Source organism: Rhipicephalus sanguineus, chromosome 7 (genome assembly GCF_013339695.2).
Source record: "Rhipicephalus sanguineus isolate Rsan-2018 chromosome 7, BIME_Rsan_1.4, whole genome shotgun sequence".
Taxonomy (NCBI): Eukaryota; Metazoa; Arthropoda; class Arachnida; order Ixodida; family Ixodidae; genus Rhipicephalus; species Rhipicephalus sanguineus.
Window position 1 is genome coordinate 145,563,070 of NC_051182.1, and position 65,658 is coordinate 145,628,727.

At 45.0% G+C, this 65,658-nt stretch overlaps 5 protein-coding genes across 5 annotated transcripts in view; all 5 read left to right on the forward strand.

The window, feature by feature from the left end:
- Positions 1–3,585: 3,585 nt before the first annotated feature.
- LOC125759157 (uncharacterized) lies at positions 3,586–5,133 on the forward strand. The gene is made up of 2 exons (XM_049417538.1): positions 3,586–3,808; positions 4,963–5,133. Exons 1-2 carry the CDS (start codon positions 3,677–3,679, stop codon positions 5,131–5,133), a joined length of 303 nt encoding a protein of 100 aa, XP_049273495.1. The 5' UTR covers positions 3,586–3,676.
- A 2,649-nt stretch (positions 5,134–7,782) lies between these two features.
- Positions 7,783–15,939, forward strand: LOC119400176 (uncharacterized). The gene is made up of 7 exons (XM_037667170.2): positions 7,783–7,890; positions 8,598–8,693; positions 9,353–9,601; positions 12,340–12,424; positions 13,162–13,317; positions 14,007–14,404; positions 15,192–15,939. Exons 1-7 carry the CDS (start codon positions 7,868–7,870, stop codon positions 15,718–15,720), a joined length of 1,536 nt encoding a protein of 511 aa, XP_037523098.2. The 5' UTR covers positions 7,783–7,867; the 3' UTR covers positions 15,721–15,939.
- A 4,440-nt stretch (positions 15,940–20,379) lies between these two features.
- On the forward strand, positions 20,380–27,983 carry LOC125759217 (uncharacterized). The gene is made up of 4 exons (XM_049417620.1): positions 20,380–20,545; positions 21,786–21,921; positions 22,434–22,504; positions 25,807–27,983. The coding sequence occupies exons 1-4, from the start codon at positions 20,435–20,437 to the stop codon at positions 26,089–26,091; spliced, it is 603 nt and encodes a 200-aa protein (XP_049273577.1). The 5' UTR covers positions 20,380–20,434; the 3' UTR covers positions 26,092–27,983.
- A 15,536-nt stretch (positions 27,984–43,519) lies between these two features.
- Positions 43,520–60,369, forward strand: LOC119400179 (uncharacterized). Its single transcript, XM_049417990.1, has 8 exons — positions 43,520–43,609; positions 44,685–44,986; positions 50,369–50,459; positions 54,517–54,687; positions 56,190–56,378; positions 57,590–57,725; positions 58,180–58,250; positions 59,836–60,369. The coding sequence occupies exons 1-8, from the start codon at positions 43,532–43,534 to the stop codon at positions 60,103–60,105; spliced, it is 1,308 nt and encodes a 435-aa protein (XP_049273947.1). The 5' UTR covers positions 43,520–43,531; the 3' UTR covers positions 60,106–60,369.
- A 5,269-nt stretch (positions 60,370–65,638) lies between these two features.
- The window catches only part of LOC119400180 (uncharacterized), a 16,398-nt gene continuing 16,378 nt past the window's right edge, over positions 65,639–65,658 (forward strand). The window contains exon 1 of the mRNA XM_037667173.2: positions 65,639–65,658. This exon is cut by the window's right edge and continues 151 nt beyond it. The gene's annotated coding sequence lies outside the window, so the exon portion shown is untranslated.

The window sequence follows — 65,658 nt, forward strand, 5'->3', positions numbered from 1 at the left end:
CCGGTTTCTTCTCCATAGCTGCCGTCCCGTAAATCGTCTCCGCCTTCCTGACTTTTCGCTTAACGCTCTTTATTGACATATTGCTTACTACCAGCCGTATATTTACTAGTGAGCCTCCTAGTTCTTTTTCTCCACTGTGTGTCCACACTCTCCCTATACAAATAACAGAACACCTTCTCTGCCTATCTACTCTCCTGCATATCCCTTAGCCTCTCTTCGAACCTTATTTTGCTCTGAGCTTCCCTTGTCTCAATACTCCCAGAATCCCAGAATCCTTTGATTTACATCCATTCCTGATTGCACCTCTGACCTCATGCACATCACTGAGTTCCCAAAAGTAAGCCCCGGAACCATTATTCATTTCCACAGACCTCGAAGCACCTCGTACCTATTGTATCTCCACAACACATTGTTTTTTTTTTTTTTTTTTCAACGGAGAAACCACCATGTGGTTTCTCCGTTGAAATAAAATTATAACAGCTTATTTTTGGCGCTGCCGCTCTCGCAACGATATCGGTGCATTCCACAGTTCGACAAAAGAAGCGATGAAAACGACACGCTTAATTTGTGTCGCAGGACCCCTTTAAAGATACGTGAGACTTTTTAGATTTATCCGTCTAGATAAATTTAAACTGAATTGTGTTCTGGGAGCCACTGGCAGACTTTGGAACATTTAATCGGCAATTTGCGGCTTGGGCAAATAAAGCAAAGTATACTTTGAATAGGTGCTATCGCATGGAAGCCGTGGATGAGATCGTATACTGGCCGCTTTTAGGAGGTGTCTCGATCTGAGCTGCCAAGCTTTCTGCTACCAGGGCTTAAAGTCTCCCTTCACTGGAGGGGGGGCCCTCATAAAGCGGCAACACACACACACACACACACACACACACACACACACACACACACACACACACACACACACACACACACACACACACACACACACACACACACACACACACACACACACATATATATATATATATATATATATATATATATATATATATATATATATATATATATATATATATATATATATATAATCTCGAAGAACAGGTCACCTAGCAGCGATTGTTTCGCCGCAAAACCGATGCTGCTGTGGGCTCAGAGGCTCTGCAACGCGCAGATCGTAGGTTGTTGGGGGGACGCGGTGCGAGCTGCTGGCATACCGACGAATAAACGCAGTATATCGAGATACATATCGGTCAAGATCCACTTTCGCGGTCGTATTATCCAATTTTGGGCAACAATGTGATCGTATTAACATGAAAATGCATTCTTTCCAAGGGAGGATGGCCGGGAATAAAAACAAAAAAACGTATTAGGCTGAAAAACGTATTTTGCAGAATCGTATCAACGAGATCGCACTGTACATATATATGCTATAGATTAAGCGTTAAGAGAGATGTTTGCAATGATAACAGTGCAGTGAAGCCAACTGTTTCTAGAATTGAACAAATGCTTATGAATGCTATACAAATACATATATTATTCCGAATGTATTTCGGGCATTTATTCAACGTGTCTATCTAATCTAGCATTAAGTGAACTTAGTTTGGGAACGATTTTTCAAAATAACTCGGGATATAAATTCTTAAAGATATATGAGCTCCAAGTAAGTAACATATTACTTGACTCACTAGATTCAGAACCTCAGGCACGACAATGCTATATTTTATTTTCGCCACCACTTGCCTAATAACGTAGACAAAATACACGCGTCTTTGCAATTACAGCAGACTTGTGATACACAACTAAAAGAATGAAAATTGAGTGGAAAACTAAACAGACCTAGGTGAACCGTTACTGATTCACGAGCAGGTATACCTTCACGCTCAGGTGCCTCGCTGTGACAAGAAGCTCTGTCGAACAGGGTGGTGACCCGTGGTTTCTGGAGGCGTTGCCCGTGGTGTTCAGTGTCTCAGTGAATTACATTCGGCAGTACGACGATACCTGTTTTCTTCTGTTTTGCCGCGTCAACCAAACATTCGTGATTAGATCATTATTCGGAAAATTGCATTTCCCCGCACAAAGCACAACTGCCAAAATATTCAACTCCAGCACTTGTCAAATGGGTGCCGCAGTGCCACCGTCGGACTGCCGAGGTGGGGCCGGGCCCTCCCTGGCCCCCCCCTGACTTTAAGCCCTGTCTGCTACCAATGTGATGGCTGAGTTACGAAGCAAAACGCTTGGCAACTCAGACAGAGAGAGATCGGAAAAGCGGCTACCCTAAAAGCACGATCGTAAAAATAGTAGAGAGGCGATATCGAAAAGGAAATCTAAGAAAAAAAGCTTGAATAGACAAAATTAAGACACGTATTGTGGTGTCATAGGTGGGCTATCCTTCATATTTGCTAAAAAGGTTAATAGAAACAAGCTAACTAAGAGCACAACTGCGATGTAAAGGTTCGCCGAATGCTCAAAAGGGGTTATAAACAAACGGTCCTTATTCTTAGATCAACAGGGCTGAGCATTCGTCGGTAGAGCGAAAAATTTGAGCAGCGGAATTGAAAAAAAAAGAAAAAAAATCAGGGACAAAGGGAGGACCAACAAGCACGTCGTCCTCGTCTGTACTCCTTTCGTCCCTCTTTCTTTTTTAGTTATTTCGCAATGACGTTAAGTACCGCTTGTTCCGTTTGGCACGTTTCGGGAAGTAGCCACGATTTCATGTCGGGCAAAAGAAACACCTCCTTCCTGGAGTGTGACACGGTAGCACAAAGCCTGACGTCACTGCCTCGACAGTGTGTGTCCTTAGGATTATGGCGGCGCCCAGGGAGCCTTCTGTGAGAAGCTGTTATGTTTGCGTGTGCGCGTGTGATGTGTGTGCAAGCAGCGGCATGCATGCGCATTGCCCGCGGGACACGTAGGTGGGGTAGGTGGGGGAAGGGTTACCAACCGTCCCGAATCCCGCGCTGTCTCACTCGGGACAACTGGTTTAGTTCCGGGTCGTCCAGTTAGAAATCTTTATGTGATCCAACCAAAGTATTATAACCTCCTTGGATCCAACGCGCGGCGAAGAACGTGCGTGTCTGTGGCCTCTTGAAGAGTTGAAGTACCAGCTGAAGCTGGCACTTCAAGAGGCCACAACAATAAAGAAACAGTTATTTGCCTGAAGATACCGAAAAAAAAAAAAGAACTCGCTGTTAGTGTATGCCCCCCCCCTCCTCATTCCTTAACGACGACTCCCTTCATTGAAGAGAATTGGGGGAGTGTGCATTTGAGCGCGGCAGACAAAATAAGTTTGTCATTGTTGTGATCAGAATTTGGAAGCTTGTTTACCCAAGCTTCATTTCCGCATTGGGGTTTACTGTACCCTTTCCCCCTTCCCTCCTCATGACGCCTCCGTGTACGCACCAAATTGCAAAAGTTACGGGAGGGGGGGCTGATACTACCTTACTTTCTGGCTGCACCTTCGCGTAATAGTAGTATTACGTGAGAATTGGGGAGGGAGAACGCGAAATCACATAGCATTTTCTTGAGAGAAATACGAACAAATACGTCACGATTGCCATGTTTTAAACCCCCGCTGCTGGCTGGCTTGATGGCTTGACCACCAGGCACTCGCTATTTCCGCTCGCTTTCCCGCGCCGGCTCCGCGTGTATGAACGAGTTGATTTTGTGTACTGTTGAGTGACGCGCGCAGTGCTTGCACTGCGTTGTTTCTTTTGCCAAAATGGGATACGTATTTTGCCTCGTCATATTACAAAACGGCAACCGGCGAAAGCTGAAGCTGGCGACGGGAGCCTACGCCGAGTTGCTGGAGAAACTGACCGGAATCGTGGATGTCGATCACGAAAACACCCTGGTAGATTTTTCCTTGCAGCCTCTGCATGTTCCGCACGTTGTGACTTGTGGATTGTCGAAGTTGAACAAAGAGCTGACGTAAAGCGCATGCAGCATACGTACAGCCGTATAGCCCCTTGTGTTTGGGAGTATGCGAGAGGCCATGGTGCCGCCAGCGATGCGCATTTTACTCCCCCTTTCGGGCGTTGGAACGATCCGATACGCTCCATGTCGAGGTGTCACGGAAGTACAAATCGAATTTACCGCACTGACGCTACAAACGGAATCCGTGCCTAAGGAAACATTAACCGCGTTCTTGTAATTGCTCGTAACGTTTGTACATTTTAATGACGCTGAAGAAAAAAGAAAAAGCCTCTTTAAGCGATCATTGCTGATGGCATTCGGCCTTGTTAGCGTGACATAATAACAGTAAAGCGTTTGAAGGACAGGGACGCAGAAGGAACACAACACAAGCGCCAACTTTGAGCAAGTGCCTTTATTTTGCAACAAGTGTCTTTCTTTGGTTTTTTTTTTTTCAAGTGGCTGGAGAGATTGAAATTCTCTGACATGCAAGAGTCGATGTTCTCATGTCTGATGCTTCTTGAAAAAAAATTTAAGAACGACATTCTTCATCCAGACTTGTTGAAAGATAACGGATGGTGAACGTATACGTTCACCACTCGGCGATGAATGGTGGCCGGTTTAACACCTTCCGCTGTCAGAACACCTTGCTGCCCTTCAATCGTCGAAATTTATAATGCAAACGCCATCCTGTCCTCACACGCACTGCCATGTCAATTGGACGGCGTTCTTTATAAGAGCCTCTGCTCTCTCCTGCGCATGCAGGTGCCCCCGCATGCTCCAATTCATGGGGGAGAGTGCAATCGCAACCCTAGATGTCTGGCTACATTCTCCCATAGCGGCATAGGCATCTATGTTAACGGTTACGTTCTTACAACGTTTCGTACCTTTTCATTTGAACACCCCTTTTGGTTTGCTATAACCGATAATTTAATATATCAGTGTTTATTATAATGAGGTTCAACTGTAGTGCAAATGATTTGACAGCCCACTGATTAAAATGCATGGTAATGCCATGTAGTGTGAATTGCTGCAAAATTCTTCGTCAGATTTCGTTTTCTTCTTAAGAAAAATCATGTCCTGTATCTTAAACAGATCCAGATGTTCGACACCGATTTGGACGATTTTGTGGACCTTGTACCTGAAGACAAAATTCCAAACAAAGCAAAGCTACGCGTCATCTCGAGGAGCGCTTCAACTGTGTGCAATGCAGTAGTGGCCACTGGTGGGCAGAACGTCGCATCCACTTGTCCACAAAATCTGTGAGTATCGTTTCACATCAGCTATTTTATCAGTCGTCCTGCTCAGTCACAATGTCTCCATATACAGACATAATGCTCCTTTAAATATTTCTGAACATTTCTCATCAGTGATGACAAGACGAAAATGTCTAACAAAGCATTTAATGTAAGAGAAACCATGCTCCAAGCAAAAACGTTGTAATGGCAGCTTGCAGTCGGAGTGCAAGAGGCAGCATACCAACTGAATGCATCGGTGATCTTGGGGCAGCTAGCGCTACCATGCAGCCAGCGCAGGAAGCCACCGCGTAAACGTTCGTGCACTACATCGACATATGGCGTCGACCATCCAAGATAGCATCGTCGTCCAAGCGCCTAGCTTCAAGGCATTCGTCTGCGAGCTGCTGTAACAGCAGTGTGGACGTTTCCTCCGCCTTCTGTAGCCGCCCCCGTTTCGACATCGTGCAGTTATGGCTTGGTAGATGTGAACTCGCCAGTTAAATGTTTAAAAACACCACGAACACAATTAAACACACGTGCAGGAACTATTACGCGTCCTTTGCTGTCCCCTTCCGAAATGTGCGCTCGCACTGTCACCTGCCGGCAACCGCTGTGTCTAGTGTGACCCGCCCTCCCGGCCAGATCATGCTATGCTGTTACTTCGAAGTCAGAGTGGTCGGGAGTGCACTGCGTCGAAGGCTGACGCTCCGAAAGAATCAACTGAAGGTGGTTCGAGCACCCGAATTCTACCAACCGAATGCATGGCCACATTTCAGAGCTCTCAAAAACGTCCATCCGAATTTCGCCATAATATTCTTACAGCGTGCCACCGCATGTGTGTAGAGAAATACGTTTTCTTATATCAATATCGGCATGTTTGCACAGCACAAATTGAGTATAGAGGAGAGGACAAAACATAGGCGCCGACTTCCCCCCCCAACTAAGCTTTGTTATCGAAACTGGCAGAAATATATATGCAGAACATGAACATGAAATGAGTAGAAGTTATGCATCCTATCACACAGCCTATTGCATCACAGCCAGATAATCAGTCTTGTTTTTGGCGAGGGCATTGGATGGCACGTTTATACAAAGGTCACCCAGCTGCTGTATTTTATTGGCTTCTCTAATTTCGTGGGTGAGCTGCTCACGATGCTTCAAAACATTGACGCAATTTTAAAAATCCAGTTCACAACCTTATCACTGCAATGAATTCTGAGATGACCTTAAACAGCTTTGTTTACATGGTAAAAATTCTCTTTTTATCGCTCATTCAGGCATCGGCCCATTTTTCCAACATGCCTCTTGCTGCAAGTCGGTGGGATCAAATAAACAACACCCACTCCGCATGCTTCAAACTGCCTCCTATGGTTTATTGTGCAAATGTTCCTTTGTGTGGTTTGTGCATTGATGTGAATATAGAGAATCAATAGCTTTTTCGGAGCTGAAAAAACAACTTTCGCGTCCACTTTATCCCCAATCTTCTTCAAACTGTGCGAAATCTTGTGTAAGTAGGGGAGCACCGCAACTCACTTACTATCACTGTCTTCTTATATCAGCTGATGTATTGTGCTTGCTCCACTGCAAGAGTTGTGACTTTTCACAAATCTTTTCGCTATATCCTCTGTGGCTCTTTAACCCTTTGACACGCTGTGTACACAATTGTGCACACCACTTGTTTTTGCTATTTGTATTAACTAGGGGCTAAGAAAAAGCGAGATATATCGAGCTTTAGATGAATTGAACCTCCCCCATAATAAGTTTGTCTTCATTTAACTTCATTATGCATTATACTGTTGCATATGATCACTTTGCTGACGGCACTACCACGTTCGACGAGTTGTTCGACGTGCCGCTTCCTGCTAGTCATGTGAAAAGTATAATTTTTCTCTGCTCAAACTGGACATAACCAAAAATGAACTACCACTATATTTCTAGCCTCCGATTTCATTCTATTTATGCCAAAACATAGCATCAGTGACTTCAGGATAAATACATATTTAATTACAACTTAATTAGGATTAGTTGCTATAACACACATAAATGAACACATTATGACATTATTTTTGCTGCAATAGAATATTGAGTGCCTTGAAAAAACGTGGTATCGATTTCGCACATTTACAGACAGTTCATCATAGGTGGCGTCCGAAAGGGTTAAGAGCCTATAGGGGGTATGCACTGAGCCTTGATCTGCAAGGCGGCAACACCATCGCCGCACCATCTTGGAAGTCTGTTCGTACACACCGTCCATGTGTCAGCGTGAAGGAGGTGTTCTGGAGGTCTCTAGTCATTTGTGTCGCATGGACCTCGGACACAGTGCTTGCAGCGAGTTTATTGTGCGTGCGGCGAGTGCGCTGACTGTCAAAATGGCGACCCAGCCGCTAGCGCTCCTCGCGGATGACGTCAAGTGCATACCCCCTATATGCAGCAATTCTCGCTTGCTGTTACTGTTCAGCTAGATGAATTAAAATGTTTGTTGGTGTTGTGATCCAAATGCAGCCTGCAATGACCTTAGTCCTTGGATGATTGTGGAAAGTGTTGCAGCAGTGCTCTGAAGCTATTCCTGTTAAGCAGTTAAATGTCATATGTAATGTGAAAGGACTGCAGTGCATTTTACAGAAAATGCCTTTTGTTTCTGACCCAGAAAATTTTCTTTTGACATTTGCAGTTGTGCAATTAAACCGGCTTCAGTCAATGAACATGGGGAAGTTTCGCTGCAAGCATGTGAAGCTGAAATTCAAGAAACCGGCAGTGATGCAATGGAGACATCTGAACCAGTGATGTGAGCCGACCATACATGAAAAATTATGCTGTTTATTTAAATTTATAAGGAGTCTGCAGCAAGAAATAGTGTACCTTGTACAAATATGTAGCAGTGCAGTTGCACGTGCAACTGCACTGCTTGCCCATGCCTTTGGTTGACTGCTATGATGTATGCAGACATAAATACGATTCTTGAAAAATGTTATGCATTAAAAATATGTCTTTCTTTAAATTTTTAAATGAGTCTTTTGCAAGAATAAGTGTACCTAGTGTATGTAGCAGCGTAGTGCACGTGCAACTGCAGTGGTAAATTGTGCCTCTGCTGGCTACAGTGTTAGAGGCAGGCATAGATTTTATTTTTTAAAATTTTTGTTAAAGGACTGAAAGTTTAGCATGTGCAAAGTTAGTGGCTTTTCATTTTCTGCTTTTCCCCGGTCGTGGTATTCCACACAGTGAACTTGTATTTCATTGCTGAAAATGTACTGCAGGCAGACAATGGGATATAAGGCCATAATGACAGAACATGTTAAAAGGAACCCATGTCATGGAATGCTACTCGTGTAGAACACAGACACAAGGAGTTATATGAACAAAAGGTTTTTCATCTGGGGCCTTATTTTCTCTTTATACGGTTGGGATTTAGAGGCCATACTCATGCTCTGGGGCACAACATTCTGCCTCTATGCTGAGAGTGAAACACTCTTCTGTGCTAATCTGCCTCCACAGCATCATCGAAATTCCTAGAGAGACCGTGACCCGCTCAGATGCTGCTGTACAGACCATGGCAGTGGGTGGGAACGGCAAAACTGGAACCATGGCTGCGTGAGTACAATTGATGTTCTGCATTCAAATTCATGCGCTTGGAGCAGTGTATACTAAACTTAACCCCAAGTAACTTGAGAATTGATTGCTCAAGAACTATTATGTGAGAGTAGCATCGCTTCTAACACAATAGCATTAAAGAGCTCGTTTCGCAGAAATTCCGGTGTCAGCGTCATTGGTTGTGACTGAAAAATCTAGATAGATACAAATAAATATACAATAAAAATCCTAAATTCACGTGGAAATCACACCCACGACCTCTGCGTGGCAAGCAGATGTTCTACGACAGAGCCACACCAGTGCTTGAAACAATTTCAGAAAAAGCACACTATATGAACGTCACGTAGTGCGAAGAGTGTCCTTATTGCATGTAATATTGCGTGGCAGAAGCATAGAATCGCATCAGGCGTCAAAATGTGAGTTGCGCAACGAGTGGCTCGTTTAAAGGCACACCAATTACAAAGCACACGGGCATAATTAATCATCAGCAACAGCATCAACAAAGCGTGCAGCTGCACAGGAGCGCGTGTGGCCTTACGGATGTGTAGTGGATACTTTGCCAATTCACAGAAGAAAATTTGAAGCTGAAGTTCAAGCGTCCTCCAACTTTTTCAGCTCTCTTATCAACACTTCACTCTTGTGTCCGTTGTGCGGTGCAGGAACGTCACGCGAATTCAAGACGCATTGTGTGCGATGCAGCCCTACAGCATCGTCAATGACATGCAAGCTGATGATGCTGCCATCAGCCCCGCAGCGGCGCAGGACAAACAAGACTATCTCAAGTTCATGCTGCCTCCTTCCTTCGGTGTCTGGTACGACGCCTTCCTGCAGAGCAAGCGGCCGATCACCAGGAAGGTCAGGACGCACATCATCTCGGTCCTCTTCAAGGCTTGCTACAGGACGACCCTGTGAGTGGATCGGTGCTTCACCGTTTTTCTGTAGGGTGTGATTTACACCTTATATGCCTTAAAAGGACACTAAATTTAAACAATTACTAGGTTTAGATTGGTAAATCTTACTCTGAAAACGCATAGTTGATTTCACCATCATAGCTTTAATAATAGATGAGAAAATGAAGGTCAAAGTTTCATGTCTAAATTTCATGCCGAAATCTCCGCATGTAACGTCATGGATTTCAAAGTGTATTTTTCATATTTTGGCGGCATTTGCTCCACGAAATTTTCTGAAACTTGGTATGTTGTCTCTCTCTCACCCCCCCCCCTCCCCCCCGCCCCAAAGACAGTGTGCTTCAATTTTACCAGTTAGAACTATGTAGGTACTAGTAGACGCCGTCAAAATCTATGACGTCATGGTGATTGGTGTGGCGATTTCAAGTTGGCATTGCCAGCTGCATTTTCTTTTTGCACGTTTTTTCGCTTACCACGCATATTCTCACGGCAAGCGTGGGGATTTTGTTATCGTGAACGGGTAATTTACATGTACGAGATAAATCGGCTTTCCCTTTAGTGTCCCTTTAAACTTCTTCACTCTAAAAACACCCTTAGGGGTGTCTCTCTGTTCAACAATAATCGTCATCCGGCTTGTGTTCCTTTCCTCGTTTTAACACCACGTTCGTGGTATATTCAGTTCACTGACAGTGCATGCGCTCTCAGCGGGGCGTAGCATTCTTGAGTGGAAAATAACGAGCAACAAGTTGTCAAGAAAGGGAAACACATGCAAGCCACGTGATAATTGTTGCGTGGAAGAGAGATGCCCCAAAGGGTGCAACTGTTTTTAGAGGGTAAAAGCAGTTACACCACTTGAGGTGCTTTTTTTTTGTCAAACAACAATAATTGTCATTTCACTTTCATGCCTTTTGTTGCTTTAACCTCGAGTGCCCAGATCTTCCAAGTCACAAACGGTGTGCAGGCCACGAGCAAGCGGGATGACAGTTATTGTTGCGTGTGATGAAAATGCACTAACAAGGGTGCAACTGGGCAGCAAAGCCAGAGGACGATTATTGCTGTGTGTCGTAAGGACACCTCAAATATGCCATTTTTAGAGTGTAGTATTGGAATTGAAAAGACACCCCCAATGGTGCATTGGGAGAGTAAGAAACCCTTGGGGTGCCTTTTGATCACAGAATGTAATTGTCATCTGGCTCGCACCCTTTTCCATGCTTTGATGCCATGCACCCGGTACATCAAGGTCACAGATGGCTTGCGCACCATCAGTGTAACATAATGTTCTTGACCGGAAACTGGCAGTCACCCTGATTTCAACAGAGTCAATGCAAGTAAACAGACGATAAATATTTTGTGATAGAAAGATTCCTCACAGTATGGAACTGTTTTTAGTGTTCTTGTTTGAGAAGACAGGATTTTTGGTTTGTAAAAGGAAAAAAGTTAGTTGGTTGGATGGTATCGGGTTCTTAAAGTGAAGTGAGTAGCGGACTAAGTATATTCATGGTGATGCAGACATCCAAATGAAGTACTAAATGGGCTTACAGTTGAATCCCTTTAGTATAAGGGGCATGCACCAGCGAGCAGTTCTTGTCCTTTATATGATGTGCTTCTTATAAGCAGGATGTCGCATTCTCTAGGCATGTGCGAATATCTGAGCACTTCAAATTTGCTTCAACATGAATTTTAATTATTCTAAAATTCGAAGTATTCGAAATGAACAAATAGACATATATAAACCGCATGTAAGCCCCTGTAAAGGTGGTTTCACTCAGTGGAGTAGTGGTTTACCGTGAATACATCTATCCAGCGGAAATCCGCACTGCCACGAAGCCCCAATTCAAGGTTAAATATTACCCTCACATCGATTCATCATTTTTTAAGCTTAAAAGCTTGTTTTACCAGCTTATATGCTCTAAGTATAGTACATTTTAAAATGTAACATATTTCACAGGTTACCACTTGCATTCTACCAAAAGTCAGATCCTGCTACTATTCTAAGTTGCTTTTACTTCCCTTTGAACCAAAAAGAATGACATTTGCACATGCCTTGTTTCAATTATAAAAAATATTCTGCAGGTTGGTTAGGTCATGACAAGTATGCTAATTTTTTTGTATAATATGCAATATATACTATTCAAATTCGATTCGAAATTATTCAACCAAATCACTATTCGCTTCGAACCTGAAATTTACTATTCACACATGCCTAGCATTCTCATTTTCTGATCAACCCCTATTTCAATGCAGGTGCGCTGGTGTCTCTTATACCTAAATATCTCTTACATCACTGTCTAGTATAAAAGGGTTCAACTGTATAAAAGTAATTAGTGAATAGTGACTGTTTGTTACACTCTGATATAAAACCGAAAGCTTCATTCGTGGCATCAGCAATAGGCTAGTGTCGTTACTGCCACTGGTATTGCTGTTTGGCATCTGTAATCACACCAGAGAGCTTGGAAAATTGGACGATGAAGTGCTTCAGTGTTTGACGACTCAAATGTGCTTACATGTTGGCTCTTACGCATGGAGGTGCTGTGAAGGCATCCGTACTATCAGGTGTCCAAAAAAAAAAAATCTGCTGTTGACTGTGGTGCAAGTATTTTTGTATTGAATGTGACATCACTTTTATAATGTTCTACTGTAGTTAAAGGGACTAATGCGGTTAATAGATCAAGTGGTGTTTGCTTAAAGGATTATTGCTGTCATCCATTGCACAGAGGTCTCTAAATCTTTCTTTGCAGTTATCCGACATCGAGGTTGTACCAAAAAGTACTTGACTCGCTGGTGGCAAAGTACCCCCATGTGATCGAGGGAAAGTACAACAGGGTAAGACCTTTTCACGCAGTAGTATCGGACAGTATGGCCTTGCAACATGCTGGCACATTTGAAAACTGCGATTTTTCACCTGCATTACCAAAGTTTGTAAAGTGCTGAGGAGAATGGCACGAAATGTCCAGATGAAGCTTGTGATGTTGAATGACAACTTTAAGAGATTCCGTTTGGAAATACATTTCTTCAGGAAGTGAGGCTTGTGCGGTGCTGTGTTTACGAAAGTTTGACTGGACTTAGTGACTTCTCTGTGAGCAGTGGCGAAAGTTCCGATTTGCTCAACTCTTAGGCAACCTTGTGCTCTGTCCGCTCCTAGTGTCGGGTAGACGGTCTGGTTCAGTCCTGGTCAAGTCCTTCACTTTCCTTTCTAGATATGGTCATTTCTGGATATGTAGAAAACTCTCAAAGATATCGAGAAATAGTGCAATATTGTGATGACTGGAAAGGATAAACCTGCCACCTTGAAGCTTATTTGAAAACTATATCTTGAACAGCTTCCCTGGGTTGCTAAAAGTGTGAATTTCACTGATCTTTTTCTCGAAGACTTTGAACATTGTGCGAGCGTTTACATAGTATCGTTCATGCGCATGAATACTGCAAGTCACTTGCACTGCGGAATTGTCCTTGATATACTGTTGCAGTTGCAAGGCGGCGGAGTCGACGCTCCTCCATACCTTACTCCGTTGTATGAACATAAAAGCAACTCTGCATTTGCTTGCCTCTCACTGTCACAGCGCAAGTGGTCGATTGCCCTGAGAAGCAGGTTCAAAAATGCACGCAAGAACCTCGTGGTCGCAGCTGCTGCAGTCAAAGTGCAAAGAACATGTGGAATCGAGCGGCTGCTGGCCGACGCTGACGACGAGCACGCCTACGCTCACACACAGCTAGCGGTGAGTACACAAAGCAGTGAAGTTACTAGCATAAAGTAACAGTGTTAGAGTCGCATGGAGCATAAAAGTACCCAGTTAGAGTACCTAGTTGTCCGTCTCGGTGTTACACTGGTTATGGTGCTCAGGTGCTGACTCAAAGGTTGCGGGTTCGATCCCGGCCGCGGGGGTTGCATTTTGATGGAGGCGAAATGCTAGAGGCCCATGTACTGTGCTATGGCAGTGCACGTTAGAGAACGAAGTCGCAGGATGACCATAATTGCGGCTTTCACACTGCTATTGTGGAAAAAAAGTACATTTATGTATTCAACAAGAAAATGAAAGTGTATTGATATAAATTGTGAGATCGGGCTAGTTGGTATTCCATTCCTGCGCTGGTCCTCGTCAATTCTATGTGTGCTGTGTCTACATTTTGCGCTGAGCAGTTTAATAATGTATTGATGTAAGAGACATTTGTTTATTGTTTTCTTGATACTATTGATACTTCGGCATTCGTTTATTTCGGACATTTTTTCCTGTCCCATGAAATCCAAGTAAACGAGCTTTTACTGTATTATATACAGTTAACTCATGCGCTTCTACCAAACTGATTTCCCAAGTTTCAAAAAAGTAACTTGCTGCAGTTACAGTTACTGTCAATCAAGTACCGTCTGCAGTCTGTTGAAACTACATAATTTGTTTACTTTTCACAGCTTGCCAGCCAGAAGACATCATTGAGTTCATCGGGCGTTTTGTCCGACTGCGAGGACAAGTCAGTCCACGAGGAGGAGCTTGGCGAGTCCAAAAACACGACTGCTCACGACGCCGAGGCCAAAAATTCCAGCAATATGGAAGCCGTGCCTTTAGACTCTGTAGAGTTGTGCCTTGTTTCAGAGCCAACGGAATGTGTGAAGAAGAGCGAACACTTGGAGGATGAGGAATCGATGGATTGTCCGGACTATTCCGACGCCGTCCTGGAAGACTTCACCGTGTCTGACCTGCTTGGAATGTGCACTGACGAAAAAGCGTCGGAGGCATTGATGGCACAGCAAGAGAACCGGGTTTCTCTGGACGAAAGAGAAAACTGCGATGAACCAGTAGAGGAAGTCAGGTACCATGCAAAAAAAGTCATTGCCACTGTATAGATTAACCGTAGTTGATTAATGTAGTGACATTAACTATAGTCTGGTACAACTTAGAAGACAGTTGCGTTCTCACTTCAAAGGCTGATGCACACAAGCTTGCATGTTCTAGTCTGATGCCATGAGTGGGATGGGTGGTGACCCCATGGTCACAGTAAATTGTTGAGTACACGGGCGAGGCCTGTGCTGCTTGCTCAAGTTGCATCTGACTATAGTTTCGTTAACAGCGGTTACATTGAGTGGGATTGGTTTCCAACCATTACCTTAATTTACTAATCTAATTTGCCTTGGGCAACTTAGTTAAAGAAGAAATCAGCACAACGGAGAGCACCACTGCATAGGCACGAACTGCTGTTTGCTTTCCAGCACCACTTGCAACCTTTGCTGTGCATATAGACATTGACATTGCATAAGATTTCACATGTTGCGTCAAATGACAGTCAAGACTGTTGCAGTCAGTACATTTATGGCATTTAATTAACCACTTCGCATTGATTGAATTGCGAACTTTCGATATGTGTGCACATGCATTTCTCGAGTGTTGTTTCCAATTCAATACCAAGTGTCATGCTAGTTTTGGAAATGTGTTCAAAATAATGTTGCCTTGCCCGCTTCAATCATAAATCTTGTAGCACATTTCGCGCAAGTTTCCATGTTCCTGTTCAACTAAAGTGCACATGATAAGCATTCGTCAGGTGTTTGATTTGACGAAGACATTTCTCTCTTTTTCTTTTTCCCCCTTCTTTCTTAATCAAGCCCTCAAGAGGTTGAGCCAAGCTCAAAGCCCGAGCAACAAGTGGATGCACCTTCGGACGAACTCGACTGTGAAGTTGTTGCACAAAGCTCAAAGCCCGCGCAACAAGCGGAGGGACCTTTGCACGAACATGATCACATGGTTCCTGTACCAAGCTCAAAACTTGAGCAGCAAGTGGAGGCACCTTTGGACGAACCTGACCATGTGGTTCTTGCGCCAGGCTTAAAGCCCACGGAACAAGCAGAGGTGCCTTTGCACGAATCTGACCGCATGGTTCTTGTGCCAAATTCAAATCCCGTGGAGCAAGCAGAGAGGCATCTGCAAGAACATGATCACACTGTTCTTGTGCCCAGCTCAAAGCCCGAGCAGCAAATGGAGGCGCCTTTGAACGAACCCAACCTCGTGGGATTCGAGCTGCCGTCATTTGGCATTTTTGATGAGTTGCTCCGTATGCAGGTGCCGGTCAGCCACACGATGCAGTGGCACATCGTCTTTAGCCTCTTCAACGCACTCTCCAAGAAAACAATGTAAGTTTTGCACCTAAGTACATTCGTTCATTCATTTCCTCGAAGGTCTCTTGTTGAGACATTACATGTGGGAGTAGGTTACGATGGGCTAACAGGATTATATAAGTTACTGTGGGACGGTTTCGACGAGCTGCTTGAATACTAGTGGGTCGACGACAGTGGTACCTTCGGTGGGCAGGCCATTACACTCTTGTGCCGTGCACAGAAGAAAAGATTGCCAAAAGGTAACGGTACGGGTTTGGGGGGGACATACGGAGTTGGAGCGACTGCCGCAGGCTACGTGGTCGGCTCTTTTGATGCATGGGTTATCAAAAGACAAAGAATGAAAAATTTATGAAAAGGCTTAAGCAGTGCAATTCTACGGTGTGTGGCTAGAGCGGGTAAGTTCATCTATGCTTTTAGTGCAGAGACACTTGAATTGTAGTAATAGTTACACAGAATAAATTGTGTCGTCCAGTTCTGAACAGATTCGAGCGCGTTGGTAAAGTTATCGCAGTGGGGCTCAAAAATCTTATTGGCATACGTTAGCTTTGGCCATACAGAACTTCCGAAAGCAGTTTGTTTAACAGAAAGAGCAGTGGGAGAAAGGTTACAGCGCATACACGTAGAGTACGATTAGCTTAATATTAGCAGTCGTAGTTTCTGCATTTCATCTGTGCGTTAAATGCTGCAGTTCTCCAACGACTTTGTTGCCATGTTTGTTTTGTTTTACGTTTTATCCAGGCATCCAAAAAAAGAACAAATCAGAGAAGTCGTGGCTATCCTATTACAGAAATATCCTCACCTGTCAAAGATCACGAGAAAAACAGGAAAGGTAAAAAAAGTTTTGTTACAGTGCACCTGTGATAAATAGAGAAGTTGTGTCAACATTAGTTGGTAACCTATATGTACAGTAAAAGCTCGTTAATTCGAACTCAAAGGGGATATAAAATTGTTCGAATTAAGCAGAATTCGAATTAGCGTGCGGGCGCTAGAATGAATAGACATTGCGCAACACTGCACGGGCAGAACCCAAAGAAGCCACCTCTGGACTCGCTATCGCGAATTAATAGCTACTACATGTTCGTGGCAGGTGATTTTGTAAATTAAGTTCATGGAGCTCTAACAGCAAACAGTATTAATTGCTCAGTCAGTGATATGCCAGAAACAAGCAGCGACATGCATTCATCTCAGTAGTGAGCCTTGATGTCGAAATATATGATGCTATTTATGCTACAAAACACGTTCATTTACATGGCAGAGTTAACGCAACCAAAATGAAAATTAGTATAATTTGCATTTGCTTGTGCTTCTTCTTCGTGACTCCATGAGTGTCGTTTGCAGCTTTCCCAAGAGCTCTAGCACAGCGTCCGAATTCTGATTGTGGAGAAATGCTGCTGTTTTGTTGTTTTGCATCTCTAGTAAATTTGGTTTGGCTTGGTTTTGCAACACATTGTGATCATTCTGGGCCAACGTTGCGAAGAGCGATGAAAACCAGGGGCTCCTAGTTTGAATTAACCATTGTGGATACCGACATGCTCAAATTATCGGGAGTTTTCTCCCATTGAAGTACACTGGGCTGTGCCAGGACTAGGGCGCCAGTTTGAATTGACTGTAAGTTTGAATTAACCGAGTTCAAATTAACGAGCTGTTACTGTGCACTGTTAACTAAGTTTAATGAAGTGATATAACAAAGCTATAAGTCTGTTTAATGTTACTTCACTATAAGAGTTCTGCCCTTAGTTGCTTTTATACACCTCATCTTGAAACGCTTATGTGCATTTTCATACCTTATGAAAAGCATTCAAATTGTAGTTATAAATGCTTGTTGTATGACATTTTGCCACTATAGTAAGGACAACACAAACACAACGATGTGGGCAGCACTTTCAACTGATTTCTTTCAAGCATGAAACAGAGCGTATATATACATGTGACACACACATGCACAGACTAGCCAACAACACTGCCTAACATAGCCATCTCTCAAACAATCTAATCTCTGAAGACCGCAGCTGTATCGACGTGTCAATGATACGTTCACTACCCAACTTAATGTAAAAGGCTTATAATAACTCACGTGCTGTCTGCTCCTTGCTCTTACCCAGAATCCTGACTTCATGAAAGCGTGGTTCGCATTTGCAGACCTTGCAGTGAGCAGGAAGATGCGCAAGTTCGTTTTCTTTCTTTAGATTTCGGTCATGTTCCCTCCATCTTGTGTGTGTTGTCTTTATTAGCGGCAAAATGTCATACAGTAAGCAATACCAACTAGGCCAAGAAGAAGTTCTTCTCAAGAAATACTTATGTGTGAGCCAAGGAACACTGATAGTTTCAGATGGAATATTGTCAGATGGCCAAGCATGATGACTAAATTAAGATTCCCCTCTGGCATCTGGTTTGAAATTACGAGATCAGATTCGCTGTGTTGCAAGATTGCAACCATAGGCTAAAAGACATTAAACCTTAATAGGCAAAACTGCCACGTTTCTGTACATGTCTGTAGGCACCCTAAAGAATAGCTGCAGTGCCTCCGCACCTAGTGACCTCCGACTCGGGGTCCGTAGGTTAACCTTGACTGATGTCAAAATCTTTCCTGTTTTCTTCTCACAGGAGTTTTGGATGAACGCTCTAACGAAAAAGTTCAGCCAGCATCGGGCCATATTGGCAGACGTCACCATGAAACCATGCAAGCCTCAGAGTCTGGATCACGACAAGGGCTCGCAGCGTTTTTTCCGGCCTGTGGTAAGCTCAACATCACAAGCTCACACTGTCCTTTTATAGTCCTAAGGAGTGGCTGGGGGCCTATATTCAGGCGGGCTTGACACAGTGGAGGACATAAAAATTTCATGCGAGAAACATTGTAATGTTGATTGTCACAGTCATTAGGCTCTTTTAGCCATGTGGGTTAAAAAAACTTCATTTCCAATAGAGCAGCCGATGTATTGCTCACACAAGCGCTCCCTCTTTGGGATATATAAAAGGCTTCCGTATCCTTAAAGGGCCCCTAAACCACTTCCGATATTTCTTCAAACATTTCACGTAAACGCATCGTGTTCAGAATGTTGTCACGATCAATGATGCCACACGTGGCAGCGCGACGAACCTCGGGCGCCCCACAAATTCCAAGAAACAATCCTTTCTCCTCTCCGGGCCTTTCCGGCCTCCCTGGTGACGTGTTCGACGTCAGCATTTTGCACCTGTGATGCTGTAGACAATCGACGCTGCGATTGGTCGAACAAGAACCTACGACTACCAGTTCGTCTGCAAGCAGCTGCCCACACTCCTTGCTGTTGTTCATTGTGTTGCCTACGTGTGCACTTGCGAATCAGCAACTGCGGGCCGTAAAGCAGCTACCAACATGGTCCATACCGGCACGATTCGTCGGAGCACGGGCCGGCGCGGCAACAATAGCGGGTAGCAGAGAAGCACGGATTTCACATAGTTGCGGTAACTGGAAGTGGACATTGTTTGGAAGAGCACATCGGTGTTGACATATGTCACGTGAGATTTTGAGGGGCACTCGGCGAGGAGGGCAAGAGGGCACTCGGCAAGGAGGGAAAGAGCGAAATGAGCGGTCGGCACGTTTCGATCATCAAATGCATGTAACTTCGCTATTACGGCACTTTTCGAAAATTCTCATGGCTACGTGTTCGTTGGAGACTCGTGCACGACTGCCACGCCACAACTAAAATTCAACCTCTGAGTGGTTTAGGGGCCCTTTAAGAGGGATTGCTTGCATGAGCAATACATTGGCTGCTGTGATGGAAAGTGAGAAGAGTTTTCTGTGTGGCTTGTTAAAGGGACCTTAAACCACCCCCGGTAATTCTTTAACATTTCAAGGGGGGGGGGTAAATGCGAGCCTTGAGTTCAGAATGCCGTTGTGATCAGCGTTGTCAAACGCGGCAGCACTTCGCGTCACTGGCTTGCCACAAAATAAAAAAACAATCCCACGCTCCTCTCCAGCCCTTTCGGTATACTCAGCGTGGGCAGCAACGTCACCACTCACATCTGGTCATGTCAGCAACAAAAAGAACCTGTTTGTCTTCTTGCAGCTACACATGCTCGCCGCTCTTCCTCCTTGCACGGTGAGTAGGAGCACTCTGCAAGGAGGAGAGACGAACTGATAAACGGAGTGTAGCGAAGAAAAGAGCGAAGCGAGAGAGGGCCGCGTTTCAATCACTGAACACGTGTAACTCCGCTATTATGGCACCTTTTAGAAATATTCTTGCGGCTACATGTTTGTTGAAGACTCATGCATAACTGCAACACTACAACTATGTTTCGACCTCTGTGTGATTTAGGGGTCCTCTGAAGTCATTTTGTTTCTTGAAGGTGTAATCACTTCTTGTGCATTTATGAAGATGCATTTATATTTACATCTGATGAAAAATAAAGTTAGTTGAAAGTTTGCACTTTACCGTGGCGAGATCTCGCCTTTGTCTCTTTGTCTAGTGGTGCGCATTTTACGTCCTTCGATAGCTTGTGGCAGAGATGAAAAATTTTATCTGTGCATTGCACCATGTGCCGTATTAATATGCATAATCTGCGCACTTTTCTTGTTGCTTTAAAGCTTCAAAAAGGAGGGAATGCCACGTTTCACACACCAGATATTTGATTAAGCCTTTTCAATTTCCTTTCTTTTCTCTTTGCGCTTTCAGTGCATAGACGAACAGCCATTGGAGGACAAAGACAACGCATGTCATCAAGGCGAATCCGAAGTTTCAGCTGCTGCAGACTGCATGGATGATCACAAGCGAGAGCTGGTTGCAATGGAGAGGCACAATATTATCCGTGAAATGTCAGTGGAGGAAATTATTTTGGCATTTCCCGTCTTCAGGGAAGAGTCATCTGTGAGTTTAACTTCCTATAAACATACATTCTGGTTTTGGGACGGTAAACCCCAGCAATTATTTAACTTTTTATAAACATGGATTCTTTATCCTAAACTGAAGCATACGAATTGCAGCTTGAAATGCTTCTGTGTGAGCTGAGAACGTCCAAAATTACTCTCACATCAACTCAGTACCTAAATGATGAAAAATTCGTACAGGAGGTGTGCTGGAGCTGTTGTTACGGCATGCGGACTTCTCTTCTTCAAGTCTGCAACTGCTTTCAGTCTATGCTATCTAAAGTGAGATTTGTAGACTACATTAAAAATTGGGATGTGGGCCTTCTAGAGTGAAACATTGTCTTTATCTTTGCATATTATATCTCCAGACTAACTTGTACATGGCAAATGGATCAGTCTCTCATTTTATGGCAGTCTGCAAAACATTCAGTACTGCAGAGATGGTTATTTCAATTTATACACCTTAATGGATACAGTCCCACAAGTTTTTACAAGTCTTCACCTTGCTTAAAAACACCATGCACAGTGCATTCCTTCGTTATAAAAGCTGACGCACTGACAGTTTATTTATTGCCTAATGGCCACGCACGACACGTAAAGATTACTCGCTCTTGAATGTCCTGCTCTGGTTCGTAAGCTCAGAATCGGTGCTTTGCAAAGTCTCGACAGTGGTCTTGAAGAGGTTCTTCCACCATTTGGGGTACCCACTCATGTATTAAAGTACTCCTATCAATGCTCCCAAATCTTTCATGACATCTGTGTATTTGTGCTCATTCTACGATTTTACATATGTTGAGTCAGCTTTTGCAAAACATTCATCGCTGTTAAGTTTGCCAACTTGCAAACTCTGAAAGCTTCATTGGACTTTGAGAGAACCGATCCTCGCCACAGTGACCAAACTACTATTTCGTCATGCTGCTAATCACAAAGGTGTGGGTTTGATTCCCAGCAGCGGGAGTTGCAAAATCTCGGAGTTAATATATTTCAACATAGAAGATGTATGGAAGTTCACAGTGCAACGGTTGCTCATTGCATTTAATTTGTTGTTAAAAGCGATATGATATTAACTGCGTTGGCTGTGTATGTTACGACAGGTTTGTACTTAGGGCACATTTCTAAACAGCGTGCACTATCCGATACTTGCCTATGAGATGGTGCGATGGCTCAACACAAACCAACGAAGAAGGAGAAGTATACATTGCTGTGGTGTTCAGCTGTTTGCTGTTGTTACCCCTTTTCAGCTGCTTGGGGAGTTCAGGGTCCTCTGGAACACCGACATCGTTGACTGCTTCGAGAAGGGCATCAAGAAGCTGTTCCTCGTGCTAATGAACTGCGGCACGAGCGAAGAGATTCAGGCAATTTCTGAGCCGGACAACGGTATGCTTACTGTTGCGACGCTTACAGTTTACTGCAAGTCATTCATTTTTTCTTTCTTTTAAAACCCCCACAGGTGTTTCGCACACATGGCTGTCGTTTGGCTAGTTGCATTAGAATAGAACCTGAAACGCATATTCCATTACACTGAAACCTCGACATAACGAACACAGATATAATTAATTATTGGTTATAACGAAGTAAGCGATCAATATGTTGTCATCTATACAGTATTACAAATAAAGGTTTATAACGAATTTTCGGATATAACGAAGTTATTTTCATGGCAGATGTGACTTATAATGAAGTTTGAGTGTAAATGGGAGTTTCATTTACTGAGAAAGTTGTGTAAAGTTGCAACAGCCAAATACAAAACAAATCAAATTTGAAGCAGTTGTGTGACAATTTCGACTAAGCAGTTTCTGCTTATTGAGATACTACTGTACTTACATTACAAATCTTCTCAATCGTTTAACCACAATTTTTCTAAAATATGTTGCCCTCCGTTGCTGCAGATATTCTTCTTGTGGTGTTGAACTCCATTGCCAGGAGATGCGGGGAGGAGCTGGATTCCATCTTGGTCAAGGTAGGTCAGCATGTGGCCCATGAACATCATTTGGAGGCTGTGTCACATGTAAAAGTTCAGTGGCATTGTGAAACACACCTGATGACGAACATGTTCGTTAAACTCACTTCACCGTGCCAGAGAGATTGACACCAATAACACTACTCCAAAGGTTAAGTGCGAAACTTTTTTGTATATGTGTGCATTCATTCAAATTTCATAAACGTTGCTGTCCCATTTGAAATTTAAACTGTCATTCTTTTTTGTTGTATTGCTTCTTGCTTTGGCTCATGACTAATATTGATAAGGTTTTGTAATTGTAATGTTTACTTTGTTTACACTAGAAGTCATGCTCCCTGTTGTTCTTAGCTGGAGTATTGCGATGTTTCGCGAACATTCCCTCAAATAAGTGTACTGCGCGATGTCCCAGCTAGTTTACTGATCGACACTGCCTTAATGCTGAAATGAGACATTCCTGCATAGGAGCATGCTGTTGAAGTTTTCTTAGAGTCTGTAATGTGACTGAGGTTATTAAACTCATCAGGCGTAACAAAATGCAACCTCCCTCTTCAGGTCATACTTCGTAGTTCCTTACATCATTGCAGTGACTGTTATGATTTAAATGAAACATACTCTCAGTTTTCCTGGAGTTTCAACAGCGTGCAGCAAAGAAACTCTCCTCTGAAAATGTACTTTCTTTCATGTCGCTGTTGTCTACGTTAAGAAATTCAATGTCTGCTTAAAACATTAGATCATCAAAAAAAAAGTTTGTTTGAGTCCTTGCAATCTTTAAAATGACACTCAAGTGAAACAATGAATCAGTTTACATTAATCAATTGTACTTTGAGGACTCAAATGTGATTAATTTCATCATCATAGGTTCATTAGTAGAGGAGAAAATAAAGGTCAAAGTTTCATTTCGCACCGAAATCTCTGTGCATGACGTCACGGATTTCATAGTGTATTTTTCGTATTTTGGCTACATTGGCTCAACGCAATTTCCAGAAACTTCATATTGTTAAGTCTATCGCCCCCTGAGAGGACAACGTACTTTATTTTTACTGATTAGAAACTATGTAGGACTTGGTAGACGCCATGACAATCTGTGACGTCACGGCATTTGGTGCGGGAGTTTCAAGGTGGTGTCCCTTAGAGCACTGCACGGGCCGATTTTTCCGGCCCGAGCCCGGCCCGGCCCGAAAACGCCATGCTCCGGCCCGCCCGAGACCGGCCCGGTGTTCTTAAATGTGGCCCGTACCCGGCCCGGGCCTGAAAGGTTTGGGCCCGGCCCGGCCCGGCCCGGTCTGTTTCCGCTAGTTATGCCTTGAGCATAAAGGAGGCACTGTCCAACCTTCGGTTATTGTGAAGATACCTGCGGCACGCAAAATATATTGCAAATTCTGAAGCGATTTCTCAGATAGAAGTGCTTTCATTCGTGCATAGCCAGTGCTTAAAGGGGTCATGAACCACTTTTCCAAGTAATGATCTAATGGCCTCAGTATCGGAGTGTACTGCCTCCCGAATCGATTGCCGCAAAAATTTCTCGAATCCGTCAAGAATCAGCGGAGTTACGGGGGTTTGGCGCACGCTCCCAGCGCTTTCTCTCTTTTCTCATGCCGACGAGCGCACTGGAAGCTAGACAGGGAGGGATGGCATGGGGGAAAGAAGTTACGCCAGCGCGCGTCATGAAATGCGATCGCTCTCCCGCTGTGATTCGCTTGCGCGAGTGCGGCTACCATGTACTGAGGAGTGCGGTGCCGGCAAGTGGCGGCACCCCGCGGCAAGAAGCGCATCTGATCCGAACGCCGCTCTCGATTTACGTCGGCTATCGGCCAATAAGCATGCTATGTCTCTTGCGACGTACAGCGGACAGACGCCCCGCCCACCGACGAGAGTGAGAACCGGCCTCTGTTTGAAAAGAGGGTGCCTGGGGAAAAGGCAACTTCGCGCTCCGCTTGTGGCCATTACGCGGCGCGCACGACTGTAATATTTGGCAGAGCAGTTCATAGCCGTGTCAGCTTTCCGCAGGATGTGTTTTTTCAATCAGCCCAAGGGGTGCTTCATGACCCCTTTAAGCGAAACGAGGTCCCCGCCATCTTTTACGTGAAAATTTGTTTTCATTGCGAAGTTATTTAAAACGAAACACTCGTGCCAGACGTGTGTGCCATAACGGTGTGTTGAATGAAGGGTGGTTTAAATAAAACTAATCAGTCTGTGTGTGTGTTAGTTATTCCCAGAATCCCGGATCGCTTCTCTCATCACTCCAGTTGTGAGCCACACTCGGCGAAACGAGTGTCGCTATGGCCTGGCGCCTCACCACTAGTAATGGGAAAATCAACAACGGCGTTCGCCCTGTGATAAGAGTTGATCCACATCTTGAACTTAAACTACACGAAAAACAGTTCCTTAGACATTAATGACTCACAAGTGGCGTTGACCAGTCTACGGAGTCACGCACGCGGAAACAGGCTCGGCGCGGGCATGCGAGCGTAACTGCACACTCAGAATGTTTCCGTAGATACAAACGCGCAAATCTTATATACACTAATCTAGGCAGTTTACCGTTGCTTTCCTTACACGGTACCCAAGAATGTCTTTCACTCACTATAATGGTGGAAACCTATGTTGGGCGTTTCTTGAAATTGCGTCTGGCATACCGATGGAGCAAAATTGTAGACGTCTTGTACTGTGTAATTTCTGTGCACGCCAAAGCACTCCAGGTGCTTTGGCGTGCACAGAAATTACCCGGAGCCCTCAACAACGGCATCTCATATAGCCTGGGTCGCTTCGGGAAGTTAAACCCCGCAAAACAACAAAAACAAAGCCGAACGACGTACACACGCAATTATACAGATACGTATGAGACCCGGGCCTAATACGGGCCTGGCTCCGGCCCGAGCCCGACCCAAGCCCGAAGATCACAGGCCCGAGCCCGGCCCGGGCCCGATCCAACAATCCCTTACCCGGCCCGGCCCGCGGGCCGGGCCCGGGCTTTCGGGCTGGCCCGGGCCCGTGCAGTGCTCTAGTGTCCCTACCCACATTTTCTTTTTGCGCGTTTTCTCACTTACCGAGCGTCTTCTCGTGGCAAAAGTGGTGACTTTGGAATTGTGATAGAATAGTTTGACTGATATGAGAAGAATTTTTTTTCTCTTTAGCATCCCTTTAAACAAACACTTGAAGCTGTAATTCTACGTACTGTTCAAAATGGTACCTAGCTTATATTTGAACAATACCTGCACCGTTGCTACAGTTTTCTGAAAGTGAAATTGCAACAGCAGGCAAAGAGACGTGAATTCTGATGGGCCACTTCTTCCACTCGACAGGGCAACGCGCTGCCAACGCCCTGCCTTGTCACGTCTGACTACAAAAACATCGATATGTTCGTCAATGGTTCCCGTCTGTTTGCTGCGTCCTCCCTGCTCGGAGGCCTCTGCGCGTTGTTCGCATCCTTCTGGCTCCTCCAGTTGGAGTACTCCCAGTGCGGGCAGGGCATCATGACGTTCCTGGAGCACGCATTTCTTGACTTCGACTACACCACACCACAGGGCAAATGCAAGAGGTTCATCAACTTGTACAGGAGAGTAACAGCCGTTGACTCTCGTCGATGATCTAGGGTAGTCGCTAAATCTCTAACTTGCAAGCCCTTCAAACAGTTGCACCCTATGGCACTTGCTTGCATTTTCTTTCTTGAAAACTCTGCACTCAGAACGGTCCTATAAAAAAATGTTATGTCGTGCCATTAGCGTGCGCACGCATCCGCAATGACCTGAAAGTAGTGTCATTATAAAACCTTGGCAGCACAAACAAACAAGGCACAGAAGAGCAGTATCGTTTGTTTCTGCTACCAAGTTTTATGAATTTAACTGACTAGCCCGCTTATCTACCTTTCCAAAAGTAGCGGCCTTGTGGTGTTCGAGCAAGAAAGGGCACGCAAGATCAATGACAGGCATTGCAGGGGACAGAAATACACCCCAATGGATGCAATTGTTTTTAGAGTGTAGTCATTGTCATGTGCAATTATTGCAAGTCATAGACCTCCTTGAGCATTTGAGTGAGGTTTTGTACTGTTGTCAGACCGTTCATCACATAGCTGTAACAATTGAAGAAATGTAGCAAACTGTGCAGTACGGTGTGACTTCTACATCTTTAACCACTGTCAATGTCACAGTTGAGAAAAGAGGTAGTGCAGAGTTCGGTGTGTTAGTTCAATTCAGTTGTACTCTATGTTCATAATCAAAAGTACACAATAGCTGAGCTAGCTGGTCCATAAAGAAAGGCTGTGACCAAGCAGCTGATGGAGAATGCCTGGGCTTGATTTCGCCCGAAATTGTTTTTTTTTTTTTATGGACAATAGCTGCTATGAAGATTGGCAACAGCAGCTGCAGTGTGGGAGCCAGTTTGTAATGTGCTATTCCAGTGTAAAAGAGAAATAATAACAGACTGTCATTAAACAGAATGTTCCGTTTAAGCCTCATTTACTGAGAGATGAACACGGCTGCAGAATTCAAGCACAATATCAATTGTAGATGCTGTTGTTCCAATTAAGAGACTTAGAGTCTACCGTACATAAGCTTTTATTCCAGATATCTCAAAATGGTTTCATTTCTACAGTGTTGCGTTAATGGTGTTTTATATTTTTATATGTTGCAAGTAATTTTGGTTCAAAGCCAGTGTTTCTTTCCAGAAAAAAGATTGCTGACATCGCACTCTAAGATAATAAAAAAATTGTTGCTGGACAAGTTGGCATGACGTGATTAGAAAGACAATCCTACTGTATATTCATACAAGTTTGAAGATTGACAAATGTAACGTCTTATATGTATACTAGTCTGTCTTTGTGTGGGCATGCTGGTTTAATTAAAGTCATGTTAAATGCAGTCTATGCCTCTAGTCACATGGTACATCAATCTTGCCCTCATTTTAAACTTGGCCTGAACCAATGCGTGCAACATATACCTGTATGTACGCATATAGATTGTCATAAGTGCCTTGAAAAACTTTTCACTTGCTGTTTCAATAAGCAGTTTTCATTAAAGGCACGTCAGTTGATACAGTCACGTTAGACTTTCTTGAATCTTTGATGGGAGAGTTGTATGTCCACTGATTATGGAGCAGTGCTCTAAAGTTGAATACCTTTGTTTTGTCGCTGTGATCTTCACTTCATGCCAGCAAAAGGCTGGCGTGATGTGCCTGTACAAAAAAAAGAACATTCTGTTTGTTAACACTTTTGTTGCATTTCCACTGTATCACAATATTGTTGTATTTTCTACAGTGTGTGTTGTTTTGTAAAATACGAATTTAGTCACAGTCATTATTTCATCTGTGAGCTGTTATGTTAATGTTTTATGTATGATACAGGTCTACATATGTCCTTTAGACTAACGACCAAGCTTTTATATCAGGATTTAGCTCTTTCCTCTGCATTTTATGAAGGCTGTCTTTTGTAAAAATTTTGTAGCGATGCAAATTGTGAGAATAAACATTTGCAGTTTTTGTTTTACTATTTGGCAGTGTCTGTTTTGGTTACGAAGGAATTTTTGTTCTTAAGGTGCAGCCTTTTTAGAGGCTGTTCAGATATGGTCTGCTCGTTGGTATCGAATGCAATCGATATTGGCACCGAAATGAAAAACCAGAAGGTGCACGGTTTAGGATTTGGGAACGTCTAATGCCAAACTCCTGTTGCAGTGGACGCGGGATGTGCCTTCTGTAAGGCCATTCCAGACGCTGATGAACGCTAGGAAGAAGATCATGCCACTGCTGCCCGAAAATAACGTTTCAGGGAAGGCCACAACCTACAATAGAACTCTATGCTTATGCATCACTTAGACAACTCCCAAAGGAGATTCTGCGTGTTTTTCTTTTTACTTTTGCATATATTTGCTAGTTAAAGGAGCACTGAGGCCAAAATTCGGCACCTTGTCTTTTTTTCTGTTGCAATAAGTAGCTAACGACCAACTTATCATGGCTGGAAAGCTCGTTTGCTCGAGTACGTGACAGATAATTATTTGGAGACGGTTTTATAGCGTCCAGTCGCAGTTTCGAATTCAGAGCTCCGAGTGAGGCAGGACCCAATATGGTTTTCCTGTAAACATGAGTGAGCACACAAAACCATGGGCACATGAGCACCGCATTGACATCTCTTTTCAACGAAAGCTCCCTCCATGGGTGCTGCTATAATCCTCTCTGAGACATTGTAAATATGCGTGACCTACCAAAAATGCACTGCGGAGGCAAGGACACCAGCCTTTGTACTCCCATGCAAGTCTCATGCCCCATGCCCCCTCTTTCCGTTCAGAAGGTCTGCTGGAGAGTGCGTTCACAAGTATCGTGACAGCCAACACAAACTTGTGATGCAGGTGGCGGTTGGTTGTTTACACAAAAACCAAAGGCGCGTTTCGCGTGCAGTGGCGCGACACGCATTTTAAAATTGATTTTAAATACATTCTAGGCTACATTATCCGTTGATATGCCGTAGATTATGCGTGTGTGTCCACCAAAATCTATCCCACAAGTTACCTCGCCTTCAAAATTTTGTGTCAGTACTCCTTTGAGGGCACAAGATGGGCATAGGCCTGTTTTATTGTGAAAGGCAGGAGTATATATGTGACCCATTACTTAAGCAGTAGTGATGCTAACCACAAGTGTTATTTCATTGGTCATTTTAGAGGCGTTGAATGTTAGGCGAGTTAGCGTTTTAACACAATGATAGCAAAGAATATTGGAAAAGAGGATAAAATGCTGTTTACTCTTGGTCAAAACTTAGCTTCTGCTGATACTTGTGTAAAAAGCTGACCTTGCAAAAGTTGAATTACGCCTGCTCTTTCCCACACACAAGAAATGAAAGAGAACTAAAAGTGAGACAAAGAGAAAAAGATGTAACCAACGGAGCACTCGAACAGAAAAAAATATGTAAAATGTAGAACACGGTTATACATTTGTCTACGAGCGAAAGGTTAAATAAAGAGACTTATATTCAGTAAGGAGCGAGGGAAGTGGGGAACTTGTGCGTTGCGTTTTCACTGTTTGCTCTTGAGGGTGAAAAGGGGTGCAGGCGAAAATTTTGGGGTATTTCCCCTTTGACCCGGCTGACCCTGGGACAGGGTGGCGTTACTCGCATAGGCAGTGGGGCAGGAGCTTCAAACCCCTGCGAAATTTTTCAATTTTGCATGTGTATATGTACACGCATGCAAACGTGCGCACAAGCATACATAACGTATGGTTGAATACCCCAAAAAAATTTTCTGGTTACACCCTTAGTGTTGTTGGTGGGAAGGGGGTGGGTTCAAGCTCTCCCCTCCTTCCAAGTTTTTGAGTTTGTGTATGTACATAATACGCATGTACAAACACAAATGTGCACATAGACGAAGTAGGACCTGCCCCCCTCCCCCCTTCCTCTGAAACAAAAACCCCGGCTGCATCCCTGGACGATTTACATAATGTTGCTGTCGCAAAAGATGTCTTGCCATCGGGGCGGATCCAGGTGCCAACACTAGGGGCGGGGGGGGGCCGAGTACCAAGGCTGACGTCGCCGCCTCAGCAGTACATTTTAGGGGGTCACACAACAGCCCAGAGGGGATTATGGCGGCGCCTAAGAAGCTTTCGTTGGAAATGTGCATAGGGAAGCAGGAAAGGGCAGGGAGATGAGGAGAAAAGTACACTCTAAGAAAAAATCGAGTGTTTGGGGAGTATTTCTGCCACAGAGGTATAATGGTCATCCACCTCGCGTGTTTTCCTCGCGGTATCGCCGCGGTCCCGGCACTTCCCGGTCACCAATGGCACGCGCGTTATCAGCGTGACATAGCATTTTTGATGGGAAAGTGACGAGTGCCGGGTTTTCAAGAAAGGAAACGTGAGCAAGCCAGATGACCATTATTGTGGTGTGGCAGAAATACTCCCCAAATTCTAGATTTTTTCTTAGGGTGTAGAGAAAGATTCTCCTTCCCCTTTTTGGGCAGTGGTAGCCAAAGCAACCTGACAAAGGGGTCAAACTCGACAGGCAACCTGACAAAGGAGGTGGCCGACAGACACTGATGGAAGGGAGGAGGGGGGCTGACAGGATTTGAGAGGAGGGGCGATACCCCCCCCCCCCCCCCGGATCCTCCACTGCTCGCCATTCGGGTGAAAATGCGCCTTTTCTCCCCTACAAGTTCCTTCATTCCTCTCTTTCTCCCTCTATTTTTTTACGCAACTAGCACAACACGGACAAGCTAAAGGTCCAGCTCCACTCTCGAAAGGTATCGAGCGCGTGGTACTCGAAAATTGGCCTTCAGTGTGCCTTGATCGTTAATTCGAGCTTCCATCAACTTGTATACACCGCCGGTTCGTCGACTCAATCACTGGCACTCACCCTAAACATGCGAAACACGTGCTTTTCTTTATAATAGCACCGTTTCATCAGAAGAGTAAATGGCGGTTCACACCACAAAGTTCTTCAAATCTCTCCTCGTGCATGCCAGATAATGGCACCCATTTTACACCCCTACCGCAGCCTCTGGGATTCTCTACGAAGCAGAGGGTGCGACTTAACACTCTCAAAGTACGACAATACCTGCCGTTGCTTTAGCGTTGCTAACAACGTTAGGTTCGAAGGAACAACACAGAAAGCTCTTGGGTCGTTTAGAAATTAAGCTTGCCGTACTCGCTTGTGGCATATTGTTCGTCATCATTTCTAAACAATATTGTAAAGCATCTGAAACAAGTCAGAACGTTCACGGATCACGCATAGACCCACCTTATCTATCCATAGACCCATAGATCCATCCAGCCGACCACCAACTCGCCGCTATTTCCGTGCCATTTCCCGCTCCGACTGTCCGTGCTTGTCCGGTGGTTAACGGGTTAACCATTAAAAATTCTACGTGGTTAGGACGTCAGTAGACGTCAGGTTATGCGCGGCATCGTCCCGCAGTGTCTTTGTCGCCATGGGAGACGTGTTTTGCCTGGTAATGCTGGAGAGCGGCAGCAGGCGAAAGCTGAAGCTGCAAACGGGTGCCTACGAGGAGTTACTCGCGGGACTCTCCGGAATCGACGAATTCGACTCTCGTAACACCCTGGTAGACTCCTTTGTACTCCATGCATGCACTTTTGATACGTATTGCGCGTGTTGAATACGGTGTTAATTCGAACACCGTATTAAATATCGCGGCAACGTTGGAGTGGCGAGCACCGTTTTGCTGCACATTCTACTGAAAGGTGTTCCCCGTTCCAAAATGGTGTTCGCCGTACAAGTTCCGCGATCGTGTCAGCAGCGATTTTCCCCAAATGTACGAGGAGAAAGGGGTGGGGGTATAGAAGGGATTGATTGTATTGTTGCTAGGTTTTCTTGTTCGTGTATGCTCTATATCATTGCTTCACCAATAGTTTTTCTAGCAACAAGATTGGCCCAAATACTCTATTTGGTTTTTCTTTTTTTTTTGAATACATATCCGCTAGACTCTTGGGGAACTGTAGATTCTGGATTGTGATCGAAGCGACAGCTTTCCATGACATGCTTCACGTGATAACCTAGGAGCATTATAAACATACAGACGAAACGATATGTTATTATTTCACTTTGCAAGGTGTCCCACGAGGCAGGCATTGTTTTCATGCCCACGAATTCAATTCAATCACTCGCCGGTCATAAATATTGGATAATTACCAGGCTAGCGCTTATCAGTGAACATCTCGCGAGATGTTCACTGATAACCTGAAGTTTGCGGAATTGCGGACATCACGATCGTGATGTGGATCAATGAAAATTGGACGGGCATATGTTCTTGGCATTGCTGGCAGCAGCCATATATATGCCGTTTTATAAGTCTTAGGAAGATTATCGGTTTTGGTTATTATCGATTAATCAGTTTAGTGTTAAGGACTCTTTGTTAAGAGACTGGTATCACTTAGCCCAAATTAAGTTAAACACAATTGTATTCCATGTGCTGTAGCCTGGCTTGCAGTGCATAAAGCTGGTTCTAAATGAAATACCACTCACTCTCTAATAGATTCAGATATTTGATGCCGATTTGGAAGACTTCGTGGATCTGATGCCCGGTGATGTGGTACCGCACAAGGCAAAGGTGCGCGTTGTGCGGAAAAACAATCCTGCTCCGAGTTCCGTGGCTGCATCTCCTGTCAAAGCCAGCTCTTCAACCAGTCACCCTTCGCAGCAGTTTGTGTAAGTGTTCATTTGTAGCGCACATCTAACTTGCCTTCGTTGCACTAAGCGTGCATGGTGGCTCGAGGACACTATATATACGTGGTGCATTTGTCTAGAGCAGGTGAAGCATTACAGAGTTCACCAATTCAAACAAGACAGAAGTTCAAAGTAAGATGGAGGCTTTGAGCGATGGGAAATTGTTGAACAGGGATTGTCACTGGAGCCAACGTTTCGACAGGAGGACTTGTCTTTGTCAGGGCACTAAAATGACAATGCCAATTTAAAGGTGACGAGCAGTATTGGCTAGGCTCGCTAAATTACTCTTTGCAATGCCTGAATCTGCATATTAATTAAATTACTTATATTACTATATTAAGGGACAGCTTAATGAAACTACCAAAGTGACTGAACTACCGAAGAATAAAAATGAGTTGGAGCACATTTCTCCAAGAAAGGAAACACAAGCAACACAGATAATGGTTACAGTTTACACCCTAAAGAGAGTAAACTCTTTTTAGAGTGTAGCGGTTTATAGAGCAAATGGGGGTGACTCTCCTGCAAAAAAAGTGTAGTTGGGCGGGCCATGCAATGCTGGAGCAGAAAATTAAGTGCTGTGATGAAATTGAGAAAATCGCAGACATAACCTGGAATTGGTTGGTGCCAGACAGAAGCAATTGGATATTGCTGGCATGGATTTTTGTCCCCCATTGCACATAAAAACATCACTATAATAAAAGGTAGTCATACATAAATAATCTGTAAAAGCTTGCCTGTTGGTGGTATGCAGTATGCAAGCCGTATATTGTGCAATCCTGTTCGAAACTGATTAGGCGCTCTCCTTTAGAGGCCCTGCGACTAGGGCTTTGAAATTATACATACTGTTTCAAAAGAGTGCATAAAAATTTTCTCTACAACATGATGCAGCTTTCAAACAAGGTTAAGAGAGTACAATGACCTTTACTGTGCTATGTCGTTCTCATTTTGGACAAATTTTCAGGCACCAAATTGCACCGAGGTCACCTGCGTCACCTGAGAAAGTTTTCCACATTTCCCGACAGGGAGACCAGCTGCATTACAGCATCCAGTCCAGGTATGCCTGTAGTTTTGCTTTGCCACATTGTAGGCTTCGTTGTGTTCAAGCATCGTTGTTGTCTCCATGGGCTTAGTGATGACACACTGTGCACTTTTTGTGGGACCATAGTAAACTGGGGGGGTACTGTATCTCAAAAAGAGATAGATTTCACACTCCAGTTCAATTCATCAATGTGCCGTATCACTATCGCAAATGGAACAGGTTACTATTTTTGATGGACTAGTTTTCATACTTACATATATAAACAAATGAAAATCAATAATGGAACATCTCCTGTTGTTCCTTCACATCATTTTGCACACTATTACAGGGTTACTTCAATGTTCCTCGGTTTTACATTTCACTCCATCTCACTTTAAGCAAACGGTGTCTTGGTTTTTTTTTGTTTTTTTCACGTTGGATATCTGGGCTGGCAAGTGCGCATTGTAGCTAAGGTGTAAATAATGTGGTTGACATTTTAATATGCATTCCTCCGAAGGCGTTTAGCATATGTGTTTGCACTTGCATGCAGAGACTAAATTCTTGAAGCACTTCGCAGTGCCACGCAGTAATCTCTGAACTGTTGGCCCTGTATAGCAACGCAAGCTGTCCGGTCGCAGCTTTCACACCGCTGTTTGTGTTGTGCATTCCAGTGGTTTCATTAAGTACAGTTCTTCGCAGTTCTTCGCATTAAGTACAGTTCTTCGCTGTCGTCAATTGTTGGGACAATTGGCGTCACAGGCCGTCGATGCGCAGCCACACGCACGCTGGCGTGCAACCACCGCACGCTGACAACCCTTCAGAAGTACAGCCAACTGTTAAAAAATATGCGAAATAAACTCTGTTTATCGGAACGGTCGCATCTTCAAGTGGAATTTCAATGTTTTTGTAATTTTTTCCTATTTTCTTTGGTATCTATCTTAAAAGTGTTTTTCCTTTTTGTGCATTTAGGTCATTGTATAAAAACGGGTGATGTGCTTTGCTCTTTTGCAGTGATGTCAGCGTAGCGCCAACTATCTGCACATTGGGCGACGTTCTTACGCAAGCACCTTACGTCAATATTAAGAAGAGCAGCAATTCTGATGCCGAGGCTTTGGAATCAATGATAACGTGAGCTCACTTTTCTAATTTTCAGGCTTTAAATATTTGCGCTTTATGTGTGAACTTAAAGCCTCCGACAGTGCAAAACCAGGCTTGTCTGTAGGTCCTTGTGTATGCAAAGGTGGTTTGTTGCATACTCGGACGAATGCAGCACGACGTAGACGAAGACAAATAAAACGGCCTGAAACAGCAATCAGCACTGATGTATTCATTGATCAACACACAAAAGACAAATCAAAATAAATAGCTAGACAGGCTGTCAAGAAAGTGGGCTGCAACAAACCAATAACACCTACACTTGGGCGAGTTGGTACATACTCGGACAACTACAGCGCGACAAGAGACACAGACAGACACAGACGAGCGTATGAAAAAGTTCCGACTGCAAAGTTGGCAAACGCTCCTGGCACTGAAAGGTGCTGATGCTATGCCTCCAAACAAAATAGCGCTGGTTTTGGTCTTTACCATGGAGCACTTAATTCCATGTCTGTTTTTCAGCAGTGTCGAGGACGTACCGGATGCTCCAGCTGCCCACTCGCAAGAAATGAAGCCACTCATTGCACCTGCCCAGTCCAACAAAACAGCAGAGCCCGGAGATGCAGTTATGTAAGTGCACTCTAGGCGTGTACAGTACCCACAGACTGAAACGCGAAAATTCAGGGGCAATCTAACGCACATACTTTCATTTCTGGCGTCTACAGTTCGCGTCGTATCGGCATGATTTTGACTCGAACACTTACACCAGAGCCGACATTACCTTTAGTGGCCCGATTTACAACGATGTGGTGCAGTTATCATAAGCAGTTGCTCATGGCAGTCATTATACTAAAAAAAAACTGTTGCATTTAAATCCTTGAGTACTGTACCAGTATGCAATGTGCTGCATTACTTGGCATGTCAAGCAAAGCCTGATGGCAGTCTATTGCATCCCTTCAGGCACGAATCATGGTGGACTGTTGATGTGTGAAATTCACATACTGTATTTTCTCATATATAACCCGCTCTGAAATACGGGAAAATGCGCTTAAAAAGGAGGGGCGCGGGTTATGTGCGGAGGTTATATGCATGTTTTCTTTTTCTACTTGTAGTGTTAAAGTTAGGGGTGCTATGCAGGGGCGGGTTATATGCAATAAAATACGGTAACTTTATTCTGAGGTGCTCAGTTACTGCATGCAACAAATGCAAGGTCGTAGGGCATTGATTTATGCGTATTCTAGTTAGCCATCATATGTGTCTTTGTTCTATAGTCAGTAACATTGCATTTTTTTTTCTTAGGAAGTACACAAATTGTGTACTATGCATACAATTTATTTTTGCTTGCATTCACACCAAGAAAAGAAAAAAAATTACATCTTTCACCATCGCTCGTTAAACGGTGTGGAACTGGCCTTAATTTTTTGTCTTCTTCTGTTGCAGGAGGTTGTCACGTGTTACGGAGGACCTGCGTGCAATGTTGCCGGACCACCTGGTCACAGACGACGTGAAGCAGCTGGTGCCGAACAGCGCGATCATCCCCAAGCACGAGCACGACCGCAACGACTACCTCAAGTTCGAGCTGCCTTCCTCCTTCGGCGTCTGGTGCGACATTGCCCTTGAGAGGAAAACGCTCATCACCCCCAAACTGAGAAGGCACATCATCACCGTTCTGTTTCAAGCTTGCTACAAAATTTCCCTGTGAGACTTTTTTTTTTCCTCAAAAGCTTCCTTCCATGATTTTGCCCATTTGACTTAATTACTAAATGAGTGTGTGGCGTCTAATGTCGAAGCAATCTTGGCAAGGCCGCGGTGCTGGCAATGGTATAGTTTTATTAAAGGGCCCCTAAACCACCTTCGATAACTTATTAAGTTTTCAAGTAACCGTGCGCATCGAGTTCAGAAAAGCCGTTACGATCAACAATTTCAAACACAGAAGCGCTACGAGTTGCGGGCGCGCCATGAAATAAGAAAAAATAAAGTCCCTTGTCCTCTCCGGGCGTTTCGGTAGCCTTAGTATTGGCTTTGACAGCACCACTCGCATCTGGTCATGTCAGAAGCAAAAAGAACCTGTTTGTCTGCTCGCCACTCTTCCTCCTTGCACTGTGAGGAGACGCACTCGGCCAGTAGGAGAGACAAGCCGACGAACGGAGCTTAGCAAAGGAAAGAGCGAAATGAGCGAGGGCCGCTTTTGGATCATGAGATGCATGTTACTGCGCTATTACCGCACCATTTAGAAAAATTCTCGTGGCTACGTGTTGTTGAAGACTCGCGTGCAACTGCAACACCACAACTAAATTTCAACCTCTGGGTGGTTTAGGGGCCCTTTAATAATAACTGTCGGGGCATTACATCCTAAAACTATGATATGATGCTGTGGGACACCGTAGTGGAAGGCTCCAGAAATTTCGACCATGTGGGGTTCTTTTAACGTGCATCTAAACTAAGCACACAGGCTTCTATCATTTTGTCTCCATCAAAATGCAGTTGCTACAGCTGAAATTTGATCCCGCGACCTTTGGGTCAGCAGTCAAGCGTCATAATCACTGGACCACTGTGGCAGGCGCACTTTTTTTTTAAGTACAGTAAAACCTCGGTAATTTGTACTCGGTTAATTGGGAATCCCGGATAATTTGTATTATTTGTGCGGTCCCAAATTTTTACATGTAAATTTAACCGGATAATTGGTGCGGCCAGTCTGCGACTTCCCGGTTAATTGGCACACTTGGCCGCGACTTCCAAGATATGCATTGGCCGCGACTTCCAAGATATGCAAAGGGTGTTGCGAATCTCGGAGGCTGTAACTAAAACATGCATTTTTTTTTTTGATGTACGGATCTCGAAGGCCATGTTTTTTTTTACCGGAAATACGTCGTAGACGCCATGTTTTAGCAATTGCCAGGCGGCGATGCGTGCGGTTGCGATCATGATCATCATCATCTCAACAGCGATGTTAGCCACTCTAGCGAAGTGAATGTTTTGTGGAGTCTTTGTGCCATTTGGATGTCGGCTGGCGAGCATTGTGCGATTCGGTGCGACTGCTCTATTTGTCTCCTGTCTCCGCTTGAGTGTCTTCCCTGTGAATTAGTTGATTGAGGTGTGCTTGGAAGGAAGATGCCGAAGTACAAGAGCTTGTCCCTGCACGAAAAGGTGTGCTTAATTGAAGAGGCCAGCAAGTCGACGGCGTCGAAAACGGCTCTCGCCGAAAAGCACCACGTGCCTCTGTCAACGCTGTGCAACATCATCAAGAATAAGGAGAAAATTCTCGATGCTTACAGCAAGACGCACTCGTCAAAGCGTACACGAGTACGCCCGCCTACGTACGCCGACGTTGAAGCAGCTCTGATCGACTGGCTGCAGAAAGCCAACGCAGCACACCTTCCTGTGAATGGGACCATATTGCGTGAGAAGGCCAACCAGCTGGCGCTGCAACTTGGACATTCTGAGTTTAAATGCAGCAATGGATGGTTTTGCCGATTTAAGGAGCGCAACAACCTGACATTCGTGACTGTTTGTGGCGAGAGTGGCAGCGCGGATCAGTCTGTTGTCGACGGCTGGAAGCAGCACACCTTGGCTCCACTACTCGCCAAGTACGAAGCAGCAGATGTTTACAACCTTGATGAAGCTGCTCTGTTCTACAAAATGTTGCCTACGAAGACGTTCGCTTTGAAGGAGGCAGACATTAAGGGGCGGAAACAGAACAAAGATAGAATCACTGTTTTGTTTGGTGCAAGCATGTGCGGTGAGCACAAGCTGCCACTGCTTGTTATTGGGAAGACAGAAAAGCCTCGTTGTTTCAAAAATGCACGACTGCCATCCAAGGATGACCTGATCTATAAAAACAATAAGAAAGCTTGGATGACGGCTGCACTCTTTGAAGAATACGTGCGGCACCTTGACCGCAAGTTTGCGGCCGCAGGGCGCAGCGTTTTGTTTGTCGTCGATAATTGCCCAGCTCACGGCGACATTCAGAACCTGCAGGCAATCAGGCTGGTCTTTCTACCCCCGAACACGACGTCGCTATCGCAGCCGATGGACCAGGGCGTCATACACCATACCAGGAAAATATATCGCTACAATCTGTTGAAGCGAATGCTCCTTTGCTATGACAATGGAAAGGAGTATAACATTGACCTCCTCGGTGGTATTTGCCTCATTGTTCACGCATGGAGGTAGGTGGAGGCCACCGTTATTCGACGGTGTTTTGAGCACGCCGGTTTTGTGAAAGAAGAGGCAACCTCCGCTGAGTTTGCTGTCACCGCTGTCACTTGCCCGTTTGATGAAGAAGGGGAGACTCTCTGCGCTCGATATGAGGCTTTGCCTGCGGACGAGGAGTGCACTCCAATCGGATTCTCCGAGTACGCAAATGTCGAGTGCACAGTGCAGACGTGTTACGCCGACATCGACAGCGAGATAGCTGCGAGATCGACCGATTCGGCCTCTAATGTTGACAGCGATGACGAGCCCTCCCGAGCACCCCCTTTGGCGGATGTCATCGATGCCTTGAGTGTTGTGCGCAGCTTCGTCGAGTGCAACGGCGGCGAGGCTGAGATGCTGCGCCTCATTGACAGGCTGGAAAATATGACTTTCAGTGCTGGGAACTACCGAACGCGTCAGTCACGCATGGAGGAATTTTTCTCCAAGTAGGCTGACTTGCCACAATAAAGGTGTGACTTCCGTACATCACGTTTTCTGGCTGATTTCTTTGATTTCGCGTTGTTTCGGATAATTGGGAATCCCGCCTAATTGGGATATTTTTCTCGGTCCCGAGGCCTTCGAATTAACGAGGTTTTACTGTATCATGTCTTCTTTTGAATCAACTTGCAGTTCTGAGAAGTTAAAACCTTAATTTGTTACTGTTATGTTCATGCTTTACTTTGTCTGATGCTTCGGGTTCTGCGCTACTGTAATTGCACTGCCCCTCGTGCACAGGCGCATTTTTATGTGCTGCCTCAGTGGCTCTGTTGTTATGGTGCTAAGCTGTGTACCTGAAAGATGTGGGTTAGATCTTGACTCCAGTAGTCACATTTCGATGGAGGCGAAATGCTGAAGGCCCATGTACTGTGCGATGACGGTGCACGTTAAAGGACCCCAGGTGGTTGGAATTATGCGGAGCCCTCCGTTATAGCGTCTCACATAGCCTGACTTGCTTTGGATGTTAACCTGCATAAAGCTAATCGTTTTACAGCAAACGCTGTCACGAGATCACAACAACAGCCGATTTTGGTGGTGTTGTCTGCCACTGCCACCACCGTTGTTTGTAACCTCTGTCATGCACAGTGAGAAAAAGATATCCATGATCAAACAGGATTTAAATCCAGGCCCTCCGCATGGTATTGAGTATTATACAACAGAACAGTACCGGTGCTTGAAACTCCTTTGAAAAAAGACCCTATACAGGTATCATGCCAGGCAAGGAATCACGTTAACAGATGTGATAGAGCATGGTATAAGAGTCAAATAACAACCGGGCATCACTCAATGAAAATTGCATAGCGAGTGGGTTGTTTAAAGCTTCCCACCCATTACAAAGGGCTCAGCCATAATTATTGATCGTCATCAGCCACAGCATCAATAAAGTGCACATAATGCCCGGCAGATGTGTAGAAGGTACTTCGCTTCTCCGCATAATGATGAAGAATAGCATAGTAGATGCTTCCTTACTTCGCAAAATTATCATGATGTATGGCATACTGGGTACCTTCTAACTTCACTTGCCGTAGTTGCCGCAAGAGATTTTACGACAGGATCTAGTACAAAGGTCGCTCCTCCAGCTGTGGCTGTGACTGTGCTGTGTGTTTTGCACAGGCTTGGCATTTCTTTAGGGCACGCAGTACGTATTAAATAGCGAAGGGTTGACAAATGAATTGCTGTAGCCACTTCTAGTTACAGTCCTCAATTACTGGGATGGCATGCTCCAGAATTGACCTGGTTTGCAAACCTCCCTCTTCGCAGGTATCCAACCATGAGGCTGTACAGAAGGGCAATCGATGCCCTGATGGTGAAGTACCCGCACATTGCCGAGGGGCCTTTCAACTGGGTAAGCTGGTATTGGCACGCGTGACTGCTATTTACTTTATGGGCTGGTGGCATTATAGTTCCGGCCAGGCTCACTTGTTTCGTTGGAAGACTTAGCTTGATACCTGTTGTTAAAAATTGGTCTAAATCACGCTGTTTGCACCGGCTCTGTCTTTTCCTTCATCCCCTAACCCAGTAAAACTTCAACTGGGTGAGTTGGTAATGTTTCTTTGAGGTGATATGAAGCAGCGCAAGTAAAGACCAACAAGACAGATAGAGTGATGCACGTCAGCACCGGTAATGGCGTGTGTCGTTCTATTTCTTTACAGTTGTGCGCACTTCGTCGCACACTTTCATACAAAAAAATAAACACGCAAGTTAAAGGAGTTCAGGGTTGTAGCCAGAAATATTTTTTTCGAAGGGGGGAGGGGGAGGTTTTAACCACCCTTTATGTATATTCGTGCATGCATTTGTATGTGTGCAAGTACAGTCAAACCCACATTTATCAAACTCATACATAACAAATTATTGTGTATATTGAGCAGTTGGAAAATCCCCTTAAAAATATCGTATTTATATAAAATATTTTGTTTATAAAATTACCTACATATAGGACTTTTCTGTGATCCCCTTTAGATTCGATATATCTGGGTTCAACTGTATATTGTCACGTGGTCGTGACGTCGACGAAGACAGCAGTCGGCGTTTGCAGGATGAAACTGTTTATTTGGCCGAACTTGTGGCCGGAAAATGAGAACTAGAGCTACAGCAATACACGCTGTACAATGATAGCGGCGAACAGGGCGTCGTCCGTCGATCAACTGACAAGCGGTCAATCGCGTCGGCTTTTATACGAGCGGTATCGAACTTTCCAGCAATATCGCTGGTGGCGGCGTTATCTCTAGACAAAGCTGGAACATTCGCGTGCGGGGCGCAATCTTAACAGAACGATCTACTATAGACATGAAGCTTCTCGAACAATGCTTCGCGGACAGCGTCGAGCGTTGATAACCGTCCCTGCCGGTCAAACCCGAATACATCAAAACAAGACAAGAAGTGGGCGTGGCATTGCCCCCCTCTGAAAAAGCATCGTCCCGATGCTTGTGAAAGAACATAGAAGAGAGAAAAAAACAAGTGCATACAAAAATAAATTACAATAACAAAGGAAGAAAAATAGAGTCCCCAGGTTCGCTAACGCGCAAAAAACGGCTTAAGGCGCACGACATGGACGACTTCAGGTCGTGCGCGGCGTCGCTGGGAGTTCGTAATGCCATCCGGGATCACCTCGTAGTCAAGAGCGCCGAGGCGTCGAAGAACCTTGTATGGCCCGAAGTATCGCCGAAGGAGTTTTTTGCTAAGCCCACGTCGGCGTATCGGCGTCCAGACCCAAACACGGTCGCCGGGCTGGTATTCCGCGAAGCGTCGTCGAAGATTGTAGCGACGGCTGTCGGTGTGCTGCTGGGTCTTGATGCGCAGGCGGGCGAGCTGTCGAGCTTCTTCGGCACGTTGTAAGTAAGCGGCGGCATCGAGGTTTTCTTCGTCGGTGACGTTGGGTAGCATGGCGTCGAGCGTCGTCGCCGGGCTCCTTCTGTAGACCAACTTGTACGGCGTCATCTGCGTCGTTTCTTGGACGGCCGTGTTGTATGCGAAGGTCACATACGGAAGGATGGCATCCCACGTCTTGTGTTCGACGTCGACATACATGGCCAACATGTCGGCGATGGTCTTGTTTAGCCGCTCGGTGAAGCCATTGGTCTGTGGGTGGTACGCTGTGGTCCGGCGGTGGCTTGTTTGGCTGTATCTCAGTATTGCCTGAGTTAGGTCAGCAGTAAACGCCGTACCTCTGTCGGTGATGAGAACTTCTGGGGCGCCATGACGCAGGACGATGTTCTCAACGAAGAACTTCGCTACCTCGGCGGGCACTGCCTCTAGGCAGTGCCCTCGTCTCGGCGTAGCGGGTGAGGTAGTCTGTAGCTACGACGATCCATTTGTTTCCGGTACTGGATGTCGGGAACGGCCCCAGTAAGTCCATCCCGATTTGCCGGTCAATCGCGTCGGCTTTTATACAAGCGGTATCGAACTTTCCAGCAATATCGCTGGTGGCGGCGTTATCTCTAGACAAAGCTGGAACATTCGCGTGCGGGGCGCAATCTTAACAGAACGATCTACTATAGACGTGAAGCTTCTCGAACAATGCTTCGCGGACAGCGTCGAGCGTTGATAACCGTCCCTGCCGGTCAAACCCGAATACATCAAAACAAGACAAGAAGTGGGCGTGGCAATATGTACACATGCAAAATTCAAAACGTTGAAGAGGGAGGTGGATCCCCCCAACCCTTACTCCGGCCACCCAACACACTAAGAAAAAAATCTAGTATATTTTGGGGAGTATTTCTTCCGCTCAACTATAATTGTCATCTACCTCACGTACTTGCGTTATCACCACGGTCCCAGCACTTCCCGGTCACAAACTGCATGTGCGCTATCAGCGTGACACAGCATCTTTGTTAGGAAAGTGGCGAGAGCCAGGTTTTCAGGAAAGGAAACGAGAGCAAGCCAGGTGACGATTATAGTTGCGTGGCAGAAATGCGTGGCAGAAAAGTGAAGTGTCTGCAACACTCGGGTTAATTCTTTATTTCAACTTGAGAGTTCCTTAACTCGGATGCTACTTGCAGCAATGCTGGTGCCTGGCCCTGCGGAGTAAGTTCAAGAACACACGACGAAAGCTCCGGAGACGCCCGGTATCATGGGTGAGTCGAGAAGGAAGTTTGGAGGGAAGCGCACGCTGGAAGATGTCAGGTACCAGGTGGCCCAAGCACGCAAGGCGAGTGAAAACATTCGAAACATTCTTGTAAAACGCAGGTATCTCAACAAGCTGTATAATTGTTCTGCGGTAGAAACTTGTCACTTACAAAGTAGCGAGTGCTGTTTGACGGCACTACTAGTTGGAATTTCAGCAGCTCATCGCTATTACTAACAGTCCAGTGCAGTGATCAAAGTTGCGAGGACACTGTAGTATGCCTGTCATGCTACTTGCGTTTTAAAGAATTCAGTCATTGAAAGAATGGTATTGAATTTAATTTGATTTGCAACAGTATTGTGAGAGACCAAGGAAAAAGCTCGCACAAACAGCTTGAGAGCACAGACGATGGCAAAGTGGGTTTAACAGGAACGTAAAAAAAAGAAAAGCACATCTTACATTGCAAACGTAAAGACGTAAATGTATGTACGCGTATTATATATGTAAGTTGATTATACGATCAACATTTTTATCCATTGACTACAAGTGAGTCTGAATGTTCGTAAGCTTATGTCAGCAGCATCTACTCTAGTAGCGCATTTTTTACTTTTATTGAGGGAAATTTCTGCGATACCAAACTGCTGTTCGCTATTATAACATGTTTAATCCCCCCCCCTCCCGTACCTGCTGTGGTGGTCTAGTAGTTGCGGGGTTGACTACTGATCTGAGAGTCGCGCGTTCGAATGCTGGCTCAATGAAGGCGAAGTGCTAGAGGCCCACATACAGGGGGGATGGAAAGAAGCGCGAACTGTGCGGCATCTACATTCTCTGCTCTTTCACATTTCTTTTCAAGCGGTTGTAGCCTAGATGGTAATAAAAAACTGCTAGAGTCATCCATGATAGAATCAAGAACCATTCTAGCATATTTTTATTGCCACTTAAGTCGGAGCGTGATGAAAACAATGTGCCGCGCTGTTCGCGTTTCTTTCCATCCCCCTGGTATTTAGATTTAGGTGCACGTTAAAGAATCCCAAATGGCCAAATTTCCAGAGTCCTCCACTGTGGTGTCCCTCATAATCATATCATGGTTTTGGAATGTTGAACCCCTACAGTTTCCCCTGAACGATTTCCCCTCAACATATTTTCCCCTCAACGGCAGGCTCTCGGTGTTGACGAACCACTAGAGTCCAGCATGTCAGCTGACTCCCACGGCCAGTCGGGTGGGGATGCCTCCGTCGGCATGGAAGCAATGGCTTTCAAAGTAGAGCCAGATCAACAGAGCAGTGAGGCCATGTCGGATTGTTCCAACTTCAACAGTGCTGAGTTGGAGGACGTCACCGTTTCAGACCTACTCAGCACGTGCACGGACGAAGCTGCTACGGAGAAGCTCGTGGACCAAGCTGGTGGCAGAGCACTCGCGGATGGGAACACGAACGGCGGCGAACTGTCGCTCGAAGGAAGGTTAGTTCAACATTGTCGAATTGGCATGACTGGTAGTTGCCGTAATGTTGGGCTTGTGGGCTTGTGCTTTGTTGTGTTGATGCTAGGCATGGGTGAATATTTGAGCGCTTCGGATATTCGCGATAATGTTACAGTATTCAAATTTGCTTCGACACGAATCTAAAATCTCTGAAATTTCGAAATATTCTAAACGAACAAGTAGACTTTTTTGTTTACAGCATGTAACCACCCCACTCCAGAAATCGGTCTCGTTGCAGTGACGCGAAACCACCTGTGCAGGGGAAATCTTTACTGCCGCGAAGCCACAATTCACCGTTAAGTGTACATATTATTTGCATATTAATTACTTTTTAAAGTTTATAAGCATGTTATACAGTATTATATGGGCTAAGTAGAGTAGACTCTCAGTAAACGGAAATCTGTTAACGGAACTGCTGCTTAAACGGAACAACTGCATCTAATTTAATTGGTTTCATATTTGGATTCTGCACTCCTGTTCATCTCTCAGTAAATGGAACTCCTGTTAAACGGAACACATTTCCTTGGATCCTTCAGGTTCCGTTTAACGAGAGTCTACTGTATAGTGAATATTAAAACCTAAATGTCACTATCCGAAGCTTATCCGAATTAACTCGGATTACGCTAATCTGATTTAATCCGTAAATCGAAGCTGCCGGTTCCGACCCTTCGTGATCAAGCCAGTTGTATATGTATAAATATTATAATCCAGATTAAGGGGTACTGACACCTTTTTTTGAAGGCGAGTTTACTCTGCCATACCAACCTCCTGCATGCAGAGACGGCTCTGAGCAAGTGTGAAGCTCAGCAAATGCTGATAAGATATTTTAATTTGGAATTAAAGTAAATTTTTCCATGGCGCACCTACTGACATCGACACTAGCTTGACGTCAGGCTACAGTACAAGTTCTGGTGACTTCACATAGCAGTCTGGCTAGTTGTGGTGACGTCAGGTACCAAAACTTCCAAGATGGCCGCTTGTGCATCATCAAAACTTCCAAAATGGCCGCTTGTACGTCACCAACGGAGCCACGGCGCGGAGCGGCCGTGGAAACGTCACTATATATTGTGCGAGCACGTGACGAGAAGCTCATATCGTGTTGTGACGTCAGGGTACAGTAGGAACCGAAACTAGCTTTTAAAAACATACTGTAATTACTTTTCCAGGGCGCAGTCACGCTTAGCACTACCTTTTCTAGGCTCTTGGAGCTTGACCTTTCATTTGACGCAAAAAAACGACAACTGAAAATATTCGTGTCAGTACCCCTTTAAGCCGGATTAAGACAATTACAGATTGAGTCGTAATTGTTTAAGCTCTGCTCGGCGAGCCTGTGCGAGTAAAGTCACGCTTGGCCAAGTCATGCCGGATTAAGCTAATCCCATCTATCCCCCGACTGAGTCGGGTACTAGGTCGGCACCAGCGCCACTGTTAGTCTAGCCTTGCACCTAGCGCAAGCTGCCTAAATTTTTTACGCAGTTTCAGTCGTGATGCCTCCAGGCCAAGCCGAGACAAAGGGAGAGACCGTCCCTCAAGGACAGGGACGACATGAAGTTTGAATTGCCATCCTTTGGAGTGTTTGAAGATGCACTGGAGATGAGGCAGCCAGTGACTAACAGGCTTCGACGTCACATCACCCGGTGCCTCTTCGATTGCCTGCTCCAAGATAACCCGTAAGACACAGCGTCCTCATCTTGTGTGTGATGTTCTTTCGTTGTGTTGTCTTTTGCGTGGCAATGTATTGCACCTAGAAGCCCGCAGGCCTGTTATTCACTTTTATACCGCACTAAACGAACAAGGATGGAAGAGAACGACGTGGACGCAGCACTTTTCCGTCCTTGTTTGTTTAGTGTGCTGTAAAAGTGTAAAACTGTAAAAGTGGAATTATCAACGTGCCCAAGAATTACATGCCGAAGGCCTGGTTTGGATGTGTTCGTACTAGTACGCATGAAAGACAAACCAGTATTTGTGCATGTATTATGCACATAGTCAAACCTCGTCATAACGAAGTTGCATCTGACATGAAAATTAATTTGTTATATCCGCAAAATTCGTTATAAACGTATGTTCACAACAGGGCTCAATGTCAAGATTATTCCTTATTCACTACGTTATAACTGATAATTCGTTACATCTGTAGTTGCTATATCACGATTTGACTGTAGATACATAATTACTACTCCCACCAGTGCCAGCATGATGTTAATTATCAGTAACTGAGTTACAGTAAAACTCCTCTACTTTTTTGCTGCTTATGTAAATAGTATGCATATAGCAATTAAAGTTTCTCGTCCCTACTTAAAATATTATGTTTGACCGAGAGTGATATCAGAATTTTTGCTGAAATTTGGCTGGAAATTTAAGTTTTCGACCAAAAACCCCGCAACACTAACATGCGTCTCTATGTGAAAATTACCTGCCTCAAATACATGAAAGGTGCTTGACATCACGGAAATGAGCAAGTGCGATTGGATAGGCCTCTACCGTAAAATCCCGAGCAAGCGCCCCCTAGGGTGAAAAATAATCGGACAAGATTTGGAGAAGGGCCCTTGCTCAGTCGGGGACAAAAATTTAAGATGGCGGGGGAAGAGCCGCTAAGAATAAAGAATGCACACCCGTTGCTTCTATGAAATTCGTTATTGAATGCGCATTGCATTTGCTGTTTCTACTGAACTGGAGACAATCTTCGTGTGAAATTTCACGGGCTATGACAAGGGGGAAGGATGTTCTTGAAATATTCCGACAATCCGTGACAACTCAGAATGCAACCCCGAAGCATTACACTGTAAAAGTACTAAGAAATCGTCCTCGTATCTAAAGACTCTCTGAACTTGGGTCCTGGTTACCACTGCTGCAGGATTTTTGTAGCGAAGAGCAGGTTGAAAAAAAATGGTAGAGCTGTGCGAATAGCAAAATTCTGGGTGCGAAGCGAATTCGAATAATAAAGATTGAGTGCGAATCGAATCGAATAATTTCGAATAATTTTCGAATATTTCTCAAACATTTTTCGAATAATTCGAAGTGAAATTACAGAAAAAGTTGCAGAGAATCCCTAAGTATGTTCTTGTGAGATAGCAACATGAAAGTGTTTCTTTTCGCTAGGTGATGAAGCGCTGGCGGGGTGGTGTTTCCATAGTTTTCTTATCAACAATGAGGCAATGTAGAGGTCGAATTGTATTTATGTACAGGATTTGCGCAACCAAAGTGTTGCCGACAACACTTTACACGTGACAGGCAAAGATGCCATTTCCTCAGCCTCTCCTCCTCTTTCAACTTCTGTGGAAGCCCAAACTGATGTGGCGGACAAGGGTGTGCTCCCTTCAAGTCCGGAGTTCCAAATCTGCCTCGTAGACGTCAATATATAAGAACATCTGAAATTTTGGATGCTAAAAAGCTTCGGCGTCCGATTTTTTGGACATCCTGCCCAAATTTCAGGTCAAAAAACAGCATTAATTGAGCCCCCAATTCTGCCACATCTTTCATCTCCATATTGGAACCAGCGTTTCTTGAGTTAATACATTTGCGACCGTGGCGGAGCTTGAAAGACAGCTTTGCCGCAATACGGGGGTGTGATGAGGTGAAGCATATTGAAAATCTAGGAACCACCTCCAAACGGACGTTGACTGTCTCTTGGCTAAGTTCGACCGTAACGGACCTTGAAAGGCAGCTTTGCCGCAATACGGGGGTGTGAGGAGGTGAAGCATATTGAAAATCTAGGGACCACTTCCAATCAGACGTTGACTGTCTCTTGGCTAGTTCGACCGTAACGGAGCTTGAAAAGCAGCTTTGCCGCAATACGAGAGTTAATGAGGTGAAGCATATCGAAAATCTGAAGGGGTCACTTTCAACCGGACGTTGACTGCATTTGTCTTTGATAAGTTCGAATAGTTCGAATAGTAAAATTTCAGTGCGAATCGAATCGAATAGCAAACACTATTCCAAAAATATTCGAAATTTCGAATATTCGCACACCCCTAAAAAATGGTGGGAGCAGAGGGGTTGGCGGGTGCTTGCTCAGGTAGGGGTGCTTGCTTGGGATTTTACAGTATGCAAATTCTATCGGGGGTGGGACGGCAGTGGCAGCTGTGGGTGGAGCCAGCATGTACTCTTCGGTTGTAACTAGGGGTGTGCGAATATTCGAAATTTCGAATATTTTTCGAGTAGTGTTTGCTATTCGATTGATTCGCACTGAAATTTTACTATTCGAACTATTCGAACTTGCCAAAGACAAATGCAGTCAACGTCCGGTTGCAAGTGACCCTTCAGATTTTCAATATGCTTCACCTCATTACACTCTCGTATTCTGGCAAAGCTGCCTTTCAAGCTCCGTTACGGTCGAACTTAGCCAAGAGACAAAGTCCGGTTGGAAGTGGTCCCTAGATTTTCAATATGCTCACCTCCTCAATCCCCCGTATTGCGGCAAAGCTGCCTTTCAAGGTCCGTTACGGTCGAACTTAGCCAAGAGACGGTCAACGTCCGTTTGGAAGCGGTCCCAAGATTTTCAATATGCTTACCCTCATCACACCCCCGTATTGCGGCAAAGCTGCCTTCAAGCTCAGCTACGGTCGCAAATGTATTAACTCAAGAAACGCTGGTTCCAATATGGAGATGAAAGATGTGGCAGAGTTGGGGGCTCAATTAATGCTGTTTTGGACCTGAAATTGGGCAGGAAGTCCGAAAAATCGGACGCCAAAGCTTTTTAGCATCCAAAATTTCAGATGTTCTTATATATCGACGTCTACGAGGCAGATTTGGAACTCCGGACTTGAAGAGAGCACACCCTTGTCTGCCACATCAGTTGAACTCCACAGAAGTTGAAAGAGAAGGAGAGGCCGAGGAAATGGCATATTTGCCTATCACATGTAAAGTGTTGTCGGCAACACTTTGGTTTGCTACCAAATCATGTACATATATACCATTCAGCCTCTACATTGCCTCATTCTTGATAAGAAAGACAACTATGAAATATGACCCCACCAGCCGCTTCATCAACCTAGCGAAAAGGAACACTTTCATGTTGCTATCTCACAAGCACATACTTAGGGATTCTCTGCAACTTTTTCTGTAATTTCACTTCGAATTATTTGAAAAATGTTTGAGAAATATTCGAAAATTATTCGAAATTATTCGATTCGATTCGCACTCAGTCTTTATTATTCGAATTCGCTTCGCACCCAAAATTTTGCTATTCGCACAGCTCTAGTTGTAACGACCCTAGTGCTCTCTTGCCGAGCACAGCGTGGACTGCCGGGCTTGGTGATTTTCATCTTGGTCTGTCGTGTTGGCTCGCGTTAATGATCGCTAAAAAGTCTGTAGTAGTATGTGTCAGTTGTGCAACTAGTTTTGAAATTTTCGATTTTCCACAGATACCCGACGTCGCACCTCTACAGGACTGCTGTGGACCTCCTGCTCCACAAGTACCCACACCTGATTGATACCACCGGAGAAACCGGAAGGGTGAGATAAATAATTAGCGCTCGTTAAAAGTCGTAGAGTGCCAAGAAAAGGGTGTATTGTGACGCCCTTTAAAAGGATCTTTCTAGTTTTCTGGTTTAAATTGACCACTAAAGGGTGCTAGGATATAGTGCGCCTTTCATGACTGCTTCCGTAACCTGCTTTTACAGCAATCACTTGCCTGTTCTTTTTTTTCACTGTAGCGCAACTAAGTACTCAATCAGTCATCAGTCAAGCTGTTTATTCCATTTTTCTGTTGTGCTGTTACGAAAAAAAAGCTAATGTCAGAGAGGGAAACTGTTTCATTGCATGCTATTTTAATTCATGCATTCGTACTTTTCCTCTGCGACAAAAAAAAAGCAGGTAACCATTTGATTACCCATAATGGTAGCTTAGTGGCTAAGATCTCACACTGGCACACTTTGAAGACGTGGGTTCGACTCCCGGCAGAGGCAACCGCATTTTGTTGGGAGCCAAAAGTGATAACAGCCATGTACTTAGAGTTAGGTGCACAGTAAACAACCACAAGTGATCAAAATTGATCCATAGTCTATCACTAATTACAGTCAAACCTCGTTACAACGAACACCACATTAACGAACATTTCAAATTAACGAACTTTTAAGAAATCCCGTGCCGACTGCTTATAGTTTCAATGTAAAAATATTTCACTACTACGAACTTCAGAATAACGAACATTTCAGAATAACGATCGTTATTTAATTCCCGTGTAATCTTAACAACACCTCAGTACAACGAACTAATATCCCGAAATGCGAGGATTAGATTTCAGTGTATCGGTCATGGCAGTCGGAGCTGTAAGGTAGCAGACGACGCAGCGCGAAGAGCGGACGCCCTCCCGCAAAAACCTGAGATGGCGCGGGAGGAGAAAGACGCGGGCGGAGGACTTTTTTTCCCCCCTCCTTTGCGGAGGCGACAACGCATCAAGTTTTGTAAAGGCCCAACCGCATGCATTGCACGCGACTTTCGAGCGAAGGCGACTGCGACAAACGGGCTCCGTCGCGACGGGAGCACTCACATGTTCGCGACAAAGTGGCACGGTTGCTCGATTGAAAACTATTGCGTGCACGCAGGCAAATTACGAAAAAGAATTACAGAGTAGATGAATGACAACATGCCAAGTTTATTATTGTCTTGTTTGAGATAAGGATGCCATAAAAGCGTTTCGTGACTTCCTTTTTTCGCAATCTTATGTTTAACCGCGACAGTAGTATCTGCTGTGATCCCATGGGGCGCCCGGAAGCGTACGCTGCCTACGCTACGTCGCACTTTGCAAACTGCGTTATGTTGAGGTTAGTCCACGAGGCGCATCTCGACAACGTTTCCTTTTGCTGTCATAGAACGTTTAAGAAAAGCCGCAGCGCCTCACATCGTTGCTTCGCATGGAGAAGGGCTACCTCACACGACGACGATGTTGACATTGCAGCAAGCTACCACCAATGCAGCAAGCTACCACCGAATCATCAGAACGAACCGTCGATCAAAATTAACGACAAAATACGGCCGCTGCCTCGTTCTCCGCGTGAGATGGGGCTGTAAAGAAGGTAGTCTATAACTTGCGTTCCTTGAAGTACGCGCCGATTGGAAGCATCACGAGCAAATTGCAACCGAAGCGAGGGTCAGAGATGCCGCCATTTTGCCGACATCGTCATGCTCACTTCCGGGCGACAAGCGATGTTCTCTGGCTTTCCAGAAACCTGCGACGCGACAAGCGACGGCGATGGATGGCCCTCCGCGACAGCAAATCCTGTCGGCCGTCGCTCAAAACTCGCGTGCATGCAGTTGGGCCTTAAAGGACTGCAGCGATGACATGGACGACGATGTCACGGTAGCACCCGAAGATCGCGACGAGTCCGTGTCGGCCACAGATGCGTTGGACTACTTGAGGAAACTCCGCATATTCATAGAAAAAAGCGGAACAGCGACCGAAGCGGCGCACAAAAATGCGGACGGTCTAGAATCGTTCGTGACGCAGAGTTTGTGCTGCACCCGTCAAAAAACGATCACGTACTAGTATTTCAAAAAAAAAAAACGTGCCTTGTCTGACGTTCACGTGTGCATTGTTGTGAGAAACGAGTTCAAGGATGTACCGTTGCAAAGATAGGACGTTTGCGTTACTGAAATTATATTGTTATGGTAAATTTTTGGGCTTTCACTATAACGACCTTTCAGAATAACGAACATTTTTCCGCCGTCCCCTGAAGTTCGTTATACCGAGATTTCACTGTATAATCATTCATATGGTTTCAGTGCAAAACCCCCAGGATTCAGATATTTATTTAACTCTGTCCATTTGATTGAGCGTTGACATATATATGCATATGTTTCCACTTCAATTTCCAGGGAATGAATGAAGAAGTTCCTTGGCTAAATATGAAATTAAGAAAGAGATAATTAGGATCCACAACTTCTGTAGCACATAGCTACAAGGAAATCCATATGGATTTCTCAGGGAGAAATTCGTACTGGTCCAGGGATTTAATCTGGGGCCTCTCCGGGGGTGGGTCACTTTACCACTTGTGCTAGCCTGGAGGCTAACGATTGGCAGAGTGAGTGCAAGTTAATTGACAAACTTGAAGCAAACCTTGCAGGATTCTGTAGAAGTGATTTGCCACATACGAACTTAAGGGTAGACATTGGCCTTAATCAAAAGATCACCCAAAAAATGGACTCTTTGGAACATTTTTTTTTTTTTTTTTTTTTGCAGTTTAGACATCTGGGAGAATCTATTGGTGTAATAACGAGTTCTTATGAGTACAGTAAACTCTCGATAATTCAAACTCTGATAATTCCAAGAAATCTTAAATTTTTGGTTGGCCCACTATGTTTTCAATGTATTTTAAAGCTGCTTAATTCAAACTGCCTCACTGCACAAATTCGGTTAATTCAAACTTTTTGCTTGTCCATGTCTGGAAATATCTGCGGCCTTTGTTGCTTCTAGCTGAACATTCACGTTTTTCTGTTACTAACAGTGCAAATAAAGCTGATTGCCTGCCTACAAAATGGCCAAACTAGCGGAACCTTGCGCACCAATAATCTCGTGCTGACCGAGGGGAAAAAAAACTGTACGGTCCGGCCTTGATCTATCGCATGCCAAACGTTTCTTAAAGTCACTTGCTCTGCAGTATGCCATGTGAGAAAGTGTCCTATGAATTAAAAGGGGCTAGCAACTGTCGTGGGACGCAACAAATTTCGTCCCTCAATTACACACCCGTGCGTGCCTTGTATAATAACAAGTACTAGTATTATCGCTGATGTCTAATAATTTTACTGGCAATCATGCAGAGCAGTCTGTGATGCTGCTGTGGCACTGAGAAACAATAAACATCGCAGTGTTAGTTGGTGTGTTGCCCTGAGTCATATTTATGAGAACTTCTGATAATTAAAACTTCTGATAATTCAAATAAAATCCTGAGGTCCCCTCAAGTTTGAATTATCGAGAGTCTACTGTATTTTGCTATTGCGCTCTAAAGTCAGCTTCATGACGCACCCCTCCACCAGGAAAGAGGAAATTTTCTCCTATGTGCTGGGCTGCTGCTTATGTTATCTTTTGATACAGTAGTCACATTTCGATTATTCTTGTTGGAATTGAAAGCTCACAAGTCACACACAATACAACTAATAAATTAGAATATCTTCCATGACAAAATGTTTTACTTGGCAATACAACTGATAAAAATTTTGCATTTCTCAAGCACCATAAAAGACATGGCAATAACATTTATAAAAAACACACTAAAACAACAGCGATGGTCTAGTTGCAATCTCCAATTGTTCTAGAAATACCCATATACGTTTTTCTAGGATATTCAGTGAAAAAAATTTCAGAAAAGTAGGCCAAATTGATTTTTCATGATATAGTATATGTCTCGTAAACCACTTCAGATATATAAAAGTGGATTACATATCTGCTACTGGCAGGCTAAAATTTACTTTGCCTGAAAATTTCATTTGTATGTGGTAAAAATAATCGTGTTTAAGCGACGTTGTTAATTGGCTGACCAAGGATGTATGACTGAAACGGTTGCCTGCCCTGCAGGAGCTGTGGGTTGACTCGCTGAAGTCGAAGTTCAAGAACGTCCGACGCCGGCTGCCGGAACAGGTGTGGAGCATGAGCAAGGTTCGGAGCAAGTACACTACATCACCCCGGCGAGCTACTGCTCCACCGAAACCAAAAGAGGAGGGTGTGGGTCGTGCCAGTCGTCCTGTGGTAAGTACCGTCTCTCCTTCTGTCACTGTGCCAAACCGTGCAGATCTGTGGTGTCGCGATCGCGCGCATGTTCCTTGTTCCGTGGCAAGTGCCGTGCTATTGTTTTGATTAATCTGTGAAGTTGCGCAGTTTCATGGCATTGCAAGTGCACCTGTGGTACCAGTATTAAAGGAAATGCTTGATTTTTCTATAAAGCATGTAATCTTGTTTCTATAAAGTAATTGAAGGCCCTTAAATCACCTCCGATAGTTTTTTTTCAACATTTCAAGTTGATGCACACATAGAGTTCGAAGTGCTGTCACGATCATTGGTGCCAAACACGGCAGCGCTATGTGGCACGGGCGTGCCACAAAATAAACAAAAGGTTCACGATACAGCGCGAACCTACTGGCTTCAGAATGATTCGTGAGCTATGTCATGAGTAAGGGGCACGAGGCACGTGCCAAACAATGGAAAGTTTCGATGGTACGCGATGGTGTGGGAGGAGCACAAAATTCCTCAATAGTGTGCACCTCTGCTACCTCTACGCACACGATTGGTCTTACGAGGGCTCGTGGCACGCAACCCGTGCCATGGTGAAAAAACCAAGGAGAGAGAATGGGCATTATCTGTGGGGCACCATTCGAAGAAGGTTGATGAAGCCAGCGTCTCACGGGTGACGAGAGCAGTGAGTGCCGGATCCGGAGGTGCAGCACCAAGAGTCTGTGGCGTATACACTTTGACCTCAGTAACAGCCGGGTGAGGCTATCGTGGAGTCGCGACATCCTCATCACAGCGGTTCCCAGAGCACCTGCAACACCTTTGCAGCAGAATGGCTTGGACCCACAGTACAGGCCCCGGGGTGCCACCTCGTTACTCAAGCCACAGACTCACTTGGAAGAAAGGACCCGAAGAGGCAGCTAGGCCTAGCGCCTCTATCCTGGCGACGACCATGACGACGACTGGGAAACCAGCAACAAACAGACTGTCCAGTTGGGTCTCAGCAACTGCAGGACCTCCTCGAGAGCGTCGACAGTGAGCATGACATAACATGGATGACAAGGATCGACTTAGACGCTGCACCGACCGGACAAAAGTAAAGACGCTTCATTACAGACACGGACAAAAGGCCAATGTGGCCAGACTATTATTGTAGTTAGGGACTGCATATAGATAGCTTTCATTATTGTGATATGCATGCATTTGTTTTGTGTGGAGTGTTTTTGTGTGAGGCTTATTTGTTGTTAGATAAAGTGTTTGCTGTGCCATCGCCGTCTTCCGTGGCCGTCAATTCCGTCCACCGCAAGCACTCCCGAGATCCATGACAAGCAACTTGGAAAAGATATGTGTGGGTTTACATTGTGCAAAGTGCTTTATAGTTTAATATAAGATTTTCTTGCCCACCACTGAAACTCGTGATAGTTTCATGATTTCAAATTATCACCGAGGGTACTCTTCCGGCAGTATTATGCAAGGAGGCGTCATATTGCATTGCTGGAGCAAACCTTATTGTGTCTTTTTAGGCCATTCAAGGCGTAATGTCAGCCAGCACCAGTTCCTCGTGGCAAACCGGCCCACTGGGCCTAGGAGGCATGGAAGGTGCAAGCGATCAAAACGAAGCGGTTGCTGTCAAGGAGAGGAGTGACAGCATACGTGATATGACAGTGCAGCAAGCCATCGCTGCCTTCCCTGCTTACAGGCAGGAGTCCGCTGTAAGTTCTCTGCCATTACAGTGATAGCTACTGCACTCAAACCTTAATATAACACTGATATAACGAATTATCAGTTATAACGAAGTAAATGAAGAATAGTCTTGGTAATAGATAAAGTGGTTTGACTACGCTTATAATGAATTTTCGGATGTAGCGAAGTTATTTTTGTGTCAAATGTGGCTTTGTTATAATGAGGTTCAAGTGTACTGCTATTTGCTGTTTCATTAACGCATCACATTTTCACGATAAATGACGCTGCTGTATCTATTACTTTGCTGTATCACAGTGATATCTGCTACTGCTGTTCTTCACTGTTTCATGATAGCTACAAAGTCGAAAGTATGACGAAGGCCCGTCTGGTCAGGATGCAACATATTGAAAGAAAGGATCCGTACATTGACCAAAATCATTTAAAAAACAAATGTATATTAACATTTTGGCATTGTGAACAAGGCTCCCCTGGGGGAGCTGAAACGTTTCTACACTTATTTTATCAGGCACATCACATATATGAGAACGCTTTTCCATTTAAAGGGACCCTGCAACACTTTTTGAGCATGGTCAGAAAACACTGCCAATCGGTAGTAGAGGCCCCTGGTAACATGCGAGCCAAACATTATAGCGCAGCACGCAGCCCGGAATTTACAATTAATCTTTAAAGTCTGCGAGAAATTGCTTGCTTTGCTCTCGACAAATGATGTCATTATTACTGCATCATAAACACAAAGTCCGCGGCCATTGCCCGATTTGAGCATCATGAGCTGCATATTTACCGCGGCTGGTGCGAGATACCACGATGTGCCGTGCTGCATTCTATAGTGCTAGAATTAAACACTGTAGAATTACACTAGCACACTCACGATCACACTGAAAGTAACTCGTGCATTCGAAGGGAAAAAAAAAGTGCGCATGGTCATGATCTGCGCTGACAAACGGACGTAGCTTCTTGCCCCCTTTTCATCCCCCCCTACATATCTTTCAGCGTGCTCGCTGGTACGAAAGGAGAGAGAAAGCACTTGGAAGCGTGAAACATATCCCTGCAACTCCGCTCGTACTTGACAGATTCTGAAAATTTTTGCGGCGCTTGATTCGTGAGGCAACAAGCTCCTTTAATGAAGTCATTTGACGATTACTTGGAAAAGTGTTGCGGGGCCCCTTCAACCATGCGTATGCTGTTCACCTGAGCTATTCTGCACGCTTTCCTTTCCTAGTTGCTCGCTGACTTCAAGATGCTGTGGAACGCCGACATTCCTGAATGCTTCGAAAAGGGCATCAAGAGGATGTTCCTGGTGCTGATGAACTCGGGAACGAAGGACGAGATGGAGAAAATTTCTCAGGCTGGAAACGGTGCGCTGACTGGCGTTCTGATGTGTCATGTTTCGAGAACTTTACTAAGCCAATGCGGCCCAAGCGTAAAAAAAATTGCCTCGAAATTCGTCACGTCTCACAGACGCACTGGTGCTTGAGCTTCAGTGCAGCATTTTGAAAAGTTAAATTTACGATTAATTTTATTGTTTAGAAAACAACTTCTCGTTGCAAAATCTTAACAAAATAGAGTTTTCAAGTAATAGTTTATCTGTCTAAGCTAATTTAGCACTTTTATAATAAAAATAAAATGGAATTTCCCTTTTGCTTATATGGAGTGGAGTTCTCAATGAATATTATTTTTAAAGCAAATTGCCAGAACACTCAGTCTGGCACCTTAAAGTGTATTTTCTTTTGCTCCTGTCCTGCACTGTGTTTGAAGCTTACAATCAAACATGCTCTGGACACTCCTTTATTTTGTTTTGTTTTGCCACAGATATTCTTCTCATGGTGTTGGGTGCTATTGCTCGAAGGGTTTCAGAAAGTCTGGATAGCCTTCTGACAGAGGTGGGTCACTTTTTTTTTTCTCCCAGTTACTCTTTTACAGTATGTTTTGATGATGACTGCACTGTTTAATCTAAACTAATGTTAGCAATGTATAGCCAAAATATTCAATTTCACCTGAAAGACAAGGCTGCTGACAGCGATAGCAATGCACGAAACAGCCATAAAAAGTGAGGTTTGTATTTTTATTGGCCCTGTATGTCACAGTAAATATTGTGATATGCAGCTGGGTGCCAATAGCACTGTTCCTCATCACACCGCGAACCCCGGTTGGCACATGCATGTTTGAGAACCCTGGTTGGGTGCATGGTCGAGGAAACAATGGATTCCAAATGCAGGTGCTCTTGGAAAGAGTTTACAGTCAGGTCGCATTGGACATGAAAATAAATTCGCTATATCTGAAGGTTCATTACAACCAGTAATTTGTTATATTAGTTTTTCCCGATATCAAGGTCTGACAGCATTACGATTGTAACCAATATTTTGAGCGGGCCAGCTTGTTTTGTTCTTAGTGAAATAAAAAAAAAAATGCCGACCAAGGTAAAAGGCACAAACATTTTAAAAACACATTTAGGCTCCCACACGGGAGCCTTGTTCACAATAACAGCAAACGGCGTAGTGTGCTCTTCTTACGTATGTGTTGTCATGTGTTGCAGACATTGTGCATACACAGGGGGGAGTGTTCCGATATTTCTGTCGAGTGTGTGCACAGTAGTCTGAATAGCCAAAGATCCCAAATGCAATCGCGGGAACAACTCTTTCAGTGGCAGTGATGTAGGCATCATCCCAGTTGATTTCGTGTTCAGTGGTACCACATGCTCTGCAAGAGCATTACAAGCAACTTTCTTGTTCTTGACGTCATTAAAATGTTCCCGGAGCCTTCATTTGAAATTGCCTGTCTCACCAATATATACATGTTCGCAGTTTGCGCAAGGGATTTCGTATACTATACTCCTGGAAAGTCTTGTCTTTTTAACTTATCTTTGACATTTGTGAGACTGCCTCTGAGTTTCTATGTTTTGTTCTTGTTGCCAAGGGATTCCTGAAAGAGAACGCACTAAATAAAGGGCAATTTCCAACTGGCCCCGTTGTAGTGCCTTCTGTGAGTGGTAACACTGTGGTTTTGTGGAATATCCAGACGCGAGCATCGCAGCAAAGTAGCCACAGTCTCGCGTTCTAGGGATCTGTACACGTTACAAGACTGCCCTTTCCTCTGGCACGCAAATCAAGCAAGATTTCAGCGTTGCCACTCAAGTCTTGACAAGGAGATGAGGGAAAATAATGGACGAAAATTTTGAAACGGAATTGTTAGTGGAGATAGACCACGGTGCGCTGCTCTAAAAAGAAATGCAATGAGCTGGCCAGCCCAGCCTGTTCTATTTGCTGCATGTGTACAATATTAATGAAGTTGTGAGCGAAGTAATTGCAGAAGTGATCAGTCACTTTTCACTAGTTTCTCAATTATATTTTTGAAGGAAGTATTCGTTGTTGTAATCCATTGCTTTTCGTTTTTTTTTTCTGTAACGTGTACAAGTTGAGTTTTTAGTGAGTGTAGCTGGCCTCTGCTGCTTGTCTTTTCATCCGACAGGGATCAACACTGCCAACGCCATGTCTAGTCCAACGACCCAACGGGAACATCGACCTGTTTGTCAACGGATTCTACCTGCTCACCGCGTCGTCCCTGCTTGGAGGCATGTGCGTGCTGTTCGCATCCTTCTGGGTGTTCCACATCGAGTACCCAAAGGGAGGCCGGAACATCCTGACGTTCCTGGAACATGCCTTCCTCAACTTGCGTCACATGAAGCCACGGCTAAAGTGCTGGGAGCTCATCAACCTGTACAGAAGCACACACCCATGATACAACGTGCCAGAGCTTGTTATTAACTAAAAAATGGAGACAAAGATATGACAATTGCTGCGTATAGCACTGTAGATGAACATCATAATGTAATGCAAAAGCTAGCTGAAAGGGAAATGAGAAGTCCTGGGTTCATAGTCGCTGTTCATTTCACGTTGAACTCTGTCAAGCGTTCATATTTTTTATTGCATCGTTCCATCATACAAACAGTGCTTTCTGAAATAATTTGCAAAAGTTTTGTGAATAGACATTGTCTATTCTGCATTTCTCGTTTCACTTATTCTCTTTCATAGACTGAGTGTTCGGCCACCTCCTCGTTCTCTTACTGTGTGCCATTGACTTACGGCATAGTTTATAAATTTGTATTGGTGCAACATTTCTTTCAATCACTGCCACACCTGGGAACCTATTCTCGATATGTCCACCATGTAGACATGTCCATTTCGGAGGAGCGCATTCAGTTACTCGAAACAGCGGCGAGCCGTGATGCCATGGCACTTTTGACCACATTGATGCACCGAACCTGCCTGCACATTCTCAGCGTAAAAAGAAAAAGTGGACGAAATGTACGTTAACAGCACACAGAAACAAACTTGACAAGCCTGAACTTGCATATGAATGTGTTTAGATGTTCAAGAATGATGCAGGGAACGTGTGCTGACCTTTCAGGTGCATGCGGGCAGCCGCATTAAACCTAATTCAAGGGTTAACGTGATCACAGTTCATGCATGGCCTCCGAGATGCGTGCCCAAAGACGGATCTCTGGGGGCTGCATTTGTTGCATTGAAGCGCATTTCGTCCCTCTCATTTGTGTCGAGAGTTGCAAAAGCTTCGTGACATCAAAATGGCGTTTCGGAAGAAGAACCGGAAACGGGACGCGATGCTCGCTGAGCTCCAGCCAATCAGCAGTGGCTGAAACGGACAGTCCACTAAGTGCGAAAAAGTAATGAGGCAGTGGTGCAGATGTTAGCTGCTGCTCTAGGTTAGTATATAGAAGCATAATGCTGTATGCTGCCCAGGTAATACAAACCCATCTTAAAGACATCTTTTCTCCAGCTTGCTCAAGCCAGCAAGACGTCTGCAGTTCAGCTTGTTCAAGAACTGCAGCTGTGGTCATTCAAAGAGTCAGCTAATGATTTCTTCAATAGTGTCTTGGTGAAATTTTGGCAAGCCACTTGCTAACTACTGTAGACATTTGTCATTCAGGTTATTTTATTTATTCTTGGGGCTTAGTGTGGCAATGAGTGTGCGACTGAAGCGAAGAAAAACAAAGGCATTTTTATCGGCTGCTGGTGTTACTCTGCATGGTCATCACTTCTACTCATTTGTTATATAGAGGAGCATTCATTTTGAAACCAGAGCGTGCCTAGCACGCGGGTCCACACAGTATCCACATTCTAGCTGACGTTTTGCATCCTGTAAAAAGATTAACTCTTAAATGTGAAAACACTTTCAGCAAAAAGCATAGAAGCCTGAAGACTCTTGAATTATTTTCAAACGCAAAGCTTTATTTTGCATTCAATTGTGCACAATCACATGCAAGTAATTACACAGCTCCAACCAATTATCGATGGTGAGTGAAGACATTTTTGCCCAAAAGCTGAAGCAGTGATAGTGATAGCGATGCATGTAAAAGCTGTAAAAAAAGGTCCGTAGTTTTGTTTGGCCTATATGTAGCATTAAACATTCACTTACTAAATAATGAGCATGATGTCTGTGCACAGGCATCCACAAACAGATTTCACTTGATGACCAGGAACACTGGCTTTCACAGCACCGGTTTGATGAACAGCGCTAAGAAAACTAAGCAAATGCATTCATATAGTTACTTCTCACTTCCTTGACATGATAATGTGAGCTGCAACATTATATGTGCAGACATTCAACCGTGCCGGCGACACACTTAAACGTTGCTTGAAGGTTGCTTTGTATGACAGCCACACAATGCAACCTGCCCCCACTCCATTTTTGGAACCGCTGCAAATAACTTCCAAGACTGGGCACTCACAGCATTTTCAAACGATAGCTCTACACCTCCAGGTACAAACGAAACAGTTCGTTGCGTGAGTCTGACCTTCAAGCTGAGCCAAGGTCACGCAAGCGCATGTACTTCGTCCACCTCTTCTTTGCGACGTCGCGCGAGTGAAAAAAAAAAAAAAAAAAAACGTGAGCGCGCGAGTTGCGCATCTGCTTCGTCCGTGTTGTCTTTACGCCGTTCGCGTAAGCAGCGCGCAGTATAGTGCCGTGAAGGCGCTCAATGCGTGTCGTCACAACTCCGGCCAAAGAGCTTCAGCGAAACGCTAGTCGCGCTGAAGGGAAAGCGCGCTTGCATGCGTGTCCGCAAGCAGGAACAACGTGCAGCTGCGCACGGGACATGCCGCAGCTCAACGCCGAAGGCTTGTCGACAGGACCCCAAAGCCTTGAATATCCTTGAATTTTCTCCTTTAAAAACTGTATGAACCCTGGTCGCATTCCAGTGCGTTGCTATCGTAATAACTGCTTCGCCTTTCCGGCGAAACTGCACATTTTTTGCGACATTCACAGAGCGAATAAGGACTCGTTTTTAAACGAATTGGATCTTTCCATGCTGATGGAGAGACCCACGCTCGCCCCCTCCCTTGCATAAGGCCGAACATATCCATCCCCGCCGCGCTCTCTCTCTCGCACATGAATTCTTTCGATTCCGCAACGTGTCACGGGGGCGCGATGGGATCTCATCGTATTAGAGACTTTCACGGACCACCACGGCGACGCCGACGGCGCATTTTCGCTTTGAGTGACCCTGCATGATTGATATAGGAGTAAAGCAAGCTCAGGTTGGTGGGAACACCAAGGTATGTATGCAAGCACCTTGGAAATGAAGCGATACGCTTTGGGTTGATGAAAACAGAATCTGTTTCACTCTTAGTTACTTTCACCCTAGCATCTCGGAAGGAAATAAGTACAAGACAACAATATATCCATTCACAAAATGCTTCAGCAGTTGTAAGCCGTGGGTGTCTCGTGCTCGATCGATTAAAAACTATTGCTAGCTCTCCCATAATCGAGAGTAGATGTAAGCATTAAATGGCTACGGGCAAAGCAGATTGGTTGGATACGATGGTAGCCACAATGTGAAAGGGGCACTACAACACTTTTTCAAGTAGCCATGGAATGGCTTCACTAAGGGAACTTATTGCCTCACTAATCGAACGTCGCAAAAATTTTTAGAATCCGTTCAGTACAAGCGGAGTTACAAAGATTTCGCGCACGCTGTAATTGCTTTCTCTCTTCTCTCCCGACGAAAGCGCTGGAAGCTAAGCGGAGGGGAGGGGGAGGGGGATGGCACGGGGAAGAAGGTACGTCACGCGCGCCTTCTGACCATGAGCACATTTTTTTTTTTCTTCGAACGCATGACGTATTTATTTCAGTGCGATCACGCGCGGGCGAGTGGTGGCCGCAGTAACCACCAAGCGCGCCATGTTCAAATCAGCCAATGGCGTGGAACCTGCCTGTTACGCCGTAAGCATCCTTTTTTTGCCGAGAGAAGAGGAAGCGATTTTTAGCTGATTTTGAGAACTTATTGTAAATCCCAGGCCGCGTGCTGCGCTATAATGTTTGCCTCGCGTGTTCTCGGGAGCATCGACTACCGATCGGCAGAGTTTTCAGACCATGCTGAAAAAGTGTTGCAGGGCCCCTTTAAAGGGCCTACCCTGCAACACTTTTTCAAGTAACCGTCTAATGGCTTCATTAAAAGACCTTATTGCCTCACGAATCGACTGCCGGAAATAGTTTCAGAATTCGTCGAGCACGTGCGGAGTTACAGGGTTTTGCCGCACGCGCTTCAAAGGGGTCATGAAGCACCCCTTGGGCTTGTTGAAAAAACGCATCCTGCGGAAAGCTGACACGGCTATGAACTGCTCTGCCAAATATTACAGTCGTGCGCGCCGCGTAAAGGCCACAAGCGGAGCGCGAAGTTGCCGTTTCCTCAGGCGCCCTCGTTTCAAACAGAGGCACTCTCGTCGGTGGGCGGGGCGTCTGCACGTTGACGTCGCGGATCTGCCAGTTTACGTCGCAAGAGACATAGCATGCTTATTGGCCGATAGCCGACGTAAATCGAGAGCGGCGTTCGGATCAGATGCGCTTGTTGCCGCGGGGTGCCTCCACTTGCCGGCGCCGCACTCCTCAGTACACGGTATAGCCGCACTCGCGCAAGCGAATCACAGCGGGAGAGCGATCGCGTTTGATGACGCGCGCTGACGTAACTTCTTTCCCCCGTGCCATCCCTCCCTGTCTAGCTTCCAGTGCGCTCGTCGGCACGAGAAAAGAGAGAAAGCGCAGGGAGCGTGCGCCAAACCCCCGTAACTCCGCTCATTCTTGACGGATTCGAGAAATTTTTGCGGCAATCGATTCGGGAGGCAGTAAACTCCGATACTGAGGTCATTAGATCATTACTTGGAAAAGTGGTTCATGACCCCTTTAAGCGCTTTATTATTATCTCTCCTTTCGCACCAGCGAGGACGCAAGCTATGCAGGGAGGGGGATGACAAGGGGGCAAGAAGATGCGTCCCTTCGTCAGCGCGCGTCGTGACCTCGGGCACTTTGTTTCCATTTTTTCTTCGAACGCGTGGCTTTCTTTCAGTGTGATCGCGAGCGAGCGCGCGGGTACGTGGCGGCATCCCGGGGCGACCACGGTAACTATACAGCTCACGATGCTCAATTCAGCCAACTGCCGTAGACTTTGGGCGCTTTGAGTATATGACGCAGTAATTTGGGTATATGGCATCATTTGTAGAGAGAAGGAGTGATTTATAGCTGACTTTGAGAATTAATTGTAAATTCCAGGCCGCGTGCTGCGCTATAATGTTTGGCTCGCGTGTTCTCGGGAGCCTCGACTACCGGTCGGCACCGTATGCAATGCGGTCCTGTAAAAATGCCGGGGGGCCAGAGACAGCGTATTTTCAAACTCGAGTCGCTGCCCGGATGTTCTCGTTTTGTTCTCGCAATGATGTCCGGATCATATACCCTGAATACCGGATGGTCTCATTTGAGTGCCCGGATAAAAGTTCTAGTTCGCCGACCGACAACGGGAGATAAACGCCTTTCACGCTTGGCGTATATCGCGTGACGTAGAAGTCAACTGCACGTGTTAACCTCCGATCAATCATACTGTCGGACGCATCATTTGATCGTATTAAGTGAAGTTCACAATACAGGGCAAGCAGGACGGAAGCGCGTGTGCCTTCAAAGACAAATCCTGCAGGGCCATAGACAAGGGCCCGCGCGCTTTTTGTCGGCTACTGTGCGTGAATATATACGCGTGATAAGGAATAAAAATAACAATGAAAAAAAAAAGAAAGCGGGGCACAATGTGCGTCAGAGTTTGTACGAAAGCACAGACGTACGTACACGCGTTGCGCACGGCAGACGACCCCGCCGTTGTAATCGCACTATCATTATTGTGTTCGGCAGGACTGTTGCACCGCCACTCGCTTGCCCGTTATCTTTGCGTGGTGTCAAAGAAAAGATACGCGCCTGCGTCGTCAAGAGAGCCTATCGGAGCTTCTTTCGGCG

Excerpts from the sequence above, each read along its gene's own strand:
- LOC119400179 (XM_049417990.1), top strand. The coding sequence starts at position 43,532 with ATGGGTGAGTCGAGAAGGAAGTTTGGAGGGAAGCGCACGCTGGAAGAT. Across the intron at positions 50,460-54,516 it reads CCACCGGAGAAACCGGAAGG|GAGCTGTGGGTTGACTCGCT; the intron begins GTGAGATAAATA and ends CCTGCCCTGCAG. Across the intron at positions 58,251-59,835 it reads TGGATAGCCTTCTGACAGAG|GGATCAACACTGCCAACGCC; the intron begins GTGGGTCACTTT and ends TTCATCCGACAG.
- LOC125759217 (XM_049417620.1), top strand. The coding sequence starts at position 20,435 with ATGGATGATCACAAGCGAGAGCTGGTTGCAATGGAGAGGCACAATATT. Across the intron at positions 21,922-22,433 it reads AATTTCTGAGCCGGACAACG|ATATTCTTCTTGTGGTGTTG; the intron begins GTATGCTTACTG and ends CCGTTGCTGCAG. Across the intron at positions 22,505-25,806 it reads TGGATTCCATCTTGGTCAAG|GGCAACGCGCTGCCAACGCC; the intron begins GTAGGTCAGCAT and ends TCCACTCGACAG.
- LOC119400176 (XM_037667170.2), top strand. The coding sequence starts at position 7,868 with ATGGAGACATCTGAACCAGTGAT. Across the intron at positions 8,694-9,352 it reads AAAACTGGAACCATGGCTGC|GAACGTCACGCGAATTCAAG; the intron begins GTGAGTACAATT and ends TGTGCGGTGCAG. Across the intron at positions 9,602-12,339 it reads GCTTGCTACAGGACGACCCT|TTATCCGACATCGAGGTTGT; the intron begins GTGAGTGGATCG and ends CTTTCTTTGCAG.
- LOC125759157 (XM_049417538.1), top strand. The coding sequence starts at position 3,677 with ATGGGATACGTATTTTGCCTCGTCATATTACAAAACGGCAACCGGCGA. Across the intron at positions 3,809-4,962 it reads TCGATCACGAAAACACCCTG|ATCCAGATGTTCGACACCGA; the intron begins GTAGATTTTTCC and ends TATCTTAAACAG.